The following is a 72,089-nucleotide window of genomic DNA, read 5'->3' as shown; positions in this document are numbered from 1 at the left end:
TGTTGGTTCCTTCAGAATCCTCGCACGGAAATCCGTGTCACGGCATTCTTCAATGATGCGCAGGCGAATCGCTTGTTCCTTGTCGTACTTGTCAAACTCTCAGTGAGTTACTAGTTTTCTTAGTCGCGTCGCAAAATCATCCAGCGACTCGTCCGCGTGTTGGAACGCTATGGTGAAAGTGTAGCGCTCGAAATCAATGTTCCTTTGCGGATCAAATTTGTTCGTTAGGCATTTTATTAGGCCTTTGTACGTCGATGTCTCATCTTCTGGTAGGGTCACTAGTAGGTCATCTACTTCATCGCCCACTAAGTTGAGGAACAGACCTAGTTGTTTGGCCTCTGTTACATCTGTGGCCTCCATGTACCTCTCAAATCTCCTGACCCATCGCTCCCATCGTATTCCCACTTGTGGCTCTGAGAGGTTGAATGGGAGAGGTCTGCGATATTGGGCGCTCTGCCTTTCACTCTTTGGCTCTGCCATCTTTCTTTCCTTTGTGCTCTTGGTGGCCCTTGTGCTTTCTCCTTTCTGTCACTGTTTGCACTATTCTTTTTCGTTATTTCTTATTTTGACTATGTCCTTTTTAGCATCTCTTTGTGCCTTTCTTTATTTCCACCTTTCTTTCACTTGCTTGTCTGTTTGTCCTCTTTTGTTTCTTTTGGCATCTCTTTGTGCCTTCTTGTTATTTGTTTTTCTTTATTATCCCCTTTTCTGTCACTTAATTCGTTTTTCTCTTGATCTGTGCTTTGTTTCTGCCCTCCTGGTGCTCTCTCTGGCACTCTTGTTACTGTTTTCGATTTTTGCCTGGCCTCAAAATGGCCACCGGCCCTTTCCGCTTCATTATTGGTCCTTTTTGCCTAACCTAAGGATGGCCGCCGAGACTCTCGCGAGACTTCGGGACCAATCCGAGCGTTGCCTGGTTTAAAGATGGCCGCTCGATCTTCTCGCGCACTGATTGGCCCTTTCTGCCTGGTTTCAAAATGGCCACCGAGACTCTCGCGCTCACTTTCGTTTATTAATCGAGGCTTACCGGACAGTCAAGACGTTTCTTCTTTCTTCTGCAGCGGTTGGGGTGGGCTCCCGCACCATTGTTCTCCTCTGTGGCGCGAACCAAGGTGGGCTCCTGGCTTCGCTGCGATCGTCGTTTGGCGCTCGACACGATCCAGGGTGGGCTCCTGGTTTAGAGCTGCTGGGCAGTCAACACACACGTGTGTTCTTCTTCCTTCCTTCGTCGGCAGTTGTAGTGTCGTGATGGCCCCAAGGACCCCGCGACACGATTACTTCGTTATCAGGTATCTTTATTCTTGTTTGTTGTACAGCTCTTTCCTGCGTCCTGCCTCGTGTTCCCCTGGTCCTGTTGTGTCTCTCCCTGCTCCCCTGACCAGAAGTGGTGTCCGGCGTCCCCCTCCCCGCACCTCTGACCCCAGGGTCCTAGTGCCCACTGTCTGGGCATGACATCTACCACCAGGCATATGTGCCATACATAAGTTATTGCTAAACACAGCGCCTCCCCATGAGGTTGGCGTCCCCTCCATAGGTCAGCGCCCAGTGCAGCCGCACCAGTTGCACTGCCCTAAAGCCGGCCCTGCTTTAATCTAAAAATGGTGGAGCAGAAACAAGATGCAGCACTCACTCTACAGCATCTCTGGTTGGGCAGGAGAACAGCTGGTGTTACTGGTCAATGGGGAAGTTGCGCACTTCGGTGAAAGAAAGTCAAAAGCATGTCCACCTCCACTTTGACACCCCAGGCTGTGCTTGTAGGTCATGTGGCTCTTTGTACCACTGCACACTTTCAGAAGTAGCGCAGCAGTATTTGCCCCCCAGCAAAGTTGATCTAAAAGTTGTGCAAGTCACTTGCTCCCTGGCAAAGAAGATCCAATTATCCTCAGCTTCTCCTGGAGTCAAGCACAAAGGGAGCAACATGGGTGAGAGACAGCAACGTGGAGGGCAGAATCATAGAGTTATGGGGGTGGAGGAAGCAACATGATGGTGGTGGTGAAGCAACATGGCGTGTGTAGGTGGAAGGAAGAAGCACTGAGGAAGCAGGGAGAGAAGCAAACCGGGAGAGATAGCAACATGGAGTGGTGGAGAAATAGTAAACAACATAAGAGCAGTGGGAGTGATTGGGGGAGAATCACATATGTAAGAGATAGAGTGCACACTAGGGAAGTGACTAAACAAAAAGAAAAAAGAAGCCCGTCAAAAACGGCAGTGGATACAAGTTATGCGCCCATGCCCCGGTGACGGGACAAAAACAAAAAGAGTCAATAGACAATAACAAGTAAGTAGCAAGAAAATCATAATGCCAACCATTGGTAAGCAATAGGTACACTTTAAGTCCACTGTAAGCCAACAATATGTCTTTCAACAGGCATGTTGTGCATGCGCTGTCTAGTAGGCTTCAACCTAAAAAATGGCATTAGCTAGGGCTATGGCTATGTCGAGGGCTAAGTCAAGGGTACATGTGGGTAGACACCCTCTACCCGCTCTTTTCACAGGGTGGACGCCTCCTCCCCTGCCAAGAAGTTGGGCCCCACAGAAATATGCTGAACACGTACTGGTGTCACATTCAGTAGCGCCTGCACATTGTCTGCTTTCAGTCCAAGCAGCAACATGCAGTGAGGGGGCATTGTTATTTTAAGTTCCAGCTTAGCCCAAAACAAAGGCTGAAGTTAAGTTGCTATCAGGCCTCATTTTGATTTAGTACCCAGGATGGGAGCTAACTGGAAACTTACACCTAGCTGCAAATGCAATGAAAGGGAAGCAAAAGCTCAAGCTTGTTATTCAACTCAAGAGTGGCATGCTTTTGACTTTGTTCAGTCCCTGTACATAAGACATATGCATGCACTGTAGGAATGTCAGATGTGTTGATCTGTTCCAGTATTTACACAAATAACAATTTAAAAAACACTATTTTGTTATATTTCTTTTACAGCCCTTCTCATCCCAATCTAGGATGTCAGAGTGCTTTACATCACAGGTACACATTATACATTTTCAATAAACCATATTTGTGTAAACCAATGTATGGGATGTGCTAAAAAACAGTCAGTGAGGCTTACAATGTGTAGGGGTAACATATGCTTCATAACTTACTGGCTATACTAGAAGGGTTTCAATTTATGAACTACAAATGACAAAAGGATCTCATTGTTAAAAGCAGTAACCCACTTAACCATCTACATCAAATACAAATATGTCATCTGCGTGCCACATGAGTTATTTTGCAGGATTTATATTAACCCTCTATGCTACATTGATTCAAAACTGGGACTAGACAAAACACAAATCTCTCCAGCAAGTGCATTAACCTCCAGAGTAACTTTACCATTATTATTATTACCTGAGATTTACTGGGCACACAAAGATCTAGTAACAGGTGACTTAACCACATAAGCTAATTTAAAATGCAGACTTTGCAACAAATTAAACAGAACAGATTTGCTGCAACAGTTCTCCTTGTTGCCAATTTCTTTGTGGTAGAGTTTTAAAAAAGAAATATATAAGTTGAGGCACAGATTTTGGGTCGAGGTTACGTCACTTTTTGGCACAACTCCGACACAAAATCTCATTTGTTAAATATTGTAATGTACTCAAATGTAGTCATGATAGATCTACTAAACGAGTGAGGTCTTCAGATCGGATATCACTTCTTGTGATGTAATTTCCTTTGCGGTCATGGGTTGTGATGCAAATTCCTGTGATGCCACATGAGATGTCACCCTCCTTGATGTCATGCAATGTGATGTCACACGCCATGATGCCACTTGCATACTGCCTAGCGTGGTTAGTTCCCCACATTTATTTTTTAGGTCTCACCTAGCGTTGCTGCGCACATGCGCATCTCGCTTGGCGAGATTTATTGTTAATGAGGAGTTTTAGAAAAGGGTGTTATGCCCCGCCCCTTATTTCCATTGGCTGGCGTCACCGTTTATGGTAAACGGTGGCCTGCCATTGGAAATAAGCTTTCTGGGGTGCCTCCTTTTGACTTTTCTGTCCGGCCCATCCGGACTGGATCGCCTGCTTCAGGGCTGTCGTGACGCAGTGTCTTATCGAAAGGAGGCGTGTTGTGTAAACAAGCCATGCGATCCAGTCCGGATGGGCCAGACAAAAAAGGAGACATGGCGCCGCATGTTTATTTTTGCATCTTGCTTTCATTTAAAAGTGAAATCGCAATGCAAAAATTACAGCGGCTGCCTGGCGAGTGCTTGTTTAAATCGAAGCTGTCTTTTTCATCAAACTTCTCCAAGATCGCCCTCTCAGTGCCTTCCATTTTAACGTACCTCAGCCCATCACATCTTTTGGGATTCGAGTCGACCAGGACCCTTAAAGTTGGACGTAGTTTATTAAACACTAGACAGCATGCAACTAATAGATTATAGATATATCAGTGGCAGGACCCTAGAACTGTGTTTAATTTCACCTAATATGGCTTCCCCCGCCTCGCCCTAAAAACACACACATTGTCTTATTTCTGAAATGTTTCGCTAAATCGATCCGATCATCTATGATAGATGAAGCAAGAACAGGGACATTAAAATAGAAATCAATCTCATTTGACGTCTTTGAAATGCGGATGCATGACGCGTCTGGCTATTGACTGTGGCTTCCTCAAATTACAAACGTTTTTTTTTTTTTAGAAAAAAATGTGCTTTTGTGCTGTGCGGATTTTTTCTTTATAATGAAACCTTTCTGCTCTTTAAAGTGGATTGTAAACCAAAATGTAGTCTTCTATTGTAGAGCTCTCTGACACTAGGTAAAGTACACACTATACACACTAAAACATGGAGCTTCTGAGATACCGTTGGGGTGACGTTTGTGTAAGCGACTGGCATGAGCCAATCGTCCTTCCTGTCCAGAGCGTCACACTTCTAACTAAAACCTATTGCACGAGTTGCGCTTTTTTATTGTATCCTTTCCTTCCAAAATGGCATCCACTGTAGCAACATCTGGTTCCACAGCCTCTCCGGCGCCAGTTCCAGCAGCAACTGCACCCGGTGTACTGAACGGACCAGTGGTGCAGGTAAACCCTGTGATGTTGGCTTCAATCATTGACGGCTACGAGAGATGGAATGAGGGGGCCGCCCGCGTGATCGGGACTTTGTTAGGTGAAGAGGTTGGAAAAGTGATGTCTGTGGCACTCATGGAGCCACTGGGAGTATGGGTCGTAATAATTTACCGACGTGGCGATGTGTAAGTCAGGAACGTGAAACACGCTTCATCGATGACAATGGGAGGATATTTCATTGCTGTGTTAGGTTCAGGGAACGTTAGGAGGTCTTTTAAGAAAAGAAATAAAGGGCCTAAGGAAACCGAAAAGCCCAACACACATGGTTGACCACAGCTGCTAAGTTTTTAGAATGCGTATGTGTTGTATTTCATTGATTTTAACGTGCCTGTCATGTGACTGCCACTTATTGACGATTGTGTGAAATTTCAAAATGTCTATGGGTGGAGTGCTGCTCGTCAGAGTGCCTTAAACCCTAACGTTCTCCTTGTCACCAATTTCTTTTGCAATCTCTCACTGTTTGACACCTACGCCCATATGCATATTTAACACACATCTCCTCACTCTCTTTTCAATCACTCCTTATGCATTTATTGTATTTTGTTGTCCCAATTCAGCACACACCCTACCACCCACTTCCTATCTTCTTAATTGCACAGTATTTTCCTTTCAGTTGGCACTGTCAATATTTCACCAGCCGTGTTCTGCCTTTACACACTTTAAATGCAATTGGCACGTGTGTCCATTACTCTTCATGCTCAGAGTGGCCAAGTATTGGTTGAGCCTGTAGTGTGAACAGCTCTATGACACCCCCCTCACCTGATTGAGCATGTTGTTTGAACAGCTCTATGACACCACCCCCGCCACCCCCAAGACAGGCTCCCTCATTGCCTTCAGCCTGAACTCCAGAGCTCTCAGTTCTTGCACACCCACACAAGAGCCTAAAGATATTCATGTACCTAGAGGCGACTTATTTCAGGGTATAAGCTATACAAGCATCACTATTTCATTACAGAAAAAAAGTACTAAAACTCATCATCTAAAAGTCAAATGTAAACAGGGTCCTAGACTGCATCACTGACATGGATTACCGTAAGGCAGCAGTTCCCAACCTGGGGGTTACCGCAAGCCGATTCTTGGTGTGTCTTGAAATTCCAGGCAATAAATAAAGATGCCTTGAAATTCTGTATTTTCCTTGTCTTGTTTGCTCCTGTTCAAAGACAGAGGTCAACTATGTCTTCTGACAAATTGCTGCTTTTTTTTACCTGGGGTTTGTTTTGCAGCAAAAGAAAGAAAAGCAAAATGAAAGAAGTGACAGTCTTGCCCCATGGGATAAAGGCAGTGTCAAAGGATGTCACGCAAATACACTCAGACAGGGCACCCATAAATTTGCAATCTTTGCAGCACACCGTGCAATTAGACTATTAGCAGAGTGATTAAAAAAGAAACAGTTTTAGATGGATATTGGTTTCCACAAACAGCAGTTGCCAAGTGTGTGTTCCGCCCGCAGGAAGGACTGCGCCTTGAAACTCTGTACTTTTTTTGCAATGGCTATTTACAGTTTTTTTTTGTTTTTCGTGGGGCACCATGGGCCCTAGTGTAAACAGGAGGAAATGGGACCACAACCTCCTTATGCGAGAGCAAAAAATAGTGACAATTGAAGTGAAATGGTCACTTACACCCCAGAGCCCCGGTGCCACTGCACCTGCTGTACTAAGGACAGCTACGTACCTATTTGCTTTGTCAGTCTCGAGGTATTGAATTAGGAGCTTTCGGAACATTTTAATGTGGCAGTTAGTTTCGCCCAGCGTGTCGTGTTGTCAAGCCAGACTGTGACATCATATTGTCAAGCCTGTTGCTGCCTTGCTGTTCAGTGCAGTGCCTTTCAGTCTAGTCTCGCGCCTGCCTGTGCAGTGTGGTGCTGTTTTTCTTGACTGGTGCCATATAACATGGGGTGCAGTCTACAGTTATGTTTTAGTTAGGTTTCTTGTTGTCTACTGTGATTCCGTGTTACTTAGTTTTGTACCTCACTGTTTAGTCTGGTGCCATAATGATCAGTGTGGCACCATCGGGGTGGCCATTTGCTTTGCTATACAATACCACTAGCAAAGCAAATAGCTTTAACTTAATAAAAGGCGAGACCTATTGCATTTTGAATGCTTGTTTAGGACTTATGCTCTGGTAATAGCCAATGGCTGAAGGAGGCTGATTAAAAGCCCACTCTGCTTGTTTAGGACTTGTGCTTTGGTAATAGTCAATGACCGAAGGAGGCTGATTAAAAGCCCACTCTCTGTGCTGGATATATGCATACGTATGTTGTACTCTGAAAAAAACATGAGATCTCCAATAGTTACAGTTGTTTGTAGGCAAGCCCTAAAAAATATCTGTATTTAGGTCACAGCCGACCAGACAGTGCATCTCTCTGATTTACTAAAGATATTGGGGACATTCAGAAAGTTGACCTAGGAATGCATTCCACCTGTTGCTTACCATTAGCTTTGTAACTCACATTTTCCGTCTTACTATTTGCTACCTATATTTGTTTAGGCTGTCCAGCTCGAGTTCGTCCCTCTTGTTGCCCAAATCTTGTTTACTGTATTCTACCATGAACTCCTTTTCTTTAAACAGGTTTTTAAATCTAGTTCTTATCTTGTAACATTTGATGTGCATTCAAATAGAGTTCAAATGTCAGGCTGTGTCTTCCAGGGAGCTTAGTTGTTATATTTCTTTCTCTGGGAGCCTGCTCCAGGAAGGCTTTACAGATGTATTTTTTTCTATTTCACAACAAAATGTAAATGTCTGTAACTGAACTGTGCTAACGATCAAATCAATATATTGGGTGAGTACATTTTCACACATTGTTTGTGCACTGTATACTTTTATCAGTACAACTGTATGTGAGTGCAAATGCAATGGCCATTTCAACTGAAGATGAGTTGTCTGTGATGGCAGGACGCTACCATACCATGAAAGCTCCACATTACCCCACTCCACACTACTTTGCCCCACTCCATGTCATTGCACTGTACTCTGCACCAGCCCACACTACATCACTCCTCTCGACACTGCATCACTGCACTCTTCTCTGCACCACTTCACACCTATATACTCTACACCACTCCACTGTACTCTATGCCAATTCACTCTTCCCCACACTACTATGCACCAATGCACTCTACACCACCCCATGCCACTCCACCCTACTCTGCAACTCTGCACTCTATGGCACTGCACTATACACCAATGCCCTCCATAACACTTTGCTCAAAATCAATGCACTCAATACCAATCTACTAAGCACCAAGTCACTCTACACCAGTATTTATTATGCCACTGTATTGTACTCGGTGTCACTGCACTCTACGCCACTCTATTCTACTCTGCACCACTGTACTCTGCGCCACTGCTCCATACACCACTCTACTTTGCACCACTTTGCACCACACCACTCTACGCCACTCTAATATGCGCCCCTGCACTCTATCCAACTCACTCCACGCCACTCTACTATACACCACGGCACACTACAACAGTATACTCTGCAACACTGCACTCTATGCCACTCTATACCAGTGAACTCTATGGCACTGAACTCTACACCAATGAAACCAAAGTCACTAAACTCTAAGCCCCTGAACTTTACACCACTGCACTTTACACCAATCCATTTTAATACACTTTAATATTATCTGCACCACTTCATTCTACGACACTGTACTCTATACCGCTGTACACTATGTCACTTCACTCTACTTTGAAACAATCTACTCTGTCACTGCACTCAACACCACTCTATTACACTCTGCACAACTCCACATCAGCCCACACCACTGCACTGAACGTCAATACACCCTACACCACTTTACTCAAAACCAATACACTCTATGCCACTGCACTCTATGCCAATCTTCTCTGCAACAATGCACTGTACGCCATATTACTCTACTCTATGCCATTGCACTCTACACCACTCTACTCTATACCATTGCCCTCTGAGTCACTGTCCTCTGCACCACTGCACTCTACACCAATGCACTCTAAGCCACTCTAATCTACTGTGCACCACTGCACTCTGACACTGCACTCTATGCCACTTCACTTTATGCCACTCTACTCTACGCCAGTGCACTCTACACCACTCTACTATGCACCACTGCACTCTTCGCCGCTGCACTCTACAACAGTTCATGCCACTCCACTCAGCAACACTGAACTCTACACAAGTACTCTATACCACTCAACTCTACTCTGCACCACTCCGCTCTGTGCCACTTCACTCTACTCTGAAACAATATACTCTATGGCACTGCACTTTATGCCACTCAACTCCACTCTGTGCCACTTCACTCTACACCACTGCAATCAATGCTGCATCACTCTGCTCAGCACCACCCTACTCTACACCACTCTGCCCTGTGCCACTACACCCCACCATTGTGCTCTACCCTGCACTACTATACTCTACCCTGCACCACTCCACTCCATCCTACTCTGAAGAAATCTACTCTACACCACTGCACTCTATGCCACTGCAGTCTATGCCACTCTGCACCACTCTACTCTATGCCACTGCACTCTACACTGTGGTGCTCTCTGCCACTGCACTCTACGCTATGATACACAACTCTACTCTAAAACACTGGACTCTACGCCAGTTCACTCTACACTACTTTACTCAAAACCAGTGCACCATATGCCATGGTACATATGCCAGCTACCATGCACCACTGCACATTACACCCCTGTACTCTACAACATTGTACTCTATGCCACTAAACACAATGTCATTCTACATTATTGCACTCATCACTGCACTCTACGCCACTCTATTCTACTCTGCACCACTGGACTCTACATCACTGCTCTCTGCAGCACTCTACTCTGCACCACCATACGCAACTGCACTCTACACCTCTTCACTCTACTGCACTCTATGCCACTCTGCTGAACTCTACGCCACTGCACCACTCTACTCTATTCCAATGTTCTCAACACAAATCTACTCTCATCACTCCACTATTATGCCATTGCACTCTACCCTGCACCACTCTGTGATACTCCACTCTATACCACTTCACTCTACGTCACTTTACTCTGCATTGCTCCACTCTACGCCACTGTACTGTACATCAATCCGCACTAAGCCACTAAAATCTACTCTGCACCACTGCAGTCTACGACACTCTATACCTTACCACTGCACTCAATGCCACTTCATTCTACTCTGAAACAACCTACTATATGTCACTCTATTCCACTCTGCACCAATCCACTCTATGACACTTCTCACTTCGCCACTCAATTGTAAACTGTGTCACTCTATGCCACAGCACTCTACACCAATGCTCTCTACACCACTTTGCTTAAAACCAATTCACTTTAAAGCACTGCACTCTATACCAATCTACTCTGCACCACTACACTGTACCCCACTATACTGTAGGGCACTACACTCTACGTCACTCTACACCATTGCAGTCTGTCACTTTACTCTGCAACGCTCTATGCCACTGCTATCCACACCAATGCACTCTGAGCCACTCTACACCACTGCACTCTATGACATTCTACTCTCCAGCACTGCACTTTCTCCCACTGAACTCTATGCCGCTCTACTCTATGCCACTCTACTCTGTGCCACTTTACTCTATGCCACTGCACTCTACTCTGCACCACTCTACTGTACTCTACGCCAATGAGCTACAAGCCACTCTAATCTACTGTGCACCACTGCACTCTATGACAATGGCCTCTACACCACTCCAGTCTAGACCAATCCATTCTGCATAACTCCACTCTTCAACAATGCGCTCTACACCAATACATTTGCCACTCTACTCTGCATCACGCCACTCTACACTACGTCACTTAACTCTGAAACAATCTACTTTTAGCCACTGCTCTTTATGGCACTCTGCTCCACTTTGCGCCACTCCCCTCTATGCCACTACAATCAACGTTGAGCCACTCTACACCACTCAACTGTGCTCTACCCTCCACCACTATAATCTACCCTGCACCACTCCACTATACTCTGAAACAATCTACTCTATGCCACTGCACACTATGCCAATGCTCTCTACACAAATCTACTCTGCATCACTCCACTCTTATGCCACAGCACTCTACCATGCACCACTCTGCGATACTCCACTCTATACCACTTCACTCTACGTCACTTTACTCTGCAACAGTGCTCTTTCCACCCCTGAACTCTATACCACTCTACTCTGCATTGCTCCACTCTACGCCACTGTACTGTACATCAATCCGCACTAAGCCACTAAAATCTGCTCTGCACCACTGCAGTCTACGACACTCTATTATTTACCACTGCAATCTATGCCAATTCATTCTACTCTGAAACAACCTACTATATGGCACTCTATTCCACTTTGCACCAATCCACTCTACGACACATCCCACTTCGCCACTCTATTTTATACCGCTACACTCTATGCAACTGCACTCTACACCAATGCTCTCTACACCACTTTACTTAAAACCAATTCATTCTAAACCACTGCATTCTATACCAATCTACTCTGCACCACTACACTGTATGAAACTATACTCTATGACACTGCACTTTACGCCACTCTACACCATTGCAGTCTGTCACTTTACTCTATAACGCTCTACGCCATTGCTATGTTATGTTATGTTATGTTAAATTGATTTTTATAGCACACAGCTGCCCCTTCAAAGGGGCGTCCCGGCGCTTTTGAACAGACAGATAACAAACACAACACCGCACAGAATACGGGCAGGAGCAAGAGGGAGAGAATTAAGAATCTTTAGGGAACAAATGCATTTTGATCACCCTCCTAAATGCAAGCAGATTGTCAAGTGCACGGATATGGGGCAGAAGCGAGTTCCAAAGTTTAGCCGCCATGACCCGGAAGGACCGGCCTCCAGCTCTACACAATTTGAAACGAGGCACTACCACCAAGTTTTGACCAGCGGATATCAAGGCACGAGAGGGAACATATGGTATGAGCAGATCCTCAAGGATCTGGGGGGAGGACAACTTGAGGATCTTAAAGGACAGACACAGAGTTTTAAAATCGATCCTCTGCACCATAGGTAGCCAATGAAGAGACCGAATAGTTGCACTCACAGAGCAGGACCTCGGAAGCCCCACCAGTGCTCTGGCCGCAGCATTTTGGATGCGCTGCATCCGGGCGATTTCCGCTCGGTTCGCCCCTAACAGGAGCGAACTGGCGTAATCAAGCCGAGACAAAATGGTGGCCTGGATAACCAACTGCCTCGTAGAGGCGTCAAAGAACTTCAAAATGGGTCTGAGTCCTCGATTCTATCTACACCAGTGCACTCTGCGCCACTCTACTTGACACCACTGCACTCTACGACACTCTACTCTGCAGCACTGCACTCTCTCCCACTCAATTCTATGCCACTCTACTCTGCGCCACTTTACTCTATGCCACTGCACTCTACTTTGCACCACTCTAGTGTACAATACGCCAATGAACTACAAGCCAATCTAATCTACTGTGCACCACTGCACTCTTTGACAGTGGCCTCTGCACCACTCCAGTCTAGGCCACTCCAATCTGCACCACTCCACTCTTTAACCCTGTGCTCTACACCAATGCATTTACCACTACACTCTACCCTGGACTCTACTCTGAAACAATCTACTCTTCGCCACTTCTGTCTATGGCACTCTACTCCACTCCGTGCCACTCCCCTCTATGCCACTACAATCAATGCTGAGCCACTCTACTCTACACCACTCTACTGTGCTCTACCCTGCACCACTATAATCTCCCCTGCACCACTCCACTATACTCTGAAACAATCTACTCTATGCCACTGCACTCTATGCTTCTGTACTCTATGCCACTCTACTTCACACAATGCCACTGCAGTCCCCTCTTTACCAATGTACTCTAAACCAGTGCACTCTACACCACTTTACTCAAAGGCAATGCACCCTATGCCACTGCACCTACACCTACTACTTTGCACCATTGCACTTTACACCAATATACTCTACAACATTCTACTCTATGCCACTCTACACCACTTTACTCAAAACCAATTCACTCGATGCCACTGCACTCTACGTGAATCTACTCTGCACCACTTTACTTGACACCACTTCACTATAGGCCACTCTACTCCACAGCCGCAGCCCGTGGAGGGAGTTCGGTGGGGCAGGGAGGCGGTGCGGGGGAGGGGCAGGGTGGACAGTGGTAAACAACGGAATATGGATAATTGCAGGTAAGTAAACAATTTAATAAATAAGATTAATTTTGTAGCGCACCATGCATCGCAAAATGCGATGCAGCGCGTGCTACGAAATTCGTTTTATTTTTTAAATTGTTTACTTACCTGCAATTGTCCATATTCCGGTGTTTACCATTGTCCACCTTGCCCCTCCCCCGCACCGCCTCCCTGCCCCACCAAACTCCCTCCACGGGCCGCGGCTGCTACTCCACTCCACGATACTCCACTCTACTCTGTGGTGCTCAACCCCATTAAACTCTGCTCCACTGACACTCTCCTCCCCTCTATGCCACTCCAGTCCACAGCACTCTAGTCCACTCTGTGCCATTCTACAACACTGCTACACTCTACAATCCTGTATGCAACTCCCTCTATGCCCCTCCATGCAACTTTACTACACTAAATTCTATGACACACTATTCCACTCCTTGCCACTCCACTATATGACAATCTACTCTGCTGTACTCCACTATGTGCAACACCCTCTACACCACTCCACTCTGCTCTACACCACTCCTTGAGGCTCTATGCCACTCCACTCTGACACTCTACTCAACTCTGATACTGTGCTCCACTCTACGCCAGTAGCAGGTCTTGGTGAGTGTGCTGTGGGGTGGTGGGGCGGGTGGGGAGGGGCACGGTGGGGGAGGGGCAGGGTGGCGGGTAGTTAACCACGGAACATGGCCGAATGGAGGTAAGCACATAAATAAATAAAACAAATTACATTGCACACCCTGCAACGCCAAATGGCGATGCAGCTTACGCAATGTAATTCATTTTGTTTATTTATTTATGTACTTAACTCCATTTGGCCGTATTCCGTGGTTTACTACCCCCACCCTGCCCCTGCCCCGCCCCAATATCCCACAGCACTCACACCAGGAGCCGCTGCTGCTCTATGCCACTCAATTCTATGCTCTTCCACTCTACGACACTCTACTCCCTCCATAAAACTCCACGCCTGCTGTTTTGGCGCTCTCCGGGGCTTAAGACCGGTCCTCAAATTTTTTGATGCCCCGACCAGGCAGCTGGTGATTCAGGCTACGGTAATCTCCCGGCTTGATTACGCCAGCTCTCTCCTGGTGGGGGCCAACCAGGCAGAAATTACCCGCCTGCACCGTGTCCAAAATTCCGCAGCTAGAGCTATAGTCGGCTTGCCCAGATTCTGTCCCGTTTCCAACGTTCTTCGCTCCTTGCATTGGTTGCCGGTGAGGATGAGAATTCATTTTAAGGACCTTTGTTTGGCTTTCAAAATCTTGAAAGGCACTGCCCCTCAGATCCTGTCCAATCTTTTGTCTTTTTATGTCCAGACACGCTCTCTCCGATCCTTGGGCCAGGCCCTCGCCGTGGTCCCCCGGTTTAAGCTTTGTTGTGCCGGAGGCCGATCCTTTCGTGTGAAAACCGCGGCTATTTGGAACTCTCTCCCGGTTGAGATTCGTTTGTTGGAGGATCTCATGCAGTTTCGAAAAGCCGTTAAAACTTTTCTGTTTTAGTTTTGCCCCATAGTTGTTCCTTTTCTGTTCTTGTTTTAGTAGTGTTATGTTTTACCTTGTCGGGCGCCAGGACGCTCCTTTGCTGGAGCAGCTGTGCGCACAATAAATAACTATAACATAACATAACATAACATAACACAACACTGTACACTACTCCACTTCAACTCTCTCCACGCCACTCAAGTCTACTGGAAGCCACTCTATAACACTCCATTCTAGCCCACTTTCCAACACTCTCATTTCCCCAACTAACTTTTAGCCATGCTGAACAGCAGACTCTTTGGTGAACAACAGTGCTAAAACATATTGGCAAAGCCAATAAATAGCTCTTGCATAGGTGAGACCCTTTGGCTTTGCCAATGCTTGTTTATCCATTGTTATTACTTGGCGGATACGGGATTGTCATAGTCATAGTCATAGTCATAGGCTCTTGTATAGCGCACGATTCCCCAAAAAGGTCTCAAGGCGCTTGGAAGAGAGAGATGACAACCACAAATGAGAGGGGGGTGACAGGAAATTAATTGGGACAAAGCCACGTTTTCAGGCCCCTGTGAAAGGCCAAATGATTGGATAGGGACGACAGATGGGGAGGCAGCTTGTTCCAGAGTAGGGGGCTATATAGGAAAAAGCCCGACATCCATTTCGCGAGGTCCTGGCCCACGGCTGGACCAGGAGGGATTTGGAACAGGATCTTAGAACTCTGGAGGGTTTGTACCAGACCAGTTTCTACGCTAAGTAGGAGGGTCCCACGCCGTGGAGAAGTTTGTGGACGATACTAAGTATCTTAAATTGACTTCTTTGGCGCACAGGCAGCCAGTGTAGCTCCTTAAGACTAGGCAGGGAGGGTGACCTGGGGGACAACCCTAGCACCAAACGTGCAGCGGCATTTGGGAGAGTTTGCAGCTTAGTCAACAGACACTCATTGATGGTGACAAACAGGGCATTACCGTACTCTAAACGGCTGATAATGAGCCCTTGAATCAGGGGCTTCCTAGATTCAAGAGGGAGCCATTTAAATATTTTCCGCAATTTACGTAGGATTCCATAGCAGATGCCTGATACTTGGTTGACATGGGCTTTCATTGAGAGGGTGCATTCAATCATAATTCCCAGGTCACGTACCACTTCTTTGGGCTCGGGGCAGAGTCCAAGTTCTTGGGCCACCAGTCTTGTGACCAGATCGCCTTTGCTTTGCCAAACAGCATAATTTCTGTGTTGCTGTAATTAAGTTGGAGTTTGTTTCCATTCATCCATTCACTAATCATGACCATACACTTCTGGAATCTGGTACAGGTATCAAGAACATCTAAGCTACAGGTGATCAGCACCTGATTATCGTCCGCGATGGATTGCTGCCTGTCCCAGCCAGCCCCTTGCAATGGGCAGGTGCCCACTTCCACAATTCCTTAAAACGGGTCTGAGGAGGCGTCATCCTAGCTGTCTCATGGCAACAGAGGCCGACAAGGCAGTGAGGACCCGAGGAAGAGATGCGTTAAGTAGAAGTGTAAATGACCTATGCCTCAAATGGTTCGGATTAACACCCTGACCTTCGTAAACACTGAAAAAATGTTAATGTTCCTAAATTCTTCATAAAGCCGCTCTTCTGTGCCGAAAGAGCTTTGAGGCAGTAAAGTTTGCAGAACTGCACTGTTCAAGACAATGAATGCATTTATTGAAAACCGAGATCCTCTCTCATCGGGGACAAAAAACATGCAATGAAAAAAGGCAATTCATTTACCCATACATAATGAGCCGAATTTGGCCATTTCTAATATATCAGGTGACTCCTCAAGGAAAATTGCGAGTGTGTTTTCTGCAATGTATGACTTCCCTCCCAATCCCATTTCATATCATTTTAGATCAGGACGCAGGGGGATACAAGCAAATGTTCTTAAAATAGCGTCTGGTAATATCTAGGAAATGCATGTCCCTATTTGACGTATTAGTGACCTGTCTCGATGTATACCTCTTACCGGGGGAGAGCGTTACTGAATGCATGAAGCAGGGGTAAAAATCTACATGCAATGAAGACAAATATGCACACTTTTTACATGGGGATATAATTTGCAAGTGTGATTTTTTGCCAATGATAAACTCATTCGTTTATAATGAAAATGATCTTTTATGTGCTGTGACGCCTAATATATTGGAGCTTGGCCCAATGCGTGCCAGGCAAAGGGGCAGAGCTCTCCTGCATGGGCAGAGGGCCGCCGCTCCACTTTGCGTGCCAGCTGAGGCGGCAGAGCTGAAGTTACTTGAGGACAGGCTGGCTCCCAGGTCTGGGCCTGCTGCTTCAGCAGTGCGTCTGTGCGGGGGGCGGGGGGCTGGGGGAGGCCCCGGCCGGCCCATTGGGCTCTGCTGGGCATCTGGTTTCGGGTTTCACGTGCTTGTGTTTACAAAGCTGGCGGCCGAGCCAGCAGCTGCAGTTTCACAACAATAGCTGAGCTCTCGCTGCGCAGGAGCCCGACCACCAGCAGCGGGGGCACCAGCGAACCGAGAGGGGGGCACCTCAGCAGCGGGGGCACCAGCGAACCGAGAGGGGGGCACCTCAGCAGCGACGGTCCCAGCAGAGCGGGAGAGAGACGACGAGGGGCCTGGACACTGCGGCCACCGTCCTCTCCGCTGACACAGGCACCGGAAGGAGGGCAGAGGCCGAGCGATGGGCTCAATGATCGGCAGCGTGGCCCGGGGCAAAGAGGAGGCCGAGCCCCCGGTCCTCTCCTACCCGCCGCTGGGGGACTCCGGGGAGCCCGAGCCCTCCGCCTTCTACTGCTCCGTGTGCCTGGAGGTGCTGTGCCGCCCCGTGAGGACCCGCTGCGGACACGTGTGAGTAACCCCTGCCCTGGCGCCCCACGGGTCCTCGTGGCCACTCTGTGCCACCGCACGCGTGCGTGCCCACACCTGTGTCTCTGCACCCACAGTGCGCAGCTGACCCCATAAAAAAGCTGGTATGAAAGTTTTCCACAGCGGTCAATATTTACTGATTACAACATCTGTCTTTCACCCTACAGTGCTTTTCTGCATTCGCCCCCTTACTTTGTCTTGTTTTGCGCGCCTCTCTAATTGTAGCGATTGTTTTTTGCCCCTTCTCCACTCTTTGTTTTGTTCTCGTGATATTTCGAGTTGTGCATTCTCCCTTTTCTCCACAGCTGGCAGCGGCCCCCCTGGGATCGGCTATTGCCTTTGTGCTGAGGCCACGTGCTCACTCAGTACAGTAGCAGACTGGATCCCACACACGAGAGTATGTTTTTTTTACACCCCAAGAATGAAGAGACAAAACTTACTTTCTGTCACGATCTGTTTTAAAATAGTCACTTCCCCACCAAGTTAAGGAAGGTCGTGCACTTTTTAATCCCTATGTCAAGACTGTGTCTTCTATGTGAAGGGGGAAAAGTAAAACAAAGAAGGGTGGGGGTTGAGTATTCCAGCGGCAGGCACACTGCTGCGAGCGCAGTCCTAAAGCGCAACGGAGTGAAGCAAGCTAGATTGGTGCACAAAGGGCAACAAACGGTTTAATTGACGGTAAAGCGTCACAAAGTTACTTTATATTTATACAGTTTGAACATGGCTTCAAGGTGTTTGATGGCATGATAGGATATGATGACACCTATGATCTTTTTTTGGGGGGTAATCAAATTTCCACTATTTTCTACAAACAAAAAAATAAGTTTTAGAGCTGGACAGGAAGTTGCAGCAGCTCATGCCAGAAGCCACTTTTTCCTTAAGCACGTTTTGTGATTATTAAAGTGACAGAGGAAGTTGTGGCGGTTCACGCTCGGTGCCATTTTGAAAATCCACCTGTTGTTTGAGGCCTTTGTGCGATGAGCAGGTGGAGGCTGTCCACCTATGCATCCCACAGCTACCACATGGCGCACATAGCAGAGGCAATATTTAATGCGCCCAAAAGCATATTGAAAACGTTGGACCAGAAATGAAATGACGTAATCTGCGCAGAACAAGAGGTCAAAAATAGATATGGCATTTTGATTAAAAAAAAAAGAAGAAAATCAGGGACTGCCCCCGAAAAACAGGACTCGTCGCAGCTCTCGTGAGAGCCCTGAAACCCACGGGTGGACACTTCTGGCTGTGACTTGAAATTAGAAAATATGTTGGGGCATAGTCATATACTGCTTTTGTAGTACATTTTATACTACTAACATACTACAAAACGTTATTAAGTAACCTACGCGCAGAGGCCTCCCCTTTCTGATCTTTCATGCGGTGACCCGACTTTAAAAGTTAGACATTGGACCTAGCGCTACTTTGGTGGATCAAGAGATAAAACATGTTTTCATTAGAAACGTTCGAATTGTAAACAATGCGTGACGTTGAAGGGTGTCATGGTTTCTAATGCAAAAAGGGTACCACCCCCGTTAACCAGTTTGGTACTAAAATACATCCACAGTTATGTGGTGCAGTGGGCCCCTCTCACCACTGGGCTCCAGTGCCGCTGCACTGATGACCATTGCTCCCCTACACACTAAACCTGTAAAAATGCAGTAATGGTTTAATTATATCTGATATCCTGGTGAACAATAGCATATACCTGTGCAACAAAGCCTCAAATGCTGTCATCGTCCCATAAGTAGTTGCATTTCAGCTAAATTGCACGTGCATGCGGTCTTATTTGTAAATGTGCAACTCTTAAAAACTGCCATGTTTAAAACTTGACACGATGCATCATGTGTTTCTTTCTGACAGACATGCATTTCCTGCGCAGTGACAATGCACTGGGAGACACGCAGAGTGACGCATTAACTTGTCGTGAAGTGCCTGCATGTTTCATTTTAGTGGTGTTTTTGTTATATATTACAATAGAGAGAGGACTATTCCCCCGTTCCCACACACTAGAATCAAATTGCTGTTCGGGGTCGCAGATCCATGTAATTAGAATAAAGCCATCTTTCATCCCAAGTTTCTGTCCGTTGTGGAGCTGTGACCAGCATACATTGTAACTTCATAAACTCCCACTCCTGGCTGGCTGTGAGGCACTGCCAAGCACACGCTGATCACGTGAAGCCATTTTCTTTGTTGCAGTTCATTTTATGAATTATGGGAAAAAGCCATTTTGTAGCAGAAAGAACATTAGTGTTTTTTCAATCAAAAAGCAATGCACGATGAATGGTCCTTTGTGATGTCATTTTAACATTGCACCTTAACAAAAAGATTTCAGAAGGCATTGCAACAAAGAGTCGTGGTTCATTGTTAGGGGGCAGGCGATGATCTGTGGAACCCATTGGTCTAACACATCTACTGCCAAAATGGCTGCATCCTGCAGGCTACATGCTTAAATGCCGTCCTGCTAACTCTGCCTGTTACCCTCCCAAAGTCATTAAAACGAGTACAATTCAGTTGTGTTATCGAAGTAACTGTCAGTAAAAGAGCTACAGGGCTGTCGCAGCAAACGCTACAATAAACACAATACATATTTGCTTTGTTTTACAGCGCTTTAAACTGGGGATTAGCCTGTTTTTAAGCACTCCTGGGTTTATTTGGATGCGGACTTTCAGCCAAGCAGAGCTCTATTATCTGCCTTAGCATCACACAATTTGGTCACCTGTGGGTCCAAGGGTGTCTGTCAGTTGTGCTTCCACAGCTGGGCTGTTAGAACACGAATTTGCCACAACAGATTCACTATATTGGAGTGAACCGCCTCAGAAAGTTTCCCTTCGACCCTTTCCCTGGAAATACCAGGCGTATGAACTTGAATGCTGTTTAGATGAGCTGATGCTGGTTGGCATGCAGCCCGCTTTAAGGTATGGCATTGCATTTTCTTTTAATGGGTAACTCTAGACCTACAAAAAACAAGCCTCTCTCTGGACTTTGCTCTTCTCTTTTTTAGGTCTGGTATTAACAAAAACGGTTTGATTTTATTACAACAATGCATATAATTTTGGGGTTTTACAAAGAAAGTGACAAACCAAAACACTAACTCAAAGCCAAAAGACTGTCTGCCACAGCCCAGGCCTGTTGGCTTTGACAATGCTTATTTAGTCTTGCCTCTGAGCAGGCATATTGCCCGTGGATTAGGGGCTTAGACAAGGATGAAGAAGATCAAATTGGGGGTACTATACCACCCAACATAATTGATCTGACTCTAGGAGGACATTGGCACCGTACAAAACGTGTTGATAAGTGATTCTTTTCATTGTTCAGCCCTGATGAAGCCCTAAGGGACGAAATGCGTTGGGCTGATTGCAATTTGTTTTGATACAAAAAACTCAATAAAAAGTTGGTAGAACAACAAGACAGAGGAATTGAATTTATTTGAACCGTCTTTTTGGATGTATATGGACATTGCAACATATGAAACTTATTCATTATGGGATGTGATGCAGGGATTGGAATGTTTGGCTTTTCGATTAACTGAACTGCCAGCACCATGTTTATGGAATCAACAGTATTTACTATGCATGCCCTTTATAAAAGCCCATCTCTAATTTCCTTATTACAGGTCATTGTGATGCCTCTAGTCACCTGTAATAAAGAAATTACCTTGCTGCTCAACCGTAATAGGTAATTACAGTTGAGTTCTGACACCATAATGCCTGCTGTCAGAGCCAGCGGCCAGGATGAAAGGCAGGCCACGGAGCATAATTACAGTTGTAGTTTAAGCAAGAAAAAAACACAGGAACTGTTTTTCCTTCCTATTGTGTCTTGTTCTAAAAAGTGATCAGCAAAAAGGAGATATTAAAAACTCATGCTTATTTTTTCCACACTATAAGTCATTGCGACAAGATACAATGTCAGCATGTTTCACTGACTTACATTAAACAAAAATGTACTAACTGCTTTGTGGTGTTTAATTTCACAGTGCGGAGTCTGTTTTCTATTCTTCTTGTTTGCAATGAACATGAAAGAGCAAGACACCAAGGATTTAAGTGGTTTGTGGGAAGGGTAATGGTATCACCATGTATTATAAGGATTAATGTAGTCTCTGCCATACATTATAATGTTATTGCAAGTCACTAACGTCCTAGTTCTTCTATACTCTTCAGGGATCTGCAATATCCTTATAATTTATTGCAGGGATACTTTATCCCGTATATAATGGGTGCCCGATTGCCTTTGCAGTTATCCGTTCCACTGGAAAACAAAGAGGTGAAGAAGCAATGCAACTCTTTCGAGCGGATTTGCACAGTAGCTGAAGGGCAAAGAGGAGTCAGTAATGGAAGTGACCCTTGCCCCGATTCTGATGATCGAATGTTAATCAGTAACATTTGTGATGGACAAAGGCGCACGTGTCTGGTGATCCGGTCACTCGCGAGGCCTCCCCTCTCCAGCTGCCGCCACTGCAGCTGTTGAAGTTTCCATTCTATTCTTACCTCGCACGCCCCCTAGAGCTCAGTCTCGGTACTCACAGGTCTGCAATAGCACAGGAGAGAGAGCGGTTCTGTCTTTTTGAATGAAATGTGTTATTTTTGGTGCTGTGCCACAGTATCTATTGAACACGTGGCAGTGCCTGGTAGCATCAATGTTTGTCGTCTCATGGAGCATGGTTAGTAGCCCCAGTTCTCATATGTATAAGCACCAGCAGCTGCGTGGTGTGTCGGTCACAGCCTATGTTTTTCCAGCGCGCAGTCAGCGACACGTAATTCTTCTGTGAGGAATCGACTGCGTGTCTAATCTGACCAAACAACCCTTAAAACGTGCTGACTGCTTCACACTATACGCCGTGTTTGTAGGCCCGGATGGCAAGTGCTTCAGGGTTCCGTGTTTGACTTCTGGTTAAACAGTTCCACTCCTGGTGGTTCCACTCTGCCTTTCACCCTTCAGAGACTGGTAAAATGAGTACCGTTTGAATTGGATAACAATAAGCACCCACATTCCCTCACGACGCCATACCCTTTGAGCTTACCTTGCGTTCTACAGTCATGGCCGGGATTTGTCCTGGTGTCACTGTGAGAAGTAGGTGTGAAGGGGCGGTGAGGTAGGCCAGCAGCAGAGAGGAGGGGCAGCCCTGGCTCTGTAAGCTTCCAGCTGCGGCTCCACTGTGCCCAGTGTAAAGGTTTCTCACGTCTGGGTCACCAGTGCCTCAAGGCGACGGATACAGGGCGTGGCACGTGAAACTCCTTTTTTTCTTCTCCTTTTATTCCTAATGTCCATTGCTTTGAAAGCCCCGGCCGTGGCTGATAATGAGAGCCTACACCCTGTTTTCAAAGGGCATGGCTGGTGTTGCAAGACCCTTCCCTGTTAATCCTTTTTATATTGTGCTAAATACAGCCCTTCCTCTGTGCTCTGTGCACAATGCCTGTGACTGACACCCAGTCTGAGGGATTCATGTCTGAAATTCTCCTCGGAAGCTTCGAACACTGGGGTTCGAACTCGTGATGGATCGCCGCATTTGTCAGCGGCGAGCTGCCTGCACAGCAAGGGATCATACATGTTCTTCCCAATATGGAGCAAATCCTTGCATTCTGACCGTGCTATCAGCAGACCCCGGTGCTTTTAATGAGACATTTCTGGCACTTAACCAGCAGGGCTCTGACATTCTTTGAGAGAGCATCGCTGTCCCTTCTCAGGACTGCTGACCTGGTTACCACCAGTAACACAGCTTTGAAGGGGATCAAGTGGGGTTTAATGGAGTAAAAAGCTGCTTATCACATTAGCTCAGTGCCTTTATTTTTAATTGGTACAAAAGGGGGTGGTGATGGACGGAGCATCTGAACCAATCAAACACTCACACCCAGTCAACAGATCTGGGTTTAAACCATCACCGTTCTTTAGCCCACTCTGCCACCCCAGTTCAGACATGGCTATATGCAAATCAGTCTGACCCTGTGCCTCATGGGAACAGTCCAGCCCGAACTGCCAAGCCATGCCTTCCCTGGACCGGATTCAAGCTTCCTAGGACCGGTTTCTGGCTATCAGCCGTCTTCAGCCCGGCTTGCTTGAATCCAGTGGCAAAGTGAGCAAGGGACTCACGTCTGAGCATACCCTGCCAACTTATGGCGAACAAAGCGGTACAAAAGGGGTGGTGATGGACGGAGCCACTGGATTCAAGCAATGGCCATGTCTGAACTGGGGTGGCAGAGTGGGCTAAAGAACAGTGATGGATTAAACCCAGATCTGTTGACTGGGTGTGAGTGTTTGATTGGTTCAGATATCCGTCCATCACCCCCCCCTTTTGTACCGCTTTGCCGGTTATGTCTAGGCCCCTTTATAGCACTTGTCAGCGGGCACCTGTTGTGCTTAGTTGGAGAGCCCCAGCACTTTGCTGCAGGGTTGCTATACTTTAATTTGTCCTTTGGTGGTACTTTTATGGAGGCCCTTCACTTCTTCTAATTGGACAGCAGGATCACTCCTTTACAAAGATGCCTTACCATAAATGGGCCACTGCATGGACCTCTAGGCTGGGTTTGCTGTTCAGTCAAAATGGTAGTAGGGCTCTTCTTAGCAGCACCCAAACTTAAGCGGGACATCAACATCACCCGCACTTTTCGCCTGGTTCTCTGCACTCTAGCACAGTAGCCTTCTTCATGACCACTGTATATTTATGAGCCTTAAGTGGCAGCTCTGATCAGAACCCCAATATTTTACCAGCACTTCACATTAGGATCCACATATACTTCATGGGTTGGGACCAGCACTTTCGGGGGGTTTAACAAATGTACTATTGCTAGCAGCACGGCTTGTTCCCAACAGGACCTCTTTATTGTTCACTAGACGGTACCTGCGCTTGGTCAACAGGGCCTCAATACTTTCAGCAGGTCTGGTCAGCAATGCCACTTCTCACCACGTGCTGGTGCTTCTAATTAAATAGTACTAGCACTTATGGACATAGCGCTCATTCATTTAAAGGGGCAGTTGCAGCGCTGTTCTATACTGCTGATTTTCTCTTAATGGGTGAGTCCGATCGCTTCTCTGGAGGCCTGCTCTGCTTTTACTGGGACTGCGCCAGCATTTCTCTAGCAGCAGAAAGAACACGCAGGAAGATTGACAGGACCCCTCCCAATCCCCCACACCTCTGAAGAGAAAGAATAACACTGCAGTCAAAACACTAACCGGGCTGGACAGGTCGCAGGTCAGTACTCGTTTGTTTGCCCTCAGACACTCAGCAGCCAGGAGGCACATGGGTGTCTGGGTAAAGGAGGGACCCACTTTGGTATGTTGTGTATACACTCGATTGGCTCTTGGTTAAAGTGTAAGCAGCATGTCAAAAGCAATCAGGTACATAAGAGCTTAAGCGGCAGTGACCCACAGCCGGGTGTCACCACCTTCATGTAAAAGTACACAAGCCTGCTTGCCGCTGCACTCCTTTAGCTTGCATTTCCATTGATTTATTACAGTTAAAAACATCGAGATCTTGTGCAAGACATTATTTTGTTTTTTTTGCATTAGAAAACACAGTATTGCTTTACATGCATGTGTTGTGATCTAATTTGATTTAATACCTACGGACTATGCCATGAAAACACATCAATAGGGTATTTTGTTTCCAGATTTTGGGTGAATTACAGTGTGCAATTTTAAGTGTCTTTCATAAATCCTGAAAACCAGTGGATATCTATGTTTATACGTTTCGGCACCACACAAATTAGCCAGGGCGTTTCCTTGTTTAGAATATACATTGGCAGATAACATCAAAGGTAGATCAGCTAGTGCCTTCCTTAAACTGCCCCCCCCCCCCCCCCAGAACCGGGCAGTGATGGTGCCGCCACAGTCACAGTAATGTACTTTGTAGTCAGTATGCTTGAATAAATATGGTGGGCCTACTGGGACCCCACTTGAAGTATGTACGCCCTTTTAGGGGTTGGTGGTTGGTAAACATGATCCTTCCACCCCCCTGCACAGCATGCCGAGCTGCAGTCACTGCAAGTAGCACCTTCAGGGAGGCAGGAGATGGGAGTGGGTGCTGTAGAGTAGTGGACTCAATCGGCATTGAAGAGCTGCACATCTCTCTGCCACTCCTTCAGCACTAGTGCTGTGCTAAACCTTTCTTTTTGATTTTTACTTCTTACGAATATAAATAAGCTGGACTCAGCACTTTTGGTTCATGTTATAAAGTTTGAGATTCTCAACTTTTGCAAGGTGTTTGTGTATTTTTATATGATTTCTGTCCTTTCTTCAGACAGTCACGGATTTCTTCATAACGTTTAGGGATTTTCCAGCACATCTTATCCGTAGATTCTTATCAGTCTTGGTTGCTGCTAGGAAACAGCAGTGATGATCACTCCATTTCAGATACTCTGGGTTTGTTTCTTTAGTTATTCTTTCTCTCTTCTGAACTGATTAGATATTTTGACATTTCCTGCAGTTTCTTTTGCTCCGAGTATATTCTCTGGTGAGCATGTTGTATTTCACACTTCCAGAATGACTAATATAAAGGGTGGGATTCGTTACATATTAGCTATTGAATATTGTTCAGCTCATTTCCGTTTGTAGGGCCAAATAATCCGACCCTTTTCTAACATTGTTAGCTGTCAGATTCGAGCCCAGCTATTTTGATTCAGTTCCCGAACACCATCCCTAACAGTTCTTCTCCCTATGAAAATGAGGAGAACATCTCTTTAGCCAGATCCACGATGTTCGTGTTTTATTGAGAATTTTTGTTGGACTTTCTTCCTGTTACTCTACTCCTCCCTGTAACAAGAAAATGAGGGTCAATACATGTGTACTTCTTGTGCTGGACAGCAGGAACAGAATGTGTCCTGCAGATGCGATCAATATTTCCACACTTTTAGCAGCCCTCATGCAGAGGTTAGGTTAACACGTCACTAAGAGGCCATTGGGTCAGTTTCCCTTAGCACTAGTGACACAAATCCACGTTGCCCTGTCCAGGATACATTTCCTAGCTCAGTTTTATGTTCCTGTTTGCATCTGGTGGGTTCTTGCCTGTTTTCATTCTAGCTATCTCATGATCTTTAGGGATGTTCTTATTTTCATTCTAGTTTAAAATTTGTAAATGTTCCGCACTGAGTGTACGAACGAGCTGTACGGTTTGTTTGCTCAACACAATCTGTAGCTTTTCCTTAGTGTTTATTTTTTGTTCTATGTGGCCTTTTTTTTATAACATAACACTAACAATGAAGAAATCCAGAGGTGGGGGGTGGTGCAACCAGGCCTTTTGTTAATTTGCGAGGAGGAGTGAAGAGGCTGAAGGTAGTGGGAGGAGGCAAAAGTCCCTTTAGTGTTTGGTTTCCCATGGCTTCTCTCCTACTACACATCTGATACAGCAGATCGGATGTATGACGTTACAACGCATACTTTTACAACGCCTACCTTTACATCGCAAGTTTTACAACGCATACCTTTACAACGCATAGTGCTTTTGGGCGCTGGATAGTGAATCGTTTAATTTACTATTCCAGCTCCAGTCCCCGTGGATAGTAGGGAAGGTGTTGGATAGTACATTAAACCTATTCCCTATCCTAGAGCGCCCCCCAGCGCTATGCGTTGTAATGGTTTGCGTTGTAAAAGTTGCGTTGTAATGGTAGTTCGTTGTAAAAGTTTCGTTGTAAAGGCTGTATACCCAGCAGATCATGGGAAAGGGGGCGGTGTGTATATACAACATAACAATATAGGTTGGGTTGCTACCAGCAATAACCATGAGTTTTCCATCTCAGGATTCAGAGTGACATCATAGACAACACTGAGCTTTGCTCTTTCATTCCTAGAAAGGTTTGTGTAGGGTTCCAGGTAATAGGTTAAAAACTATGACCTCAGTAGCAAAACGCATTTTCAAAAGAGCTGCTAAAATGGTAACGGGAGAGAGGGCTAGCAACTATGCATTTGCATTTCTTTGTTTTATCCACAGATCTCATTGTGAATGGATTTTTATATTTTCTTTGCTTTGTTTTGAAGATTTTGCCGGTCCTGTCTCGCTGCAAGTGTTCAAAGCAACTCTTACGCCTGTCCCTACTGCCGAGCTCATTTGTCTGCTGAGGGAGCACCCGCCGCCGACATCATCAAGAAGATGAAGACAGTATTCCAGAACTGTGAGGAGTGTAAACAAAAGGTAGTGCTATTAACTGCTTTGTTGGCAGTCACTAGGCAGCCTACATTGGCACGATGAGAAGATTATGCTTCTCAGACATACACCAAAGCTGATTTGGCTGTTGAGTTGGTGCACAAAGCTTCAATGGCGCAACGCCTGTTATATTCATTCAAACTCCCACTTATATTTATCAATTATATAACCCGTAAGTGAGTGCGGCAGTAAAATGTCACAATCTGAATAATAAGTGATGCGTGTTCCCACAATTACAGATCGTTGCATGAAACAAAGAGATGGGGTTTTCTTCGTTGTATTACCCCCCTCTTTTAAAAAAATGCTGCTGTGTACGGAAGGCAAAGCCATATGCGCTTACCTATTCATTTTTACCACATGGCAATCCATCTATGTACAGACTGAGACTGTCTAATTAAGTCATCCTTCGTGAAGATGAAACCGAGTTGCAGAATATTTGAATTATTTTCTTAAATGCAACGTTAAGTTGCCAAGATAACGTGTCGAAACAAGAGGGATACGGGCTACTGACTGTTTGCAAATGGGCAGGGTAAAATATATTCTAGAGGGTATGTAGTGAAAATAAGAAGTCGCACAATGGGTGATGATTTGCAGGGCATGTAGCGAGAGACCTGGAGAGCTGGTCATAAAGTACTGATGAGTTGTGGTATTGTCTTGATGAAGGAAATTGGAAGGTCAGTCAACAAAAAGACACTAAGGGGTCCATTATGATGTCGGGTGGATTTCCTCCGCCAGGCTGGCGGTGGCTACCGCCAGCCTGGTGGAGGAAATCCGCCCGACATCATCAGCACAATTCCCCTCCGCCATATTAGGATGGCAGAGGGGACCGTGGCGGTGCGAAACACCGCCCGCCTGTTTTCCGCCCCGGTCGCCTAGCGACCGGGGCGGAAAACCTGTAACATGGTGGCGGTGTCTGTTAGACACCGCCCGCCATATTACAATGGGCTTTCACCAATGCATTTCCGTGGCGGCAATGCCGCCACGGAAAGGCATGCAGAGACTCCCTGCAGGGCCAGTTGCGGGCCCCCTGGGAGTCCGTGGCTTGGGGGGTTGCACATGGGGGGTACCTATGGTACCCCCCCGCATTTCAAAGTGCAACATGGCAGGCACCGCGTGGTGCCTGTCATGTTGCACTTTGAAAAGCAAAAGGTGCACTTTACACATGGCAGCGGGCGGAGATTTCTGCTCCGCCCGCCGCAATTGCACCCATACAGGATGCGCCCGCCTGTGTGGCGGGCGCATCCTAATTCCCTGATCGGGACCCCCGCCCTTAAGGCGGGCGGTCCCGGGTCCCGATGTGATGGCGGGCGGACTAAGTCCGCCCGTCATCATAATGGACCCCTAAGGGGCCAATTTCGATGCGGTAGGATATGGCTCCGAGCGTTGGTCGGAGCCATTCCTACTGCATCATAACCAACTGGTCGGATTCCTTTCCGGCCGACCCATTAGGATGGTGTCAGTTGGAAAGGAATCCTACCGGTCTCTACGACTGGCTTCCGACGGGCTTGGAGAGCCCGTCCGCCAGTCGGAATTACTTCGGTAATCTTAAAGGCGGCTCTTTCCGCCCAAGGGATTACAATGTCAGATTCCTACAGCTTTTCTTTTCAGGCCTTTCCGACATAGAAAGGCTGTAGGAAGTCGACTTTGGGGGCCCCAGCAGGGCCCCCCATGGGTGCACGGCCTCAGGTTGGAGGCCGAGGGGCAACTATGGTGCCCTCCTGTTGATCCCTGCACCCTGTGGCAGGCACCTTGGGGTGCCTGCCATGGGGTGCAGGGATGAACTGCACCTCGCCATTTTACCAAGAGAGCATTCATTCGGGTAGAATACACGCACCCATTGTACAGATAAGGAGTACAACCGAACAGTCACATCCTAATTGGTAGGTCGGGACCGCCGAAAGGAGGTCAGTCCGTCCTAGTACGGAAACAATGTCAACATCGTAATTAGGCCCTAAATAATGAATTTTGTTTATACCTGGAAATCTACTGTGTATCCAGGAGAGCCAAATTTATGCCATATTTTCAGATTACTTACATAGGGTCAATTTACATACAGTGGATTTAGAAGCAGCTCATTTACATATTAGTTATCCTTGAGAAACCTTGTTTGAACTTGGACCTATGTTGAATGTCATTGCCATAGAGAGAATGTATTGCAGACAGGTCTCCAAGACAAATGCCTCGATTTGCAAAGTAACACAAACTATTTTTGCCATTTTGCACAGGTATGCCTGAGTGACATGAGGGACCATCTAAACATGTGTGAGGACTATTTAAAGAAGTATGGACCCCTGCAGGAGCTTGGTAACTGCCTAGCAAGGTATAGTGTACTGAACCGAATAACAAAACCAACCAGTAAATCTTAACCTCTACCCTGTCACTTTGCACACGAAGTAGTCACACTTTACCAGAGCCACATGTTTACACGCCCCAGGACCACATTGTAAGGAGAAACTGGTAGAAATACCTGTTTATCTGCATGCTTTATTGTTCTACAAATCATTCATCACAAGTGCACACGTCCGTTCATAAAAATTAACACAAGGCACTGGGGTTAAAGTTCACCAAGAAGACTTAACACAGCCAAACAACTCCAACATCAGAGGGATACTTGCGAATTCCGTTTTTAGTCCTTTTCTAGTTCTTTCTATACTGTTGGTGGCACAATATTGCCTGCTGTGTACCTGTGAATCAAAGGCTATCTCCCCCACTCACCTTTTACATGCTGCTGTGGCCTAAGGACCCGATCGAACATTTTCTCATTCCTTAAACACTTTTAATACCGGACCCGCTTTGCAACTTTTTGGAGTAATAAGCTCCTGAAAAGTTTTGGGGATCTTCCCCAATATCACTTCTTTGAAAGTTCACCAATAGTTCTGTTGACAGCACAGTTTTCCACATGCATTTGCCAAATGCAGAGAGGTTGTACAGGCATATTTAAAAAGAAACTCGTAAAATATTCCATTACAGTAGGATCTGGTGCAGTTCCCAGGAGTATTATTTCTCTGCAGCATATATGTTCCTATAGGCTGCACCGGTACTCATAGTACGGCCCACAGGCCGGCATTGGCCCGGCAAGCCTTCCGTGGCGGCCCGCGGACCATGAGACATCATCGTACCCGTGTTTTAAAAAAACATTTTCAAAGAGTGTCTGCAAACACTGCCGGTTGCAGAGACACTCGGAGAGACTCTGCTGCTTTGTGGGGGCCGGGCGATTCATTCCAGCGAGGCCAGAGTGGAGCTGCAGGGGCGCTAAGAGGAGGTGAAATACAGCAAAGCCCCATTCACATGCAAATGGTCTTTTTAAAGACCTGTGAAGTGCTTGGGTGAGACTGTGTGCGCTGGGGAAGCTGGCTGGGGAAGCTGTCGCAGCCCGGGTGACACACAGGCAGGGTGAGATGACAGAGGGTGACAGAGGGAGGTAGAGGGACAAAGACAGAAGGAGTGAGACAGAGGGAGAGGGAGAGGAAGGGAAAGGGAGACCGAGAAATGGAGACAGAGAAAGGGAGACAGACAGACGGAGGAGGGCGACAGAGAGAGACCGAGGGAGGGAGACGGAGTAAGGGAGATGGAGGGAGGTAGACGGAGTGAGGGAGATGGAGTGAGGGAGACGGAGTGGGGGAGGGAGTGAGGGAAGGGGAGTGAGGGAAGGGAAGTGAGGGAAGAGTGGGGAGAGGAGTTGGCCTAACGGCTAAGGCGCTCGACCTCGGACCTGGGGATCTGGGTTCGAGCCTCGGTAACAACGCCAAAAACCTCCTGTGATTCTGGGCAAATCACTTAATCTACCCGTGCCTAAAATGAAAGTGTGTCCTCATGTAACGTAACTGGTGCCATGTAAAGCGCTCTGATACCTGATTCAGTTCGGGTCTAGTTCGCGCTATATAAAACTCTGCAAAAAAAAAAAGAAAAAGAAAAAAAAGGGAGTGAGGGAAGGAGAGTGAGTGAGGGGATGAGGGGAGCGGAGTGAGGGAAGGGGAGTGAGGGAAGGGGAGTGAGGGAGGGAGTGAGGGAAGAGTGAGGGAAGGGGAGTGGGGTGAGGGAAGGGGAGGGACGGAGGGGAAGTGAGGGAAGGGGAGTGAGGAAGGGAGTGAGGGTGAGGGAAAGAGAGTGATGGAGGGAGAGGGGGAAGAGGGGGAAGGTAAGTGAGGGAGGGAATGAGAGGAAAGGAGAGGGAAGGAGAGGGAGGGAGAGGGAAGGAAAAGGAAGGAGAGAGGGAGTGAGACAGTCAGAGTGAGGGAGACAGGGAGGAAGATAGGGAGATAGATGGATGGAGGGAGGGAGGCAGGGATATATATACATACATACATACATACATACCGGGTCTGGTAGCTCAGTGGACGAAGGCGTCCGCTGCAGGGCCCTGTGTTCAACCTCATAGTCACAGTTTTTTTGTTGCTCTAGCCACGCCCCTCCCCCACTGACCCCGCCCACACCGGTGCCGCCCTTGAGACACAAACCACACTGTAAATTTGGTCCCTGAGAGAAAGTTTGTGAGTACCCATTCTATAGGGGAAATTATGTGCCTGTCATTCAGGGTTGCATACAGCGTTAACATCCCTTCGACCATCCAGTCCTGGAAGGAGCCCCTCAGCCCACTGATACTCTCACCGGGGTCCTGTATTGCCAGTACAGCCCAAAATACATGTGCACTATCATCTAGAAGTCTGGAAGCCAGACGAGGCTCGAGGGAACCCACTTAATAAGCACAATACAACTTGTTGAGTAATATTCCACACGAATTACGTTCAAACATTTAAGTTTATTGGAGAATTAAGGAGCATTCCCTGAACACAACTGCTGGCTCTCAATGGTCAACGGTAACTGCCTATAGTAACAGTTATTACTTGCAATGTACATTACAACTGTATAACATAGCGAGACTAATACATTCAAGTAATTACATGTCACGAGAAGTATTCATGTATAAACAATAGCGCGAGTAGCACACAGTAATTGTACAACTGGAATGAGAGTGAGCGCGAGTCAAACTGGAGAACACGCGCTTGTATGAACGGTGTATAATTGTAAACACACAAGCGCGTGTATGATTGTAAACACTACACACCTTCCCTCCTTATGGATTGAAAACAAATGAAAAAAAACAACCAAAAATATATGAAAAAAATTTAAAATTAAACTTTGCTCACTATATAAGCAACAAAATTTGATAACCATTTGGGTTTTCTTGTAATTCTCTTGGGTAAAGAAACATCTTGTTGGACACTAACATTTTGACTGATAATGTCATTGCTTGAGCAACAAGGTATAATGTCAGTGTTTGGATCTGTGTGACAAGCACTTGAACAACATGGAACTGCAGTTGTATTATCACTAGTCATACCTATATCTAAATCTTCATCTAAATATGACGAATCAGGAAGTTCAAATATAGGATCTTTACAGTATACATTTTTATCAGCTTTTAGAATAGCTATTCTACTGAGATTCCATACTTTGTCATTAGATAACCTCACTGAATTTTTTAATACTTCTGAAACTTCATAAGGACCCATAAATGCACTTTCTCCTTTCTTAACTTTCCATGGTTTCTTTACTTTCACCATCATACCAACTTTAACTATTGGATCCTTTTTTTAACCTGACTTCTCATCAAAATATCTTTTATTTATGCAATGAGTGTGAATAAGATTTTCTCTAACTTTGTTCAAGTCAACTTTTGAAGAGGTAGAATTGACTAACCATGACGGGTTTACTTTAGTTCTAGGAACTCTCCCCCTCATGATTTCAAAAGGTGAATACCCAGTCATGGAATTCATGTTTGTTCTATACATCCAAACCTTTTTAAATATTTCGATTTCCCACTTTTTGTCATCATTGTCAGTAATTTGTATAGCACTTTTAAGAACCCTATTGAACCTTTCTATCACTCCATTCCCACCAGGATTGTATAAGGAAGTAGTGGAATGAGTAATCCCAAGCTTTGTAAAATAGTCATTTGCTTTCTTTGAGTTGAATTGTACACCATTGTCAGAGATGATTCTTACCGGTAAACCTTCTTCAATGAAAACTCTATCAAGAAAACATAGTACTGAATCTGTGTCTATTTTCTGAACAATTTTGATAACTGGCCATTTTGAAAAAATATCAATAGCTGCAATGACATATTTAGATTCAGGACCAATTGGACCCATAATGTCAATAGCAATGGTTTCCCAAGGATTGTTAGGTATGGTATGTGTACTCATATTGGGTTTAAGTGTAACCAACGATTTATCAGAATTAGCACATACAATACAATTTCTTACCAGACGTTCAATAAACATGTCCATACCTGGCCACCAAAATAACTGTTTGACCTGTTGTTTGGTTCTGACCATACCACTATGTCCTTCATGACTTTGTAAAACTATAATTTTCCTCACTTCAACTGGAGGAATAATCCGATCTCCTCTTTTAACAATGTTCTCACAACATGAAAGTTCTGATCTTACCTCCCAGAAACTTTTCAACTCTGAACTTAAGCAATTTTTTCCAGGCCAAGTACTAGAGACATATTCAGCAACTCTTTTTAAAGTTTCATCATTTTCGAATTTCTCTTTCCACAAGGTCTGATCAATAGAAATAGGACCTTCATCATGAATCATGGCAATTTGAAAATCATCCCACTCATTATGTAAATCCTCTTGAATAGGTAAGGGCATTCTAGATAAAAAATCAGCAGAAACATTGTCTCTACCAGGTAGGTATTGTATAATATAAATAAAATCTTGTAGACGCATTGACATGCGTGCAATGCGTGCTGATGCTCGTAGCATACCTTCTGTAGTTAGAAGTCGTACTAAAGGTTTGTGATCACTTCTCAGGATACATTCCTTTCCCCACACAAACACCCTGAAATGTTCCAAAGCCCATACGCAAGCTAAGGTTTCCCTCTCTATAGTGGAATACTTTTCCTCAGCAGTTGTAAGTGCCCTGGAAGCGTGTGCAACAATTACTTCTTTTCCCTTATTATTTTTTTGAGTAAACACAGCGCCCAAGCCTTTTGAGCTAGCATCAGTAGTTATGATGTTTTGCAAAGAAGGATCAAAACAGGTGAGTGCATTAGCAGAACAGATAGCTTTCTTCACATCACAAAATTCTTTTTTACACTCATCCGTCCATTCAAAAGCAACCCTGTTTTTAATCAACTGTCTGATATTATATGTTCTACATGAAAAATCAGGTACATACCTGGCGTAGAATTCGACTAAACCTAAAAAAGACCTTACATCATCTTTAGACTGAGGATGAGGGGCTGATTCAATGGCTTCCAAAAGTGATGGTTTAGGTTTAATACCTTCCTCACAGAGTTCATGTCCCAGGTAATTCACTGAATGAACACCAAATTTACATTTCTCATGCTTAATGGTAAGACCATGTATACTAAGTGCACCCAAAACATCCTCTAAAGTAGCAATATGTTTGTCTTTGTCTTCATTAAATACTAAAATGTCATCCTGGAAACATATGACATTTTTGCAATCCTTTAAAATATCTTGCATAACTCTTTGAAAGATTGCAGCCGCTGATGCTAAACCGAATGGCATCCTATTGAATCTGAAGCACCCAAAAGGTGTAATAAATGCAGTCAAATCTTTACATTTATCAGTCAGCTCTATCTGATGATACGCCGCAGATAGATCGATAGTAGAAAAGAACTTCGAACCACCAACAACAGATAACATTTCTGAGATGCGGGGAAGAGGGAATTGATCAACTATAATGTTATTGTTGAGGTGGCGAAGATCAATACATAGTCTGACCTTGCCATTGGCCCGTCTAGCGACCACTATGGGCGAAACCCATTCAGATGATTCAATTTTATCTATAATTCCTTGCTCTACTAAAGTATCTAGTTCTTTTTTAACTTCATCCCTAACAGCAAAAGGAATGTTTCTAGCTTTGTGTATTTTTGGACAAGCATTTTCTTTCAAACTAATTTCATGCTTAAAATTGTTTAACCTCCCGATGCTCTTAGAAAAAATATTGGGAAACTTATTTAACATAAGAGAGGATATTCCATTTTGTTCATCAATCAACATCACTGGATTGGGACTATTAGGATCTAACACGATGTCAAGCTTACCACAGTCAAACCAACTAAGCACTGAAGGGCCTTTCTTTGAAACATATAATTTGGTGATGCATTTCCTGTTTTTAAATCTGAACACTAACATCCTGAAACCCAGGATATCTATCCTTCCTCCAGAATACCCTTCAGGATTTATGTCACTTTCCTCTAAGTGACTGCTTAGCCTAGGTACAAATAGTTTATTCCAGACTGATTCACATACAATAGAATAGGGAGATCCGGAATCAGCATACATATTGATTTTTACACCACCAATAATCATATCACATAGAGGTTTTTTCTTTATAGGGTCATTTACATTAAGAACTGTGGATTCTTTTATGTTCAAGATATAAGAACACTTGTTAGAATCATCAGTGAAATCATCATCATCACTATTGTCGCTTAATTCAATACATTTCACTTTCTGATTAATCTTACCTCTTCTGCAAGCAGAAGTGAAATGTCCTATTAAGCCACAATTTGCACATTTCTGTTTCAGTCCCGGACACATTTTGTTATTGGCAAGATGAGATTTACTATTGCACCTAAAACACTTCAGATTACTTTTGGAATCTTCAGAATTGCCTTTTGAGAAAGGTGTTTGTTTCTTCTTTGAGAAATCTTTATTTTTATTGTCATATTTGTGATTGATTTTTGAAACCACTTCTCTACTAACTGAAGTGTTTTTTTCCTTAACTTGTTGTGCACTCCTACAGGAAAGTTCAGCTTTCCTAACTATGGATACTACAAAATCTAGGTTTTCATCACCATTAATCCACAATCTTTCTTGTATGGTGTCATTACTGGAATGCATAACAACCTGATCTCTAATGAAATCCTCTTGTAAGTTACCAAATTTGCAATCTAAAGCTAGAGTTTTTAAAGAAGAAATGAAATTATCAATAGATTCTTCATTTAACTGTTTCCTTTGAAAGAATTTATATCTAGAAATTCCTATGCATACTTTGGGAGAACAATATTTATCGAAATCATATATAGCCTTATCAAAGACATTTAAGTCCCCACTTGCTTGCGATGTAGGAAGTTGATTGAATGCTTTTAATCCTTCTGGTCCAAGACAGTGTAGAAAAATACCTTTCTTCTCTGGAGCTTTCATTTTTCCATTTGCATCCAATGTCTCAATATAGTTAAAAAAATATGCCTTCCACTCAATCCAGGGCATGCAAGGAGAACTACCAGCTGACCAGTAACTTTGTGGTGGTGAAAGAGTATAACCCTGGGCACACATTGTGGTGTAATGAGAGTGATGATATATATCAGTATTTTGTAAATGATAATAAATGCTTGAGAAGAATTTTTTTTTTATCTCAGTCACAGTGTATGGTTCATAAATGGGCTGTAAAACGATTTTTTGAGAAAAACGAGTGTCTCTCTAAATTAGTCACAGTACCTTTTGTGATGCCCAGACCGTCTTCAATAAGCTAGATATCGCTGTTTATTTTGCCGTTTGCAGGAACTAGGTGAATGAATTTGAAGTCACCTCTTTCATTTCAATGCGATGCGGAGAGTAGCGTCTAATAGGAAATAGAACAACTGTTTCCGCCCCAAAATCGTTCAAGCGCGGTTGCGCAAAACAGATTGATCACGGGCGTTGAGAAAGACAGCTATCAAGACGCGCTCCGCAAGGTAACGGATATCAATGCTCCAATAGTAGATTCCGTTCGTTTCAATGGCAAATATTAATCCAATCTGTAGCGATAGTAAAATAAGCCGTTGTGGTAATTTTCGATGAAAGAAAAAATTTCCTTTTTTAAAAAAAATTGTGAAAAATTCAATCAGGAAATGCTCCTAAACAGGTTTCAGATGCTCCGTCCTCGTCGCCAAATTGTTGAGTAATATTCCACACGAATTACGTTCAAACATTTAAGTTTATTGGAGAATTAAGGAGCATTCCCTGAACACAACTGCTGGCTCTCAATGGTCAACGGTAACTGCCTATAGTAACAGTTATTACTTGCAATGTACATTACAACTGTATAACATAGCGAGACTAATACATTCAAGTAATTACATGTCACGAGAAGTATTCATGTATAAACAATAGCGCGAGTAGCGCACAGTAATTGTACAACTGGAATGAGAGTGAGCGCGAGTCAAACTGGAGAACACGCGCTTGTATGAACGGTGTATAATTGTAAACACACAAGCGCGTGTATGATTGTAAACACTACACAACTGCAAATGTTCTTGTTATTTCTTTCCATCTTTATCCTGACATATTGAACCTCATACAGATTGCCCCATTATTCGATGTGTTAATACCGACACTGCTGGGTGGGTTATTTACCCGACGGAGGATTATTGCATACATTCAAGTTCTACGTCTCGCAAAAGGGGATATCGCAGTAATGCTGCATGTTTTCCCGGTTCCAAGCAGGAACACTAAGAAAAAGCGGAATTTCCCCAGAATAGCTTCCAGCATGCAAATTGTGTGTGTGTGCTTGGGGGGGGGGGGGTTGGGGTGGCATTGCTGCACAAGCTGTAATGTCAGTTTCAGTGCAAGTTTGCACCTGAATCATGATACCCGGAGGGCTCAGAACGAATCCCTTTATATTTATATTGTTCCAAGTGCATGCAGCTGCTTGTTCTGTCTTTTGGAACTTTGTACTTCCTTCTCTGACTTCGAGTCCTGTCATCACACTGACGTGACTGATGGTTGGTCAGACGCCTCTTGCTGAGTACACTGCACTATTGTATTCCAGTGGCGGCCTCCTGTGAGGGAGAGTGGTGGGGAAGGCAAAACAGTAAACTAGATTAACTTCATGCTGACATGAATTACATAATCGTTTTGAAGTTAAAATATTTAACTTTACAACGTAATGTAATGCATGTCGGCGATTTGGGGATACATACAGACAAAGCTGTATGCTTATAACATTAATGCTTATTAACATTTTATTTTTCACTGGGGGTATTTTAATTAGTGGGGCGATGCTCCTACCCTTAGCAGAGGAGCCGTCCCTGTTGCATTCCTGAAATTGTAGATTGAGAATAAGGAAGCCACGCCATCTTCCTTTCTTCTATTAAAATCAGCATATTTTGAAAGATTTGTTTTACAATTGTACACAAAACAGAAAAATCGCTTGTGGACTGTAACGGCTTGAGATTACTCCCTAATTAGGAATATTTTATGACAAGTGATTTGCAATTCATAATACTCCTGGTTTAGTCATCTTTGCAAACGTTTCGCCTCACTATTTAGTATTTTGTCTGAATTTCTCATCACAGTAGAGTTTTGATCAATAGCACACTTATCAGTCGAGGGAATATTGTTAGGACAATCTTTATTTTACTTCCTCAACTAATTCAGGGGCCTCATTTGTCTGGAATGCTCTATACCAGGGCTGGTTTCGAAAGGCAGATTTAGTACCTATTTAAGGTACAAAGTTGGTGATTTGGACTTCTTTTTATTCTATTTCTGAATGCTCATTCTAGAAGGACGGTCTCCGCTGATCCCTTCAATACAATCCCGTGTAAAGTTGAACTTAAATGATCTCATCCTCGGAATTCAAAATTAATAAGTCACAATATGCAAACATTAGGGGGGGGTGTACTAAAAGACGAGTTGCAAAAAGTGGTCAAAAATGGTGTTGCAGCTTTATGTGACTTGTGTTTAATTTTACAGTTTGACCTATGTACCAATATGTTGCATCACAAAATATACATTTACAGGGAATTACAGCACACCGTGCACAATATATATTAATTAGACAGGTCTCTATTTGTGGATCCGTTTGGCTATAAATACAGAGATGGTGGCCTGAAAGAAACATCAGATAGTCACCCCTGCTTTACATTCCCAAACTTTTTTTTAGTAGCCCGTATTCCTCCAAGGGACTGGCGCTGCTTTAAAAAAATTCTGTTTTTAGAGCACATCAGGGGGAGCAGGCAGTTGTCCACAGGATCACTGCATGCTCCCGGACTGCTCCCCCGTGGTCCCCAACACGATTCCCAAAGGACAACTTCCCCTGTACAAATCTGTGACTACCTACTTTGAGGTGTACATGTTATTATATATTGTATAATTAAATAATAAATATGTACTAATTTTATATATTTGTAACATTAATTTATATTTATTTACATTTTTAACTATTTTAAATAATTTAATATAACAATATTTCCTATGGGGTTTTATTTTTATGTGTTGCAGTACAAGTGGTTGGCTATGCGTAGTGCAGAACTTATTACAAAAGTGTAAGTTACTACAAAAGCATAAGTTACTACTAAGTGCAGTTTGTGAATACCCGAAAGTAGTAGATTTACTCAAAAGTGCAAACTTTCTTAAATATATAAGCGATATTTAGATACAACAGACCGTATTCTGACAATGATATCTTGGTACCAAATGAGGTACTGGGTTTTTCAGAACCGGTACCGAACCGGTAACCCAGCGGTGTCAGGGTACGCCCTAAGACCTCGAGTACCTTCCTGATTCAGACACAGAAACTCAGAGTCTTCTAGGTGAAGTCAAAGATCGAATTTATTGGCTGCAACCAAGTAACAGGCGTCCTAGAAGTACAACAGCACGGTGTGTATATTCTCAGGAGACTGCTCAATCTTACAAAGCCAGTCTTCTCCTTTTATACAAAATATTATGCTTCAGGCAAACATTCTTAGATTTACAGTAGACCATTCACATATTTTCACTACAAAGAAAAAGCAGAGTCATGATGGCAAACCCACATTTCAGTTCGTCCAGCCCACAACAAATTACCCGGCAAGGCCCAACATTTTCATCAGATATCGGTGGACCCCCAATAAAAACGGGCACCTCCTCCTCGTAAAGCAAGACATATGTAAAGAAACAGGGACAGGTGTGAGCAAGATTAGGCAGGGTGTGTGTGTGCGATGAAAAGGTTTATGGCATGTTGTGCCTTGATGCTATCTCGCTCGGCCACTGGGAAAGGAACTGGCCGGGCAGGTTCGACCTGGGGCAATGGTTTCAGCTTGCCCAGGTCAGAGAGAAGTCAATTAGGGTGTACGTGTCCTTTGGAATCGAATTTAGCTGTATTATAAGCCTATGTGAGGGCAACTCACAAAATGGCTGCCGTACACAAAATGGAAGCCAAGGGTTCAGGACGAAAATGACGAATTTCGAGGTGAAATCGTTACTGGAATATGACGAAAATGCTTGTACATAGTGTACTAGCCATTCTCGGTCTTTTGATACCAAAATCGTCATACTACGACAAAGTTTATTGCACGAGTCCAGAATTTTCAGAACCACAAACCCTCCTTTTGCCCTTACATAGGCAATTTAACCTATCCTCATGCTAATCTGAGTCCAGGTCTATATTCCTAAAGTCATTGAGATGTTGCTGTAACATCATCCTAGTACTTAGCTCGTCTCTTGATACAGGTTTCCTTACACATGATGTAGCACAGAGGCCACATATTGCAGGAGCACACTGCACGCACAGACAGAACAGGAAAAGAATGGCTAAGACCATCCCAATGACCATCAGAATTTTCCATCCCCAGGCGGATATCAGTTCCCAGAACCATCCCATTAACGAACAATCTCCTTTATCCACATGAATAGATTCGGAAATCTTATGCAGTTTGGAGATGGCCTGGTACACTGTTGGAGCGTTATCTGGAATGAAAACACAGCAACTCGATTGGATCAATTTACATACCCCACCTCGGTCTGCAAGTATGACATCTAATGCGACCCTGTTCTGAAGGGTCATGAGACGATCCGACTGGAGCTCAGCAGTCAAGTTACTAAGGGCACCGACAGTTTCAACCACGGTGGATTCAACCACCCTTGTCAATTGCCTTATGTTCCTGCTGTTAACCATGGGTCCCCAGAACGGCAGAAAACCCTTTACCCTTAACTTGAGAACTATTCTTAGGATTGTCTGTTACAGAACGTAGGGGGTAGACTTCATGTGCATGGATGAACATTGTTCTGTATGCCCACACAGAACCATTGTGGCTGAATGGCAGGACCAGATAGGGAATACCTTTATCCGTTGTGTGAGGCATAAGACCACACACCCAACAGTTAGTCGTGTTCATTACTAGTTGGTGTTGGTGCAAAAGCTGAATGAAGGAGTTATTAATAAACTCTAGTCTCCTAGCGGATTCATGTTCAGGGAGAGGTTGAAAAGAGTGTGGGGAAACAGTAGAAGGAGGAGGTATGGGCGATGTAGTGGGTGCAAATGTCACTTGAAAAGAGAATAAAACATATCCTATTAAGAACGTCATTACACTGAATAACATGAAAATGCACAATATCAAAAAGCTTTTCTTGGTCATCATTTTACATATTCTGCTTTTTAAAGTTTGTTTCCTTGGCAGATCTCTCCATCTCGAAAAACTCCATCCTCTATAATATGCTGCTCGCGATGGTTGGGTGTTCTATGCTAAGGAATGCTTCTGTCAGTCCAGGGCAACTCCCTTAGACCAACCAGAACTGTCGACCTAACGTCTTCAGCTGCACCCCAAAGACTTTGGGCAACCGCGACCCTACAGCGGAATCCGGATGGTGGTTCGAAAAACAAAAATAAAAAAGTTTCTCAGAAGGGAGAGCTGCACTTTCAAAAATAGTTCTTAGAAAGACAATTTTATTAGTTCATAGTTCTCGGCCTCAGATTGTATCTTTGCTTTCCAGGTATTGTTTGATCTTGAAACAAGAGGTCAGGCTCAGTAGTGTTCAATCAAATTGACGGCGGCACAGCTGCTTGCAAGAGCTTGTCACTTTCTTTCTCAGAAATTGTTCCTTTTATACGTGCATCACTGAAAGGCAGAAAACGAGGCACAGTTTCAGTCTCTGAGTCGGCGACACCCTCCTGGACCCACCGGTCGTACGGCAGAGGCAAAGGCACCCTCTTGCAATGTACACCGTGGATCCAGTGCTTCTTTCCTTCCACTCGAACAGCTGATCTCGTTGAAAGAAGGACGAGGTGTGGGCCAGTCCACCTGGGCTGGTCGTTCTTTGTTCGCTGAAAGTTCTTGACCAGCACCCAGGATCCAGGAACGATCTGATGTCCTGGAGCTTCAGAGACCTGAGGCAGTGTATCATGCACCTGTTGGTGTAAAACACGCAATTTAGCCGTCAATTCGTACAAATAGTCAAGCAAAACAGGGTGTTCGATTTCACTAAATTTTGTGGGCCTTTGCACTCCCCATATGTTGCCCGGGCGGCCGAAAACGATCTCATATGGACTAAGTCCCACTCGCGAATGCACAGTCATTCTTGTTGATAGGAGTGCTAAGGGTAGAGCGTCAGGCCATTTAAGACCAGAGCTCGCTTGAATTTTGGCCAATTTGAACTTTAGCATGCCATTGTAGCATTCTACTAGTCCAGCTGATTGGGGGTGATTTGCAGCGTGAAATTTCTGATGAATGCCTAGCCCTTCACATACTTTCTTCATCACTCGACCCACAAATTCACTCCCATTGTCACTCCAGACCATTCTCGGCATTCCAAACCTAGGGAAGAACTCTTTCACAAGGGCTTTAGCTGTGGATAAGGCAGTGTTGTCTTTTAGGGGGTAGGCTTCCACCCATCTTGAAAAGGCACAAACAACAACGAGTACGTATTTTAAATTGTTGCACCTCTCCATATGGATGAAATCTAGCTGCAAAACCTCGAACAGATATGTAGAGGCGCAAAATGACCAGCTGGAGTTGGGGTTCCCCTACCAGGATTGTATTTCAGACACACCATGCAATTCTTGACCACATTTTCTGCACACTTAGGAATTCCAGCATTTTGCCATACTGGAGCCAACAACTTGCAAATCCCTTTCACACTGATATGAGCCATTCCATGAGCCATTGTAACCACTGCAAGCACATACGCATCGGGTAGCAACCATCTCTGATGCTCTGACAATTCAATCCAACAACCATTGGCATCCAATTTACCCGTACTTTCTCTCCACACACTCAACTCTTTCTCTGTAGCTTCAGCTTGAATAGATTTCACACTCTCTATCGTGTCTTCACACATTCCAACGTCACCAACCCATCTTGCAGGGCCTGCAACATACATTCGGCTCATCACATTCCTCGCTGTTTCTTTTGCGATTTCGTCAGCAAATGCATTTCCACGACCAACATCATCAGTCACCTTCTTGTGTGCGCTACATTTCACAATCGCAACTTGCAACGGCAAAGTCAGTGACTCAAGAAGCTCATTCACCAACTGACCATGCTGAATCTTAGCTCCATGCGAAGTCAGGAACCGACGTTCTTTCCACAATCGTCCAAAACTGTGAGCCACACCAAATGCATACTGGCTGTCGGTATAGATAGTCACTTTCATTCCTTTCGACAACACACATGCTCTCGTAAGTGCAATCAATTCTGCTGCTTGAGCTGAATTATGTGGGATACGTGCAGCTTCAACAATTGTATGCAAAGTCGTGACAGCATATGCTGCAGTCGTATCACCATTCGGTAGCATGAACCATCCACCCATAAGGTACCATCACGCTTTGCAAGGGGAGTATCCTGGAGGTCTATTCTCCCTTTCGTTTCTTCTTCTGATCTAAGAAAACAATCATGCTGTTCTGAATCATCTAATTCCTCTACAATCGGCAACAACGTAGCTGGGTTAAGTGTGTTGCATCTTTTTATATGCACATGGCTCGCTAACAATGTCAACTCGTAACCTGATAATCGAGCACTAGTTAAGTGCTGTGTCTTGGTTCTGTTTAACAACGTGTCCACTGCATGTGGAACCATCACAATCAATGTGTTATTCATCACTAACCCAGCAGACTGTCGAATAGAAACAGCTGCTGCTGCTGTGGCTCTTAAACAACTCGGCAATGCTTTAGCTACCGGGTCCAAAGTCGACGAAAAATACGCGCATGGACGCTGCTTGTCTCCAAACAACTGTGTCAATACTGATAATGCACAACCTTCTTTCTCATGGACATACAATGTAAAGGGCTTACTGTAGTTGGGGGTACCCAACACAGGAGCCGAACATAATGCTGTGCGCAATTCAGAAAAACTTTTCTGACAATCTTCAGACCATGGAACGGGATTCGGTGTATCTTTACAGGTTAATGCCACCAAAGGTTTGGCTAATAACGAAAAATTTGGTATCCATTGCCTGCAATGTGATGTAATGCCCAAGAAAGCACGCACTTCTCTCTGTGTTCTTGGCACACTCAATTTCGCTATTGCCTGAATTCTTTCTGGGGTCAGTTTCCTTCCCTCCTTTGATAAGAGATGACCTAAGTAGGTCACTTCTTGTCGACAATATTGCAATTTTGAGAGAGAGACTTTGTGATGCAAATCACACAAATGACGCAATAAAGACAACGCGGCTTCTTTACAGATTTCCTCAGTATCTGCAGCAACAAGCAAATCATCAACATACTGAATGAGGGTAGCGCCATCAGGTAAAACAATCGTATCAAGCTGTGTTTTTAAAGCTTGACTGTATATTGATGGACTTTCACAGTAGCCCTGGGGAGCGCGTTTAAAGCGGAAGCTTCGACCTCCTAAACTGAAGCCGAAAATATCCCTACTCTCCTTTGCAATCGGGATGCTGAAGAAAGCATTCTTCAAGTCAATCACCGAGAACCAGGTGGCAGAAGCTGGAATCATAGTCAATAGGGCAGTAATGTCAGGAACAACTGGAAATTGTGGCACAACTATTTTATTCACCTCTCTAAGATCAATCACAAATCTGTAAACAGGTGGCTGGGAAGGGTCAGTTCGTTTCAAAACAGGCAGAACAGGACTATTGCAAACGTTGCCTCTTGTCTCTTCAATTACATCTTTTTCAATCAAATCGTAAATGATCGCAAGCAACGCTTTTTCACCTTCACTAGAGATTTTGTATTGGGGAATTCGTGGCATTTTAACATTGACTTTCAATGTCACAACATATGGCGGTATTTGCAAAAGTCCCACATCATTAGGACCAGTAGCCCAAAGAATATTAGGGAGAGATGACAATTCTGTTGGAAGTTTGTCCTTTGACAAATACATTTGAGAAATCTCTTTCTTACCCAGTGTAAGTTGTACTCCTGAAGGAGAACAATATAACGTTGCATACAATCTTTTCAACAAGTCCAATCCTAACAAGTTTTCACCACAACCTGTCGTTAAAATAAGGGGTGCTTCGAATTCACAAGGTCCAACAGAAAGGGACAAAAGGTCAGAAATCGGATTTCTAACTGGGGCGCCAGAAAAACCTACTGATACATTCATTTCGCCAGACAAAGGTGCGCCAGGGAGTTTAGAGTGCATAATAGAACTCTTTGTAGCACCAGTATCCAACAGAAAAGGCTCTGACACACCTGATGTAATCACCTCAACATAAGGTCCACTCTGATCTACTGGAACTGAAACAACTCCCTCTCTTTGTCTATGGCTGTCCTAGCAATCATTACCTCCCATATGCTCATCCTCTGCATAGTAATCATCAGCATAGTACTGAGCTGTCCTACCAGACACATTATTCTGTTGATCAAAACTATTAATTGAATTCTGAGGCGGAAAGGAACGCGCGTTCTGGGGGAAATTTCCACGTCCTCTACCTCTAGGTGCTTGTGAAATACCTCGACCTCTTGCACTGGAAACACCATTCATGCGCTGTAATAAAGCAGGACAACTACTTTTAAAATGACCCTCCTCTTTACAATATGCACACTGATTAGGGCCTACAGGAAAACGTTGTTGAGGGTATTCGGTCCTTTGCGTGTCTCTCTGAAACTGCTGAGGCTGCTGATAGTTACTCTGACCACCACGAGGCGGGTACGCCTGCTGTAAAAGGACCTTTGTTTTTAACTCTTTAGTTTTCTTCTCTGCTCTATCTTTCTCATCTTTGTCTCTATTTTCGTAGTACTGTGCAGTAGCCAATATCTGCGCTGAAGAGGAAACGCCCATGAACTCTCTGAATCTTTTAACTTCTTACACAACTCGGGTAACAAATTATGCACAAATTTATCGACGAACAACCGCTGGCCACCTTCTGTACTCATATCTTGACCACTGTGGTCGACAGACGTCTCTTCAAACCTGGTGAAGAAATCTGATACCGTTTCATCTTTCTTCTGCTTACACGCAGACAATTTATCCCAATTCACACACATCGCGGGCATTAAAGTTTTCATATAATTAATGATTTTATCAGGGAGTTCTGCTACTAAAGGCTCGGGTTTAGCACCACCAACTTGTCGGGCATCTGCAGCAGTAATATTAGCCCATGAATCGCCTAACTCCTGATCATGATCTGCATGACGAATCTTTCCCCATAAAGGCTGTGGAACAACATTTCCAAACAACATGTCTATGTCGGCTAAATTCATAATGCAAGAACCTGCAGTCTGTGACAATTCCTTGTAATACCTTGCAGGATTTTTATGGGGATCAGGCAATGTCTGTTTAAGGGCCAAAACTTCCATGGCACATGTACCTAAACACGCTGAAAATGTGGTGGAATGATCAGATTAGCATTCGCGTCCCCATCTCCCCAAACGGGGGGAACTTCTCTCATGGGATACTGTCTCACCTTCTTTTTAACAGAGGAATCAGACTCAAACAATGACCTAGAAACACCTTCAGTCCCTAATGACAACAATGTCGCAACTGCTTTCTTAACATCTGAACCCACAATTGCGCCTTTTCCAAATTCGAACCGTACACGACACAACTCAGGCGGATTGGGCTCCAAATCATTTTCCTCTCTATCCTCACAAAGGAAAGTACACATTTTGTCAAAAACGTATCTCTGCTTCGGTTCTTCCCACTGATGGAAGACATCCATAACAGACTCTAGCCCATACCTCGTTGGGTCGGTGACCCATTTATGTGCCAAATAATTCAACGTTTCCTTCTCCCTAGAATCAGGCAGTTGGCTACGTAACTGCGCACGCTCTGAGGTGGGGGTCGTGCTTGTTGCCCCAAAGAAGGGATATAGAAGACTAGTGACCGTGCTAGTCACTCTTTGTCGAACAGAGGGAGAATTCGATGAAAAGACAAGCGGAAAAGCAGGGGGAGGCAAGGCAGATGCAGATGCAGAGGCAGTGTCAGGAGAAATACCAGGGGTGGTAGTCGATACAGTAGTCAAAGTTGTAGGAAGTAAAGGCAGAGCAGATGTCAAAGGCGGTGGCCCTTGAGGAGGCTGCACCGGAAGAGTAGGAACCAACTGAAGAGCAGCTGGTGGCTGTGGAGGAGCAGAAGGCAATACAACCAAAGGTTGCGCAGCTAAAGGCTGCGGAGGTGCCGTAGCATTCTGCGCATAGGGGGGTGGCGAACTCAACAAATGCGACATTAGGGGGTCTTTTTCAAGGTCTTTTGCTGCATCTTGCTGAAGAGGCGGCAAAACTGGATAATATTTATCGGTTACCATTTTACGTTGCCTATGCAACTGCTCACTCATCTGTTCTTCGTTACCTTTAAACTGCATAGCAGCCTGCATTATCGAGATACCCCTTTCTCTCTTATTTTTCTTCTCTAATTTAATTTCCTTCTGTTTGGCTTCCTTACGCCATAGGCGGAAAGAGTCAAACATCGCCGGCCGGGCTTTCTTCTTAAAGAGTTTAACTTCTAGATTATCTAGGATTTCCGTGTCAAAGCTACCATATTGGGGCCATTTTAAAACACCATCCTTTCTGGTGTATTTGATCCACACTTCATTATATGTGATGGGGCCTACTCAATGTTTCACATACAATTCATAAGTTGGAGTTCCAATCGGATGAACCGGACACGAGTCCTCCAATCGGGAATCCCTATTACAACCAAGACAAAACAAATTTCCAAGTCTGCTAAGACCAGGCATCTTCGCTCACTAGTCTAGCTTCAAACTTCAAAGGATTATCGAATACGATATTCTCGTGAATACACGAGTCCCTCTGCTTTGGTACTTGCAAGTTCCAAATCAAAGATCCCAAAGGGATACCAAACTAAGAACCAACAAAGGACTGGGAGACGCTCCACTTATACTTAACTGAGATATCGATGACGTCACCAGAAGACTCGTCTATCGTTTCGCTCCACCAAACATCAAGGGTCCAAATCAGGGCGATAGCCAGGGCAGCAGTCCTTCGTAGCCGTCGGGAAGCGGGGAACCTCGCAGCAAAGACTTTCAGACCACGTCGACATGCAGGGGTCGATGAAGTGGCGGCCTTCCTCCAGAATTTTCACACGAAGCTCCTCACGAACCTCTGGCTTGGACCGGTACAGTTGGTATCACCCCACGTTGGGCGCCAGCTGAGGTACTGGGTTTTTCAGAACCGGTACCGAACCGGTAACCCAGCGGTGTCAGGGTACACCCTAAGACCTCGAGTACTTTCCTGATTCAGACACAGAAACTCAGAGTCTTCTAGGTGAAGTCAAAGATCGAATTTATTGGCTGCAACCAAGTAACAGGCGTCCTAGAAGTACAACAGCACGGTGTGTATATTCTCAGGAGACTGCTCAATCTTACAAAGCCAGTCTTCTCCTTTTATACAAAATATTATGCTTCAGGCAAACATTCTTAGATTTACAGTAGACCATTCACATATTTTCACTACAAAGAAAAAGCAGAGTCATGATGGCAAACCCACATTTCAGTTCGTCCAGCCCACAACAAATTACCCGGCATGGCCCAACATTTTCATCAGATATCGGTGGACCCCCAATAAAAACAGGCACCTCCTCCTCGTAAAGCAAGACATATGTAAAGAAACAGGGACAGGTGTGAGCAAGATTAGGCAGGGTGTGTGTGCGATGAAAAGGTTTATGGCATGTTGTGCCTTGATGCTATCTCGCTCAGCCACTGGGAAAGGAACTGGCCGGGCAGGTTCGGCCTGGGGCAATGGTTTCAGCTTGCCCAGGTCAGAGAGAAGTCAATTAAGGTGTACGTGTCCTTTGGAATCGAATTTAGCTGTATTATAAGCCTATGTGAGGGCAACTCACAAAATGGCTGCCGTACACAAAATGGAAGCCAAGGGTTCAGGACGAAAATGACGAATTTCGAGGTGAAATCGTTACTGGAATATGACAAATGCTTGTACATAGTGTACTAGCCATTCTCCGTCTTTTGATACCAAAATCGTCATACTACGACAAAGTTTATTGCACGAGTCCAGAATTTTCAGAACCACACAAACCTCCAGAACATAAAAATACATTATTCTTTTTTTATACTTTAAAGATTTAGATTTCAAATCGCAGCTGTATCCTGGCCCCAGGGGAGAATTGACTGCATTTCCTCACCTTAGGTGCCTAAAAGGATCACCTTTATATGATGACTTCATTAAAATGGCATTGAACCTGCCTTAAGACTGTTCACAAAGCAGTGCTTTTAGTCTGTCTCACTGCTAGTTATCGATGTATACAAGTTTATTACAATTCGCAATGTGATGATAGCCAATTTCCTCAAGGGATTGTCCTCATTGATCTGCTTTTGCTCCCTTGACCCTTCAAATGTTGAAGCATGCATCACTAACCATGTTGTTTTTGTCTGTAGTGAGTGTTTCTACGCATGCCCCTACTGCCAGCCTGTGGTAGAGCTGGATGAAGATGGGCTGGTGCAGCACTGCCTCTCCAATCATGGCACAGAGAGGAGACTTGTGGTAAGTGCCCTATATATAACCGAATATTCTGCAGATGTTAGGGAGTGCTACTTGATTGCCCACCTTTAGAAGTCAATGGAAACAGCCTTGAAGTGTAAACATGCGCACACACACAATGGTACATATGGAATTATTTAGTAGGGTAAATGTTTGGTGCATTCTGTTGACCTGCCCCAATGGCAGTGTTTGTTTTTCATGTCAATGAAAGCCCCAGAAAGCTGAAAGATCATTTAATAATCAGCAACAGGCATTGTTGCTGATTATTAAATGATCTTGTACGGATTCCTCATCTTGTAATATAATAATGCTGACCTGCATTGATGTGGGAGGAAAGGCGAGAGAGGCAGGAACAGAACAAGCAATACTCTGGCCGTAGCCTATTCCAAAATACATCCCTCTTATTAGAAGACCGAAGGATTGCCATGCCCTTGTTTGTATTTGATACAACATGTTCTTTAAAGTTAATAAAGCCTTCTTTGCATCATGTTGTGAAACAATCAGGTGCCACTTGACTGCACAAAGAACCTGTTGGGGCTAGTTTTGCACCCAGCCAAACAACCTGTCTCTGCACACCTGCTACCGTAGTACAAAGGTTTTGAAAGGCTGGCGTCGGGACCTTTATTGTGCAATGCAACGCGTGCGCTGCAGGTGCAGCGGCAAGTGGGAACCGAGCCATGCTGACGTTAGATAGGTGGAAAAGGCCCCATCTGTCATTCAAGCAGCTGTTTTTACGCCCACAGAAACCATCTGCTTTAAGCATGCAAGGGAAACAGCCCTGCACAATCATAAATATAATCTGCTAAGCAAATGATGGCAGGTAAATAGACGCTATCTTTATCAGCCTTGGTTGTCCGGGTGAGAAGGCATAAGTAAAGCTCTACAAAATATAATGTGTATGTATGTCATTGGGTTAATCACATAAAGTTAAAGGAAAGATTTGAAGATGGATAGGAAATATTCAGTTATCAAAGAACTGCAAGCTCTTGCAATCTAAGCAAAAGGACAGTAATTAAGTTCAGTGTAGAAGAGAACTGGAGGGAGAGGCGTCTTGGATACTAAATCCTAGTAGGAAACAAGATGCCCGGTCACCTGTTCAGGTGTAAGTGAAGGTAGGGTGGGCTCCTGAAAAAGGAATATTTATTATTCAGCCAGGGACTTTGTTGTGTCACAAATGGCCTCTAGCATCTTCGAGTACACAGCAAGTGTGCGAAGTTTATGTTTTTAAGGACTGCATCATTTTCAGAGTTTTCGTACCAGATTTGTAGAAAATCGGGAAACTCCAGGGGCATAGATGAACACTTTACGCATTGTTGAGATTTACAGCTGTTTCCACAATTCCCAAAATCTTTAGCCCTAATGAAGGGAACTCTCCTGGTGTATTCTAGGAGAGTGGGAGAAGAGGAATTAATTCCTAACATTTCTGCAACACTCTTTGTGGGTTCATTTGCATGCAAATTTATAATACGGCTAAGTGGGAAAGATGTATTGCAAATGTTTATGAATAACCAAAAAGTTAGGCTTTGGGTATTTACCACAATAATGTCATGTCCCATGGATTGCTCACTGATGTTCACTTTTCAGACTACTTGGTACACGTGTTCTGAAGCAGTATTGGCTCCACATCAAGTCACTATTGCTGGTTATCGGCATTCAGACCAGTTACTGACACACGCTGCTTGAGATGCATGTGAGGGGAGTCAGTTAAGATGACTAACTCTTAGATCAAGAATACTGTTTGCTCATGAACCTGTTGGGGTTTTACAATTTCCTGTGTTCTCCTCCTCCTCAAAAAAGAAACTTTTAGCATCATTTAAAAAGAAATTCAACCTGAGTATTTAAGATGTACGTTAAATACAACAATATGAACGCTGTATGAGCTAAAGAATAGGTGAGAGAAAGGGCTCACCTATTAAAAACAGTAAGCCTACTGTGTAAAGCCAGAACTATCCATGCACATTGTGAAAATGATATATTTAATGATGTAACACTTATCTATTCCTGAAAAGGGCTGCTAGGTTGTTGGAAAGACAAAAGACAGAGTGTAACAGCGAGGTAAGTTTATTTTCCATAGGGCAGGGAGAACTGTAAGCCAATCATAACACTCCTCAGAATTTCCCCATATTTCATGAAACATGGCCTTGGATTCTCCATGTCCCATGGCCTTTTACATTGACAGAAACCTCCCTGCCTCATTTATCCAGCCATAGTACCTGGTCTTAACTTCCAGGAGCAACCTATCTGTTCTTTCAAACCTTCTGCTGCTCAGGGCCACTCCCCAGCTTACAGTGATTCATCATAGTTTTCACTTAAGGCTTTTTCTTCTGGCTGCTGTCTCGGTTCTATGAAAAGGGTTTTCTTTGAACGAACACCACAGCAGGTATATTAGCATTTTCAAAAGTTTTAGCTTAGTTGCATCTGCCCCGCACCTCACAGCCAGATTTTATATTGGTTAGCTTTACAGAAAGGACATATAGTGTGAGCGTCTTCAGCTGTCGTAGATGTGGGTTTGGAAAAATGTGTAGGTACTTTAGACGTGCAAAAGGAGTTGTTATTCCTCTCTTTCTCTCGGTTTAGGGTTTTTTAGACTCAGATTCTCTGTGCAGTACTTGGTTTAAGTCCAGCCTCCTGGAAGTAGTTTTCCAATGTAGAAGGAACCCTGCAGAGTAATTGTTACAACAAATACATGACCTTGGACAAATTGGTTGTGAGAGAAACAAGACACCAAAAAAGTAACACCCTTGAGTGTTGATCCCAGCGTGCTGTTGATTTCCACTTCAAAATCTCTTATTTTCTTGAAAGGAGCCCCCGCGAAAGGCCATAGAGTCCTTGATGATCTACGGCCGGTTTCATTGAGGACACACCAATAATATATATTTGAGACTAACATACCCAACAGCATGACATCGCGGTGTGTGCTTGTGAGCTGGCATAAATGGAAATATTTTTTTGAGGGTCTCCTAGACACATCTCTACTTTTTATATTATCCGATAGAGACAGACACTTTTGTTTTAGTTGCTATGACTTTGAAATGGCCGAACCAGGGAACTGTACCCAGGGATATATATTGCTCGACCTCAGGATGATTTCCCATTTGTAGAGACTCCCTATTAGTGTGAAACAGGATGTAGGTTTGAAAATAGGGGCAGCTTATGTACCCAGAATCTGACAGCCCTGGAAGCCATGCTAGCAGCAATACTGGGCTATGTAAATCTCTTATAACATAACACAGATTAACGTAACATAATATAGACTCTCTGCATTGCACTCTGCCTTTTCTGTCACTGATGGAGAGCCCCAGAGGCGGCGCTCAGGGCTTCTTGTATTACAATTAGTCACATGCATCACTCAGTCTAGCCATACCAACCTACTGAAGCATTGAAGGAAGCAGCTATGATGCATCTCATGCAAATAGTCTCTGCCCAGTCTCCCTCTTATGTAAAGAGGAGGAGCAGCTATGAAATGTGGTTTGTTGTGTTTTTTGCATCCGTGCAGCAGATAATACTTCCATCAATGGCTTTGTCATACTCCTTATACAAAAAATAAGATCTGCTAACATATTTAGCATTTGACAAGAGATTCACTGCCATTGCAGACAAATGATACATTCATTACTATGACGGAATCGTAGTTTTTTAAATTTCCATATGCAGTCTGTTCTGATAAAGGGTCTTTTATGAAGAACGTCGGGGCTGTACATTCACTCGATTCAGCCTCTTGCCTCAACATGACTCACTTTTCCGCCCCCTCGTGCCCTTAACCATATTTGGAATTGTTTGATAGACCCATATAGATTGAAAAAGTTCTGAAATGTAAAAAGTTCTAAAAAGGGGCCTGTGTGATACTTCTGAAGGTCTAAATAAGACCCCTGTGGCATGGTCATGCTGCTACAACACGGAAGCGACAGTACCCGTTGCTGGTGGTGGATGTGTCAGGTAGAAAACATATTCTAAGCATGTCTGGAGAATGCAGAATGACTGGTCCCAGAAACAACTGCTAGAAAGGATTCAGAGACAGTGGTCGGCTGGCAGTTTTCTTTTAGGCTGTACTTAATATAGTGACAGTGAAGATGGTGTGACTGGAATACCCTGGCACATGAGGGCTTTGACGCTGATACATTCCCACCTTTCTTTCCCTCTGAGAGAATTAGGCCTCCAGGGTATGCTTGGTGGAGTGGGCCTTTCCCTTCCTGTACCAGTGTGGTGTAGTAGTAGAACAGCTCACTAATGTAGTTTTGCCTGGCTTCAGGGCTGTAGGTGAAGTGTATTTTTACGATTACATGGATGTTTTTTCTTTCTGCTTGAAAAAGAGATCAGTTTTGCTGGAACCTAAAAGTTAAAGTTCTAAATAAAGCCTGGTTCTACATTTTGGGGTCAAAAGACCTGTTCAGAGGGTGTTGGGTCTCAGCGGTAAATGCACCGGGTGTTAGGCCTTAGTAGTAAGTGCAGAGCTGCTTGATGTTGTAAAGTGTGGTGCATTGGTAGAACATGTATGGCTATGTCAAGCACTTTTGGGGCACTTCGTGTTTGGAGAGAAGTTCATGATTTGGAGCACAAGTAGGAAAGGGAAACATTTCCACAGCTCGCTGTTGCTGACTTTAATACCTGCCGCGGCTTTGCATCGGGGAGTTAGCTGAGCTTGAGGAGCTGGGCAGTGGAGAATGGAAAGTGAGATAAACTCGAGTGATTTTCAGTACTCAGAGCTCAACATAACCCTGGGGCTGAGAATCGCAGTAATGCTGGGGGAGGGGGGAGGAAGGGGGGGGGGGTCAATTTCTGTGTAAATAAATTAAAATTAGAGATTACTTTTGCAACAGGTAAAAGAGTCAATTAAGTAGTGTAAGAATGAATACACACAACATACTAATGTGAAACAGCTGGTCCAAAAATGAGAGTAAAAAAATAACTCATGATGTAAATAAATTAGTTTGAACATGTTGATTCCAGAAATTAATGGGCCAGCATACCCATGCAAGAAGTTAATGGGACTGGTCCAGAAAGGCATTTTATTCGTGCATAGACAGAGAGTGATCGTGAAAAATCTGAGGGTGACATACTAAAACACGCACAGCCAGGTGTGGTGAGTCGTTTGAGGAGTCACAGTCTGTGCAAATACTGAAGGTGTAGTGGTATGAAGCGGAAGTAGGACAGGCAAAGAGAGAGGATGTGAAAAGGTAGAGGAAGGAAGAACAAATGGAGAGGAATCGGAGAAAGGGAGAGAGAAAAATTGAGAAGAGAAAGAAAATACAGGATAGGCAGATCAGGGAAACCTGAGTGGAGGAAGGGTCTATATAAAGGAGAAAACACTGGAGGCCACAGCTGCCTATACGCTGTAGAATTGTACCTTTATTTGTTCGTAAGATGCATCATCTAGAATGCTGTGTCCATAAATTATAAAATTGCCATTAGTACATGTAAGCTGTAGCATAGAATCACCTCCCTGCCAGGGTGCTTGAACACGGTAGCAGTGGAAATTCCTTCACTTCACTCCCCCACAAATCCTGATTAGGCTGCAAACATTAGTTTGCTCCTGAACTGGGATTATAAGTGGTATATAGCTGATATGATAATAGCACAGATTCAGCCGCAGTCCATGCAGGTAACAGCGGTGGGGCTGCGTTGGGGGGGATTTCGAGGGACGATGCCAAGGGGAAATTCATTTTTTATTTAATTTTCCCTCCGCATCGTCCCTCGAAAACCCACCCCCACGCGGCCCCACCGCTGTTAGCCGCACGGACCACAGCTGTACAGATTTCTTGTGTGTACAACCAAGACATCTTCCAAATTTACACACCTCAGAATGGGAAAAACATTCAGTAATATAACATTTTCCCCTATTCCAAAATCTGAAACTCAGAATCTTTCATAATAGTTCATCTTATAAATCTGCACCACATGTAAGTCTAGAACACTTTGCACACCCCTCCAGTATCATTGGTAGACGCCTAGCAAATGGAGCACTAGGGCAGTTGTCTATACAATAGTTGGACCATCTGTGTCTGAAATTTGTAGCTGTCCTGGGAGATCCCCTGTGTGCTGCAAAATGACTGGATCTTTACACGCTTGGAAAATATTTTGTGCTGAACTCTGTTTCATAGAAATATTTAGTTTGACAGGAGTTTTTGAAGGGTCGCAAATAAATAAAACAGCATTGCTGAGGTGCACTGTAAGCACCCCAAATTGATTCTTGTTGCCCCACTGACCCGTTTCATTAGTGTAACTTCTGTGTATATAGTTAAATTATATAGAAAAGTGTACAGGATTGTCCCATATCTTCATTGAGAACGCTGTACCTACTTTAATCTTAACATTGTTTTCAGGTCTGTCCAATTTGCCAATTAATACCGGGTGGAGATCCAAGCTACATGAGCACCTTGGCCAAGCACCTGCACGACAGACATTCACTTTATTATGAGGATTACATAGTGAGTGTGCATCCTGACCATTTGTGTATGGCTGTATTAACCTATACATTCATTTCAGGAATGAAAGGTCAAATATGGCCACAACTGTTTTGTAGTTCTGTGTCTGTTTAGTTTTTTTTAAATGTTCAGCACCAGGTGAACTTTCCTTAGATCACAGTGCCATGGCTCTGGCTGGGATTCAGTCTCCTACAAAGGGAGAGATGGTTATCATTAGTATATATGTGGTGCTAAAACTAAAACGACTCTAAACATAAAGTTGTTGATGACATAAGGAGGTGCCGCTATGGAGCTTAGTGTTTTAGCTATATGTACCAGTAAGTGAAGCTGAAAATGTCTACCAAGAGTGGCATTTGGACGAAGACTGGTGGTCGACTGCTGCAAAAGTTGCAGAAACATCAAGTGACATGATTATATTGCTCTTGGGATCCTGTAGTAAGATTGCTGACACAAATGTTTTGTCCTAAGAGAGAAGGGAGGATAGATCCCCCCTAAAAGGGTGGACAGGAGTATTGTTATTTTTTAATGGTGTATGATCTGTGTATATGTTGAGGGGGGGTTGTATGGCATTACAACGCGGGCTTTTACCACTCGTGCCATTACAAGGCTGTTTTTACAACGCAAGTCGTTACAACGACTTGCGCTGTAAGCACTGGATAGTGGAATAGTTTAATTTTCTATTCCAACTCCAGCCCACGTTACAATAGGGAAGGTGTTGGAATAGAAAATTAAACTATTCCCTATCCAACAGCTCCCTCCAGCGCAAGTCGCTGTAACAGCTTGCGTTGTAATAGCAGCGTTGTAATGGTAGCGCGTGGTAATACCGGCGTTGTAAAGGCTGTTCCCCGTTGAGGGGTTCAGGGTAAGCAGTGTTTCTTCTGAAGTTAGAAAATACAGCAGATGTCACAGGATAAGGTGGCCAGAGAGCTGAAGTGTTCCAGTGCAGTCTTGGGGGTTGACTGTGGAGGAAAAATGTGATTTCAGAGACAGCTGCAAGACAGAAATTCAGTTTTGTGGGGGTCAGTAGAAGTATCCTGGCCAATAATATCAATGTACATTTTTTATATCTTAGTAAGGGCTTTGGTTGTAATCAAGAGTTCTGTGATGGCCTAGGTGAGTCTGATATAGAGGGATTTTAAAATGGCAGAGTCATCATGGGTTGATAGTGTTGGCATGTTACATTTAACGAATTACATTTAATGAATGGATTCATCCATGGAAGAAGGGATTTCTCGATGGTTACTCAGCAATTGACACAACTATGCACATTGGTAGATAAGGGGTTGCAACACTTGAATTCAGGTGTAAAAAAATGGGCATCTCCGATACACTTCCACGTTTGCCTGAAAAAGAACAAGAGTATAGATGGAGAATCCCCTAGACTAAGAAATGTTGACAGCAGTTTCAAGTAGGTGTCCAGTGTCCAGATATTGGTGGAAGGGCTTAAAGGGGAAACTGTTTGGAGGTGCCAAATGGAAGAGTACAGTGAACAAACAATCAGTAGCAGTGAAGTGTGAGAGTGACGTGTTTTATGACTTGAAGACCAGGTATGAGTATATTTCTTCTTGGGTGGGAAAAGATGAATATCTAGGGTGTCTGATTGATAAGTTCAGAGCTGTTGATGTGTGTGACACAGAATGATAATGACATCTGGAAGAAATTAGAGGTTGAGTATCAAAAGACAAAGACAATAATAAGGAGAAATTCATGGCTGAAAGAGTTGATGGCTTTTCAAGTAAGATGAAATTCCTTATCCTAGAAGATGAAGGGGTCAAAACTGATAATTATTTTGAAGAGTTTTTCGAGAGGACATAGGAGAATTGGATATTAAATGGTAATAATATTGAGCATTAGTGAATTCAATTGCATTCGTACAACCCTTTAAATGCTATTTCTTAGAGCACTTGACATATTTTTTTTAGCCATTTACGTAAAAAACCGAGTACAATATATGGGGAGATCCGCTTATGGTGGCAGAATTGATTCTGTAGACAGACACCTAATCTACAGGTTCAGTTTTACAAGGAAGTTAAGTTTTCTGTCTTTGTCAAAGGTGTTGTTTAAAAGGTTAAGAGTAAAGAATGGAGATGTGACCGGTACTAAGCAAGATGAATTTTCGAAATTGCAAGTAGTGTTACATAGGAGAGGAATGGTGCAGGATGGGGGAGCAATGTCTACAATAAGGATGTAGTTGTGTTCAACGGTGGTGGCTAACTCCTTAGTAGATTATTACTTTACTTCTATGAGTTACCTGGCTGTCCGTTTACTAGGTTTTCCCTGGGCATACATTTTTGCAATGTTGTCTACCATATTCTAATACAGGAGCAGATTGGCTTCCATCAGTTAATCTTTGTTACAAATGCAGAAACAGCAGAAAGCAGTTGCTCCCTTCTTTTGCTGTAGGGGAGGTGCATTGCTGGAGTTCTTTGTACTTGTGAACATAGTTTAAAAAGATTACAATAAAACCAATCTATACCTTATAGGGGAAGCCATGACTGAATGGTTATGCAGAAAATGTGAGAGAACAGAACTGCAATTATCTTATGCAGCTGATAGTCGACTGGTTTTAGGAAGCAACGTATTTTCTGTTTTTCATCATCCGTGAGACAATTTTATATGTTTAATAAGGTTTACCTATGATTTTGTGTCACTGGCTTATTGGTGTATTGGTAGCAGTGGTGGCGGTTAATTTTAACAGGGAGGAAGGCAGGGGGCCACCCACGTACAGATACACACTTAATTCCATGCATTCACACACGCAAACACACACACCCATTCACAACAATCACTCACAAATATATCTACATAGACGCATGCACCAAACATCAAAAACATAACTTACCTTCACTGCAACTTGGTAGGGAAGCATCAGAGGTCCCAGGAGAGTTGAGACTGTTGCCTTTCTCATTAGCTGACTTTTGGTCAGCCAATGAGGTGAGGCAGCAGTCCCTCACTCGTCACAGATTGGAATGGTGTTAGTGAGACTGCTGACCCCACTCTATGATGAGGTTTCACCAACTGACACTTGGCCCTCAGCACTTCAAGACTTAAAACTGAAGCGCCCAGATACCGGGCAATCAGTGATGCTCCCCCTTGTCTTGAGATGGAGGGCTTCGAGACACTTTTGCCAGGCTGAGGAGGTCCTGGCCACAGGACTGTGGTATCCTCAGCCTAGCAAAGTTCAGCTCAAGAAGCCAGTAGTCATCCCATTTATCACATGTCTAACTCCTGGCGGCCTGAACTGAAGAAGAAGAGTGTCTTTCAGGCTGACCTTTGTTTAGGCTGACAAACATTCTCCTTGTCGTGGAAAAGGTGGGGGATGCAGCCCTCAGTCCATACCTACGAGCCACTGCTGATTGCTAAGTTGTGCTGGCTTATCAAATCCCCAAGAAGCTCAGCTTTAGCAAGTTGAGCTCAAAAGAGGATTCAGGGTTCAAGAACTAGCTGAGCAAGCAGTATATTCTTGAACTAGCTGAATAGAGATCATATCAATAAATTAAGATCTGATCTGTTGCTCCCTTTTGATAGGAAGACGCTTGAGAGCTCCTTCTGGGCAAGGGCATAAGATCCGAAAGCACCAGTAACTTGCTTCTGTTGGTTAGCACTTATATGGGCACAATCTGCCACTCTGCAACCCACTTCAGTACTCTGCGTTATGTCTTTCCAAAAACAAAAGGCCTGATTCACAAAGCTAACTTTGAATTAAGTTGACTTTTGCGGTATTCACAAATTGCAGTAACTAACCTTTTTAGTAGTAACCTACACTTTTGTAGTAAGCCCAGCACTACACTTGGCCAACCAGTGATACGGCAACAACCTACCAGAGGAAATAATGGAGGTAGGCACTTACTACAAATGTGTAAGTTACTACGAACGTGTAATTTGTGAATACCAAAAAGTAGTAAACTTACTCAAAAGTGGAAGTTGCTACAAATGTTCAGTTTGTTAATAACAACTTGTAGTGAAGTTTTGTAGTAATACTGTGGTTCTACAAAGTTCAATTTGTGAATCAATCAATCATTTTTAGACAGTCATATTAGATTTGTTGGAGGTGTGTTGTCAGTAGGGTGAGAAAACAAGATTTAAAGAGATGCAAGAGTGTAAATGGGGTGGGCGAATACTTCCCCCATCTCAATGTTGTCCCTTTTAGTTGGTCGTGTGTTCGGTCAGAATGGGGCTCTCTTCACCAACGAATGGAGGAACATTGCTGACATATTGCAAATGTGTATTTGGTGGAAGCCCAGTAGATGTCAGAAACAGTGTTAATAATAAATATGATAATCATATTAAGATCTCACTAATGTGATCTGTATTTTTATTTTTGAAATGGATTCAAAGTAAAACAACGTTTAGTGACTCCAGCATGACTTCCACCCCTTCCTCAGGTGCTTTTTCAGTACAAAGGAGTAGAAACATTACTGAAATATTTTCTCAGATATTATTTGAGAGTAGTTTAGTGCCTTGAAATCTAGTGCTTTGAAACCACAGATGTTCCTCATCTATGTAACTGACTATGTGAGGAGGCAGTAAACGCCATGAACCAGACTGCCTTTGTCACCCCTTTTACCCCCAGGGCTAACAGCTCAGCATGTTGTACTATTTACCTGCATGTGTTTCATATCTAGAACAGAAAGTTATGAGCATTTATCAATGTCTTTGTTTTTGTAACCATGCTTCTCTTTTCTGTTTACTTCAGGATATTAGTATAGTGGAGGAAGCACTGATTGAAAGGGTTCTTGATCTTTCGGTGCTACAATACGCAAGACATACAAACAGACCCTACGCTGGCCAAACCGAGTGAAGGTGACATGCCGGGGTGACACCAGTACTCAAACAGAGTGAAGGCGACATGCTGGGGTGACACCGGTGCTCTGGACATTTAGAAGCATGCAAGCTTTTCCTGAAACAGGAACAAGAGCTTAGATCCTTTTTAATGAACCTAGCGTGCTCCCTGAGGTGCAGCCTAAACACCTGCATCCCGTTCCTTCTGATACTAGTGCAATACAAATGTGTAGGAGGGCAGCCCAAGCACTGTCTGCCCAATACATCATGACCTTACCCAGGAGGAAAGGATTCAAGCACCACTTTGTTTTTTACAATTACTTTTGTAACAGACTATATGTATTTCAGTAACACGTGCATGTTTCATAGACTAGAAGAAACACTGAATAAATAAAAGTAGACGTTAGGAAATAGAGGAGTGATTTCACTTCAAAAATCTACTTGTTGCTGCTGAACCTCTTGCTTTGTTTTTTTAATTGAAATAACCCTATGTACAGTTGCATTTTTTAAATTTGTTTTAAAACTATGATGGAAGTGTTTTTCATACTAAAGAGCGTCGAGATAAAATCAGTGTACCTAAAATGTCTGATTTAACCAGCAGTCTTCTTATTAAATATTTTACTGTGAACCTGCAGATCTCTTCAATCACATTTGTTAGTAAGAGAATAATAACCACCTGCCATTTTACTAAATGACTTCTCAGATAAGGTGTTTAGTATGTGCATTGTAAAGTTTTTCTGCATACCTTTGTTCATTTTTATCTGTAAAATATTGTAAACGTTCCAAATGGAATAAGGTGTGCAGTGAATAAAAAAGACAGTCACCATGCTTTTTATATTTCGGAGTAGCTCTGTCATCAATTCCTTTCCTGTCACAATCAAACCCATATTTGTACTGAGCCCTTTTCGCTTAAATCCCACTTGAGTGTGTAAGGTAAATGGCCGAAACGTGTTGCACATGCATGGGACTGTGTCTCTGCACAGAATATAAATGCCATTTTCTATACATTCCTTATCTTCTTTAGGCATGATACCCTCTGAATCTCAGAGTGTATGCTGATAATGCCATCCCAATCTTACAAGACCCCTAGACACCATGGGCCTTATGTATGAACACATTTCCCCATAGACACAGAATGGGTAAAACCCTTTGATGCATCTGGCCTCATATCTTCCCACATAATCACAGAGGCCTGTAGCCAGGGCGATCATCTCTTGAAGCATTATTTTCCAATCTAGCAGGTCCTCAGTGAGTTTCTCATAATTTCTTACAATTTTTATCAGACCCTTCTCTCATGTTGCCCGTTTTACCATATCTTTAACCCCTGCAGTCAATTCCAGTTTCTCCAAACTTAGCAACTGCCTGTTTGGCGCTTAATTAATACTGCTTCCAGTGCTACAAATCTAGCCTCATTTTGTCTATTTTCGTCTCGGGGGGCCAATAATAGTAGGGGTTGTTTTTGACTTTGTCCTCCCACCTACCCTCCCCATCTGACCTAATCAGTTGCAGCCTTCCCAACACTGTTGATCAAAAACACCATTTGGGAGCAGTTCCATGTCACATATAGGAAACTGCTCCGAAGTTCCTGACATTTAGGACTGTTGGAAGATCATCATGCTATAATTTTACTCAATTTCAGTGGGGTGAAATAAGTATTATGTATGTAATTTAATTGTACCACTTTGAATCACGCTGCTGGATATCTTCTTGACCTGGCTACATACTCTATCCAAACGTTTGTGGGTTGTACGTTCCACATGTTGCAACCCACCTGCCATGTGGCCCCCTTTGTCTTGTTTTAGTGCCTATTATATACTTATTAGAAATCCACCCCCACCCACTCACCAAGCCTGGCATCACCACCATTGTCTGTGTCTGCTATGGAGTTTCAGGAACAGAAGTCCTGATTTCCCTGGCGGCCCATAGCATAATGCATATGTTGTCTGGTTCCAATCCCAAAGCTCTCCGCCTCAATTAATGCTATAAACATATTGTTCGGGTACCAGTATGCAATGTTACATAGCCTCCCTGTTTCCATTTACCAACCTACATCCCTCAAGCAATTCTGCAAAAAATTGGTTATAGACCATATATGCCTTTCAGGAGAAAATAGGGTGCATTGTACGTCCACTTTAACCGTTCTCTTCCCACACTTGGGTCACCTGTCTAATAACATATGGAAGACCTTCTGGCAAGTTTTTTCCCATCATCTGGAGCTCAAGAAATTATGTATTTTGGTACACCACGCAGGAGCATTTCTCCCAACTAGCCTCATCGTCTAACAATGTTACTACATGCACCTACTGGGTTGCCATGTAGGAGAACTCTAGGCTTTTAAGATCCAAACCACAGTTTTGCAGCGTGAATCTTTCTGGATTCACTATGCTGTGCATTATTCCGCGGTCTTGTGGTTGGGTCCGGATTCGTAGTCTTTTCTTTGTTTTTTTTTTTTTTTCTCAGCCCAGGTGGGCGTCGGCGTCACACCCCCATGGGTGTATTTCCGGTGACGTCGGCATGCTTCCTGCGGAAGCTCCCACTCTTGGGCGCCATCTGCAGATTCTTTTTTTCCGCGGTCGGGTCTGGATCGTTCCCGTTTGGGCTCCAGACATTTTTGGAGAAAGAAGAAAGAAAATACAGGAAAGACGAGGAGAAGTCATCTGAAGACTCCAGGGGACTTCATCGACGAGAAACCAGCAAGGATAAGGCGTTTTCCATCGAGATCTTCGACGACCGTCGACGAACACGCGACCAGAGAGGCCCTGGACGCTCGAGGATGGACAACACGCCGTTCAAGTTCTGCCGTAACTGCCACCACAAGTACGCGCAGAAGGACCAGCACCCGGTATGCAACCTTTGCCTACCGGTGGACCACGAAAGCGGAGACTGCAACGCCTGTTCCGCCTTCACCCCGAAGACCCTTCGTGTGAGAGAGAGGCAGAGGGTAGCGCACGCCGCCCTGCAGGGGAAGGCCCCGACTCCGTCACTCTACGAGCTGGGGATGTCCTCCGAGGAAGAAGACAACGCTGCCGCCGAAGACGACAGCTACACGGTCGTAGAGACCGATTACACGAAGACTTCTGACAAGGTAGGAGACTCTTCGGCCCCCAAGAACCCGAGAGACTCTGAGTCTAGAAAGATCGAGGGCAAGACCCCGAAAGCGCCGACGCCAAAAAAGGCGGCGTCCGCGACTACTCCCAGGCCCAGCGGATCCTCCGAGAAGGAGTCCCCGGCGCCGAGAGCTGCTGATCAGCACAAAACGTCGAAAATCATCCCCGAAAAGGATTGATCGACGCCGAGGGAGAAAGACCCAAAACCGACGACGACCAGAGAACCGAAATCCGGTTCGACGTCGAAAACTTCGACTCCGAGAGGCACGGCGACGAGCCTTCCGCCGAAGAGAGCGGCCGACCCATCCGACGCGGAACACGCGGCCGAGATGGAAAAGAAGAGAAGGCGCCTCGAGGCAGAAATGGAGAACATCATGCAGCGGAAGAAAGATTTCGACGCAAAGATGAAAGCCTTCACGATCCCTCACAAGACCAAGCCACCGGTGATGGAGCCGGTCGAGGAGGAAGAGGAGATCGCCGAAGTCACCGAGGAACAAGACCAGGACGTCGAGGTGATCGACGACCAGGAGGAGTTCGAGAACCCCTACGATAGTTATAACTATGGGGAGGAGGAGGAGGGCAGGACAGACACAGAGTCGGCACCCTCGGACCTTCAGGAGGTAGATTACATCGATGTCGACACCGACAGCCCGGAGGAGGTGGTCGACACCTACCCCTCGAGGCCCTCGCCGCCGGACGACATCGGGGCCTACAACTCGGTGATACAATCTGCCGCAGCAGCTTTCAAGCTCAAGCTCGACGAAGAGAAGCAGAAAGCAGACTTCCTTCTAGAAACATTGCTCCCAACACAAACGAGGAGCCAGTTCCTTCCAATGCTCGAGAGCGTCTTGGCTCAGGGGAAGGAAGCTTTCAGGGAGCCCGCAACATGCAAGGCAGTAACTCCCAGAACTGAGAAGAAGTACAAGCATGCCACAAAGGACCCGGCCTACATTCAGGGCACGGTCTCCGCAGACTCCATTATCACGGCCACAGCAAGGAGGAGGGCTAACGTACCCACTACCTCGGGGCCACCACCGGATAAGGAGAGCAAAAGGATGGATCTGGTGGGCAGAAGGATCGAACGGAATGCCGCGACCCACTGGCGCATGGCTAATTCCAACGCCCTGATAAACAGGCACATGTACCAAATCATGGAGGGGCTAGGGCAGTTGGTGAAGGACTTGCCCCAGGATGCCAGGCAGAAAGCCGAAAAGCTGGTTGAAGAGGGAAAGAATGCGGCAAATTCTTGCCTTAAGACGGCCCTGGATGGGGCAGACACCGCCAGCAGGCTCATGATGATGGGCGTCACGGAAAGGAGGCACGCCTGGCTCAGAATATCCGGTTTCAAACCGGAAGTGCAACACAGTATCCTGAACACACCGTTCAACGGCAGCACGCTTTTCGGACCAACAGTGGATGAACAGCTCAGCCAACTGAAGAAGGATAACGAAACAGCAAGATCCATGGGAGCATTGCAGTTCAGAGGGAACAAGAGGGGCACCCCGTCACGGAGGCCCGGCGGGAGAGGCGGAAACCAGCCAGGTACATCACACCAGGCTTTCCAGCAAACGCACCAGGCAGACTCGCAGAGTCAGCAGGGTCATCAGAAGCAGCCCTGGCAGTACCAACAAAGAGGCCAGTCCTTTCGAGGGAGAAATGGACGGGGACAAAATAGAAGAGGGGGCCAGCAGCCCACCTCCAAGTGACTTCAAAAAACTCCGTGTGCCCGCCCGCAAAAAAGACCCCAGGGGGCAGCACGTACAGATGGGTCAAGACAAACTAGACACCTACGACCACAGGACACCAGTGGGAGGAAGATTAAGATTCCACCTCCAAGAGTGGAGAGAAATCACATCAGACAAATGGATCCTCAACATTATCCAATTCGGATACTGCATAGAGTTGAAGGCGAGGCCAACAAGCAGAAAACCAAAAAGAAAGCCACTAGCAAGCAAGCAACTGCAGTGCCTTCAGGAAGAAGCAAAAGAACTCCTGCAGAAGCAGGCCATAGAACGGGTACCCTTCAAGGAAAGAAACACAGGAGTATACTCAACGTACTTCCTGGTACCAAAAGTAGACGAGACAATGAGACCCATTCTCGATTTACGGTTCGTGAACAAATTCATAAGAACGCAAAAATTCAAAATGACCTCCCTGCAAGAGGTGCTCCCACAGTTGCAGATCGGGGACTTCATGGTCACTATAGACCTCAAAGACGCATACCTGCACATCCCAATGAACAGAAAGCACAAGCACATGCTCAGGTTCACCGTCGGAGAAAGCCACTACCAGTTCACGACACTGGCCTTCGGTCTAAAATCGGCACCAAGAGTTTTCACAAAGTGCCTCGCAGCAGTCGCAGCGCACCTAAGAAGGCAGGGAATACACGTATACCCTTACCTGGACGACTGGCTGGTGAAAGCAAACTCATACCAGAAATGCAAGCTGCACGCACATACAGGGACCAGCACGCTCATAAACCTGGGTTTCTCCATCCATTGGAAGAAATCATCAATGGAGCCGGAACAAGTGAAGATCTTCCTGGGAGCACAGATCAACACCTTACAGGGCAAGGTGTTCCCCAGCGAGAAGAGGGCGAGGGCGCTGGTGAAGGAAACTCGCCTCTACCGGAAGGGACAAGCTCGGACAGTGAGGACTGCGAGCAAGATCATGGGGATGATGGCATCATGCATCCACCTGGTACCCAATGTACGTCTCCACATGAGACCCATTCAAGAATGGCTACAGGAGCAATGGTCACAAGCTACAGGCAGTTGGGAGGATCTAGTGGTTGTAACGCACGCAGTGCAGAAGGAGATGACATGGTGGACCATGGAGAACATAGCAAAGGGAAAGCCTCTAACGCCCCCAACGCCAACAGTGACCATCACCACAGACGCATCCCTGAAGGGATGGGGCGCTCACATGGAGGAGCTCAAGGTGAGGGGACTGTGGACACCGACGGATGCCACAAAGCACATCAATTACTTAGAATTGAAGACGATCTTCCTTGCACTGAAAGCCTTCCAAACAAGACTGTACAAGCACAAGGTGCTGATACAAACAGACAACACCACTGCGATGTTCTACATCAACAAGCAGGGGGGCACCCAGTCGGCCCCGCTTTCAACGCTAGCGCAGGAGATATGGAGATGGGCCATCCCTCTCAAGATAGACCTACTGGCCATACACCTGCCAGGGAAGGACAACATACAAGCAGATTGGCTCAGCAGGCAGACATCGGCATCCCACGAGTGGGAGCTCAATGCTCAGGAGACAAGGCGCCTATTCGACAGATGGGGAACTCCATCGGTGGACCTGTTTGCCACACGCCAGAATGCAAAATGCCGAAACTTCGCATCCAGGCAGCCCGAGGAAGGGTCACTAGGGAATGCCCTATGGATAGACTGGTCAAGGACATTTGCCTACGCCTTTCCCCCGATACCACTGATGCACAGAGTACTGAGCAAGTGCAGAGCGAGCAACATGACACTGATACTGGTCGCACCACAGTGGGCGAGGCAGACATGGTACTCGCAGATCATGGAGATGACACAGTGTGCACACCACAGATTCAGCAGGCGAAAAGACTTACTCTCCATGCAGAACGGGGAGGTGCTACACCCAGAGCCAGAGAGCATGAGCCTAGTAGCGTGGCTCCTGAGGACATAGAGTTCGCACATTTAAGATTGCCAGAAAGTACACTGAAGGTCCTGCGGGAGGCAAGAAGGCCTAGCACTCGGAAGTGCTATGTGGCTAAATGGAAGAGGTTCACAATATGGTGTAGACAAGAAAGACTTCACAATAAAATGAAGAAGGATTCCACAGTGCTAAAGTACCTGACGCACTTGCTAGAGAAGAACCTTAGCTCATCCTCCCTGAGGGTTCACTTAGCAGCGATAGTCGCCTACACAAGGGGTGAAACTTGCAGGAGTTTCTTCACGTCACAGGTGGTGAAGAGATTCCTAGAAGGGGCGAAAAGGATCGCACCGCCCAAGCAGGTGCCGCCACCGGCATGGAACTTGAACATAGTCCTAACGGAACTCATGAAAGAGCCCTTTGAACCGCTCCACAAGGCGTCCTTAAATATGCTAACTATGAAAACTGCTTTCCTGGTTGCAATAACGTCCCTACGCAGAGTAAGCGAGCTTCAAGCGCTGACGCTACAAGAACCCTACATACAAATACACAATGACAGGGTTGTGATGAGGACTGACCCAAACTTCATGCCGAAGGTGGTATCTAAATTTCACATGAACCAGTCTATACAGATACCGAGTTTTTTCCAAAAACCAACAACTGCGGCAGAGCGAGCTCTGCACACCCTGGACGCCAGAAGGGCAGTCATGCACTACATCGAAAGGACGAAGGGACACAGGAAGACAAAACAGTTCTTTGTGTCATTCGCCAACAGTTACATGGGAAAAGCGGTAACCAAAAAGACCATTGCACGATGGATCGCACAGACAATCCAACTCTGCCACAAGCGGGCAGGACAAGAGCTAGCAGAGGGGACACGTGCCCACTCCACTAGGAAAAAGGGCGCTACAATAGCCTTCCTGGCTAACACACCCATACAAGACATATGCCTGGCGGCAACATGGGCTTCGGTGCACACGTTCACGAAGCACTACTGTGTGGACATACAGATGAACAAGGAAGCTCAAGTTGGACAGAAGGTGCTACAGCACATATTCAATACCCAACGCTCATCTTCCACCCAACCGCCACAGAAATGAGAAACCGCTACAAAATCTATGCACAGCATAGTGAATCCAGAAAGATTCACGCTGCAAAACGAATAGTTTTCTTACCTGTCGGTGTAGTTTTGCAGCTTGAAGATCTTTCTGGATTCACTAGCGAACCCACCCACCTCCGCCAGAAAGATGAGGCTGGAGAGAGAAGAGGTGGTTAACAAAAGAAAGGATATTAAAAAGTACAAAGCGGTAAAATACCAACTAATTAGAACATTGCCATTACTTCGGAAACGAAAGAAACACGGAAAAAAAGAACCCGAAGATGGCGCCCAAGAGTGGGAGCTTCCGCAGGAAGCATGCCGACGTCACCGGAAATACACCCAAGGGGGTGTGACGCCGACGCCCACCTGGGCTGAGAAAAAAAAAAAAAAAAACAAAGAAAAGACTACGAATCCGGACCCAACCACAAGACCGCGGAATAATGCACAGCATAGTGAATCCAGAAAGATCTTCAAGCTGCAAAACTACACCGACAGGTAAGAAAACTATTCGTTATCACCAGGCAATTTTAAGGTATCCAAACATATCCTGCTGCATTTCCCTGCCCAGACCAGAGAGCGATCAATTGATTCCATTCTTTGCATGCCCTTCAGAGAATAGTGACTATAGATCCCTGCAGCCCATTACAACAGTGGGGCAGGAACATCTTGGCGAGGTGGACAACCCATCACAGACAATGGTAGTGTGTTTAAAAACTCAGTACACTGTCTGAGCCCAAGGACGATGCTCCCCATATTGAACTTCCTTGTCATAAGTACCCAAGTGTCCATATAACAAAAAAATGGCAACATCCACCAGCAACCAACCACAAGGAGGGACACAATGTCTGAGTCCACCCAGTAAAGAAAACTTTGCCTGACCCCAAATAATGCAAAATCCAGACACAAATCGGTGCAGTCAAGAAAGATCTGCACTGGTTGCGGTGGATCCATCAACTATATATATGAGTGTGCCATCTGCATGCATGGACAGAGGTTCAGGTCTCCAATGTTTACATCCCAGTTACTAATAGCCATACGCACCCAACAGCCCAATAGCTCCATTGCCTTAACAATTAGTAAGAATGATAGAGTGCAACCCTGCTTTGTTCCTCTGTCCAGGTTTCAAGCTTCCAAGAATGCCCTCACCCCACTGTTTTAACCCTGGAAGTTGGTGCTATTCATAGCAACTTGACCCAAAGCAAATGCGTTTGGCCAATACCCATGCATTCCAGAACCTTCCATTTAAAAAAGATAAAGGGCTTTACCCTTAACGTCTGTGGTGATGCTGTCTAGATTCTGCATCAAAATAATCAGTGCCTCTCTTATGAGAGACAGTAAATGACACCTTTGATATGCTTCCATATATGCTAACAATACCTTCTGAGAGCAAACCAGCACTTGACTGTTGCAGGTCTTTTGGAAAGCTGTTACAGTCAAGGGGTTTCCCATTTGCTTATCCTTTACTGCGGCAAGATGGTCTGCTTTACTCATGGAGGTATCAAGTATGTCAATTAGGTTACCTGATATGTGTGACAAAGGAATACCATTTAGAAACCTTTCAATCTGATGTACATCAACCCTGCAGGGTTGCCTGTAGACTTTGGCCAGATGGGAGTAACAAGGCTATCCTATCTCCTTCTAGGTATATGATTGCTGACTGCGGTTTCTCTCTGTTCAGTAACTAGGGCAACATCTGACCAGTCTTATCTCCTCTCTACAGCCGCTATCTGTGTGTCATGCAGGCAAATATGTCCAGCTCGTCCCGTGTGTCGCCCAGATTGCTTCAGTGCCCCTATTGCCTGTGACCTTTCTGTATGGAGAGACGACTCATTTTCCGGTTTCGTCAATTACTCTTCTTGTTGCTTGACATAGTTTAAACTGTAATCTTGTAACACATATTCTCACCATACAGCTGCCTCTGAAAACAGCTTTAAAAGCCTCCCACACAATTTATCTGCTGAGTATACAAATGCAGTTTTGAGTGAAGTATGTAAATTTGAATCACATATACATAGTCATTCGAGGCAGACCCTGTCTGCAAGGGCGTACACTTTCCAGGGCGGGATTCTAGCTCAATGCTGAATACTTTCACACACTTCCACAAAAGGGTATGTTCTTCACTTCCTTGTATGTATATCATATTTATTGTTTCACCATATTATAACCCAATCTACTGTAGGTATTTTGTATGGCCAAGTAACAAGAATACATTTTTTCAGCGCAGTGTTGCATTCTCAACACATCTATCGGCCTTACTCTCATCATGACGTCTCTCATGGAACCACACCTGGTTTGATCATTTGGAGGGAATCTGTCAATTTGTACATCAAGAACCCTGTTGATATTAACAGCGCAGACTATTTCCGTATCGATAAATTGCACAATCAGCTTGAGTAGGTCAACAGCATTTTATCATCAACATTAGGAGTGTATACATTTACAATACACATATCATCCACCGGTTCTGCTTCTCCTGTTTCAACAAACCACAATGGGTACGAATTAGTCGAGGAAGACCTACAAAAGGAAAACAATGAAGAGGAGCGGATCTGGAAAGAATTCTACACAAATTCTCTGGATTTCGAGCAGGGACTGCTTTCTGTACCAGACTATGGTCCTGATTTAGAGTTTGGGGATGAGTTACTCCATCACAAATGTGAAGGATATCTCGTCTGCCTTATTAA

The 72,089-nt window shown here is 44.7% G+C and overlaps 1 protein-coding gene across 2 annotated transcripts; it reads left to right on the top strand.

Annotated features, from left to right (window-relative positions):
• The first annotated feature begins 17,108 nt into the window (after positions 1-17,108).
• RNF125 (ring finger protein 125) lies at positions 17,109-62,188 on the top strand. 2 transcript variants are annotated; one of them, XM_078687362.1, is made up of 6 exons: positions 17,119-17,577; positions 27,556-27,709; positions 29,947-30,041; positions 50,254-50,359; positions 56,677-56,781; positions 61,475-62,188. In XM_078687362.1, exons 1-6 carry the CDS (start codon positions 17,411-17,413, stop codon positions 61,577-61,579), a joined length of 732 nt encoding a protein of 243 aa, XP_078543488.1. In that variant the 5' UTR covers positions 17,119-17,410; the 3' UTR covers positions 61,580-62,188. The 2 variants fall into 2 exon arrangements, with proteins under 2 accessions (XP_078543489.1, XP_078543488.1); XM_078687363.1 differs by lacking the exon at positions 56,677-56,781 and having other exon boundaries at positions 17,109-17,577.
• Positions 62,189-72,089: the final 9,901 nt, after the last annotated feature.

This window comes from Lissotriton helveticus, chromosome 4_1 (assembly GCF_964261635.1).
Source record: "Lissotriton helveticus chromosome 4_1, aLisHel1.1, whole genome shotgun sequence".
Taxonomy (NCBI): Eukaryota; Metazoa; Chordata; class Amphibia; order Caudata; family Salamandridae; genus Lissotriton; species Lissotriton helveticus.
This window is presented reverse-complemented; position numbering and strand designations above follow the sequence as displayed.

What these genes read in the sequence shown, in the direction of transcription:
- RNF125 (XM_078687362.1), top strand. Translation starts at nt 17,411, where the DNA reads ATGGGCTCAATGATCGGCAGCGTGGCCCGGGGCAAAGAGGAGGCCGAG. An exon ending in AGGACCCGCTGCGGACACGT is followed by an intron (nt 17,578 to 27,555) that starts GTGAGTAACCCC and finishes TTTGTTTTGAAG; the next exon opens with ATTTTGCCGGTCCTGTCTCG. An exon ending in GCACAGAGAGGAGACTTGTG is followed by an intron (nt 50,360 to 56,676) that starts GTAAGTGCCCTA and finishes CATTGTTTTCAG; the next exon opens with GTCTGTCCAATTTGCCAATT.